Source organism: Medicago sativa, chromosome 8 (genome assembly GCF_051527215.1).
Source record: "Medicago sativa cultivar Bolivia chromosome 8, Bolivia_mono, whole genome shotgun sequence".
Classification (NCBI taxonomy): domain Eukaryota; kingdom Viridiplantae; phylum Streptophyta; class Magnoliopsida; order Fabales; family Fabaceae; genus Medicago; species Medicago sativa.
In genome coordinates this window covers 32,549,888-32,605,217 of record NC_140756.1, presented here as the reverse complement: position 1 = coordinate 32,605,217, position 55,330 = coordinate 32,549,888, and the positions used below count along the sequence as shown (strand labels likewise).

The 55,330-nt window shown below is 33.2% G+C and overlaps 4 protein-coding genes, 2 long non-coding RNA genes and 1 pseudogene across 9 annotated transcripts; 1 reads left to right on the top strand and 6 right to left on the bottom strand.

Annotated features, from left to right (window-relative positions):
- Positions 1–3,498: 3,498 nt before the first annotated feature.
- Positions 3,499–12,006, bottom strand: SAC3C (SAC3/GANP/Nin1/mts3/eIF-3 p25 family). The gene is made up of 8 exons (XM_085739392.1): positions 11,761–12,006; positions 10,299–10,399; positions 9,413–9,634; positions 6,805–7,026; positions 6,627–6,712; positions 6,381–6,477; positions 5,012–5,104; positions 3,499–4,035 (listed from the first exon to the last, which is right to left on the bottom strand). Exons 1-8 carry the CDS (start codon positions 11,990–11,992, stop codon positions 3,877–3,879), a joined length of 1,212 nt encoding a protein of 403 aa, XP_085595518.1. The 5' UTR covers positions 11,993–12,006; the 3' UTR covers positions 3,499–3,876.
- Positions 12,007–16,092: 4,086 nt separating this feature from the next.
- On the bottom strand, positions 16,093–17,555 carry LOC146898526 (putative UPF0481 protein At3g02645). The gene has a single exon (XM_085732931.1). It carries the CDS (start codon positions 17,366–17,368, stop codon positions 16,274–16,276), a length of 1,095 nt encoding a protein of 364 aa, XP_085589057.1. The 5' UTR covers positions 17,369–17,555; the 3' UTR covers positions 16,093–16,273.
- A 1,446-nt stretch (positions 17,556–19,001) lies between these two features.
- Positions 19,002–22,925, top strand: LOC146898524 (uncharacterized). Of its 3 annotated transcripts, none has more exons than XR_015021584.1 (4): positions 19,002–19,333; positions 20,253–20,653; positions 21,107–21,292; positions 22,530–22,843. It is a non-coding gene; the product is annotated as an uncharacterized LOC146898524 (long non-coding RNA). The 3 variants fall into 3 exon arrangements; XR_015021582.1 differs by having other exon boundaries at positions 19,029–19,333; positions 20,609–20,653; positions 22,530–22,925; XR_015021583.1 differs by having other exon boundaries at positions 19,033–19,333; positions 20,247–20,653.
- LOC146898525 (uncharacterized) lies at positions 19,912–22,728 on the bottom strand. Its single transcript, XR_015021585.1, has 2 exons — positions 22,592–22,728; positions 19,912–20,236 (listed from the first exon to the last, which is right to left on the bottom strand). It is a non-coding gene; the product is annotated as an uncharacterized LOC146898525 (long non-coding RNA).
- Positions 22,926–33,213: 10,288 nt separating the features above from the next.
- LOC146898523 (putative UPF0481 protein At3g02645) lies at positions 33,214–35,822 on the bottom strand. 2 transcript variants are annotated; one of them, XM_085732929.1, is made up of 2 exons: positions 35,648–35,822; positions 33,214–35,231 (listed from the first exon to the last, which is right to left on the bottom strand). In XM_085732929.1, the coding sequence occupies exon 2, from the start codon at positions 35,141–35,143 to the stop codon at positions 33,734–33,736; it is 1,410 nt and encodes a 469-aa protein (XP_085589055.1). In that variant the 5' UTR covers positions 35,144–35,231; positions 35,648–35,822; the 3' UTR covers positions 33,214–33,733. The 2 variants fall into 2 exon arrangements, with proteins under 2 accessions (XP_085589055.1, XP_085589056.1); XM_085732930.1 differs by having other exon boundaries at positions 33,689–35,231; positions 35,628–35,822.
- A 4,912-nt stretch (positions 35,823–40,734) lies between these two features.
- Positions 40,735–47,688, bottom strand: LOC146898522 (uncharacterized). The gene is made up of 7 exons (XM_085736577.1): positions 47,203–47,688; positions 45,841–46,938; positions 45,383–45,696; positions 45,125–45,179; positions 44,417–44,592; positions 44,033–44,312; positions 40,735–40,833 (listed from the first exon to the last, which is right to left on the bottom strand). The coding sequence occupies exons 1-7, from the start codon at positions 47,686–47,688 to the stop codon at positions 40,735–40,737; spliced, it is 2,508 nt and encodes an 835-aa protein (XP_085592703.1).
- A 443-nt stretch (positions 47,689–48,131) lies between these two features.
- On the bottom strand, positions 48,132–50,138 carry LOC146898521 (UPF0481 protein At3g47200-like; annotated as a pseudogene).
- Between the last annotated feature and the right edge of the window lie 5,192 nt (positions 50,139–55,330).

Here is a 55,330-nt window from a genome sequence, read left to right as displayed (position 1 = left end):
AGATCTATTTAAAGAGATAACATCTCTAAAAATATGTTCTTTTGCATACATGGTTTGATATCAAACATCTGACTATATACATACCTCAGTTATCTGTCAATTGTGTCACACTATGTTGATTTTGACTTGATGTCAAAAAATTTGAAGAATTCAAAACAAAAAAGTTGCAAAATCCCAAAAAAGACAACTACATGAAGATTCACAAGAATATGAATAATAAATTTCTGGAATAAGATATGTATAGGCCAAAATCAGAAACAAGGGACAACAATAAAAATTAGGAAAAAAAATATTAACCTTCAGAATCCTTTTTTTTTTTTTTTTGACGGAATCTATTGTTATTTTCCCTAATGTTTGACAGTTCATTATTATTAAGAATATCCCTAAAATAAGCATAATCAAACTTTTTAAATAATAAATATTGTTTTTTAGACAAGTATTTTTACAATTATTTTCAAAGACGCATCAAACCTCAAATCTTGCTGCTTTAACAAGAACCAACTCGCTTTTGATTTAATGAACCAAATAATGTGTATTACCTTTTCTTAGGTTGTGTAAAAAAAGGTTGTGTAAAAAAATGTTACTTTTAGCAAAGTAATGCATAATAGTACATTCATTCAATAACTAAACAATGCATAATTCATGAAAGAATGAAAGTTTTATATCACCATTTTTCCCAAAGAACGTCTACTATCATAAATCTAGTGATAATTTTTTTTTTTTATTAAGAGCTTAATTCGTACGCACGGACCAAAAATCAAACCTCTAACCACAAATTTAAAGAACTCAATCTATCAATTATTTTTTAAAGAATCATAATCTATCAATTATGTTACACAATATTGACAATTTACGTTATTATATCAAATTTTTATTTTATCTAATCTAATCTTTTACTCTACTTTTAAATATGCACCAAATTTAAATCCATTCATATATTTTTTTCTTTATTTTAACATTGTCTGTTGTTGTCTTTAAAAGAAAAAAACATTGTCTGTTGTTGCTTTGTAATTTTCTGCCACTTGACAGACAATACATTTGGTTTATCTGGCTTATCAAAAATAAAAAATATATTTAGTTTATCTGGATATTTCTTTCTTTTTATCGTACTTTGTAGATGTGATTAAGTATGTTTTAAAAGACTTCACTTATTGAAAATTTATAGGGTGTAATTCGTAATTTAGGAAAATTTAGGAACCAATTTATTTATTTTTGAAAAATATAAAGTTTAATTTGCAAAATAAAATAAAAAATAGTCAGGCTAACTAGTATCCTAAGACTTTGTATCTTCAAAATAAAGTTAAACACATAAAACTAATAAACATACAATTTCTCATGCAAAAATTATCACATCGATAATTTTTTTTTTTGGAGGGAAACACTTTTGATGAATCAAAAATGCCTTGAGGGCAATTGTTAGCATTTTTCAATATTTTTTTTCTTTTAAATTCTTGTATCATTTGAAAGTCTTTAAATTCAACTTCAACAAAATGCTTTATAAAATATCTTCATTTTGAAAATTTCCCAAGTTTATCATCCAAACAATAAATTTACATTGAAGAATTTGAATTATTCTTTCATTACCTCAAATATGAATTCATCTAAATAAATCCTTATTTTAAAAGTTCAAAGTAGAAAGTAATGGAAATGGCGAAAGAACAAATCAACGAATGTTGGTACCGATAATAAGAATTCAACTCATTTTTTTATAAAGAAGTAATTTCAAATCTCGCTATTGATATCAAGATATCAATGGATAAACTTTAAGTAACTTTATAAACACTTTTTTTAACGAGATTTTTTAAACACTCTTTAAATCTTAACACTTTCTATGACTCTAATAAACCCTTGATATCCAACTCATCTAAACTTTATTTCTCATAAAAAAATATATGACCAAACCAGGTAAACAACTCAACATTACAATGTATTTACCGGTGATATTGGTACAAGTTCACGCTTATTAAAAATTATAGTTTCTCCCGTCTTGAACGAGAAACCATAAAAGGCTTTTTTAAAAAATAACTATGATTAGTAAAAAAAAAACTATAAAAAAAATTGATGAATAATTCCACTTTTAAGAGAAAGGTTCATTTTTCTTAATTATATCGATATAGGACATTGGAAGATGCTTCATTCTATTTCATTTCGTTCGGCACACATAAAAAAATATTCAAATGTAAGCACAAGGGGACAAAAACTTTAAGTTGTTTGGCACAAACAAGACAAGATGCATGTAACAAAATTGATCTACTGTTTTTTCCTCTTTCGATAAAAAGTTGCATTGGATATGATGCAAAGATGTGAACAGATATTTCAGAATTCCCCAAAAATGATAAGAAACAAAATAACGTATTTAGTTGCCTAAATAAAAGAGAGAGAATGTATTTAGTCGACATTTTAGTAGATATGCAAAACATATACTAGTTACTATTAAGGATATTTAATTACTTGAGAGCTTTTAACTTGGTCAATGAAATAAAAACAGACTTAACTATATTTTTTTTGGTGGTGGCCGGGATTTGAACCCCGGACCTTGCATATTTTTATGTATTGTTCATACCAACTGAGTTAAGCTCACGAGGACAATCAGACTTAACTATATACTATTGTGTGTGTGATTCAATAAAAATTAATTAAGACATTTATGTTTTTTAATGTTTTGATTTAATTAATACCTTAATACCCACGTTAGCATAATGATAACCAAACCACATCACTAAAAATTGGCAACCCAGCGCAGTTGGAGAAAAATGAGTATGCTTTTTTGGTGTTATAATGAGTACGGATATTACAACACTAGAAATGGGCAAATGTAGGAGATCAAAGTTAAAATTAAGCCAATAATTTTTTAGGAGTGCTAATAACATTCTTTTTTAAACACTTTCTCTAGCACTCACTCTTTTATTGGGTGAAATCAATGTAGGACCTACACTTTGAAAATGGAACCCACATAAAGTGGTGGGACATACGTTAATTTCACCCAATAAAGGAGTGATTGCTAGAGAGAGTGTTGCTAGCATTCCTCGTAATTTTTTTTTTGGTTAAGTAGGTTAGCAACCAGAAATTTACCTCTTAAAATGAATTTTTATCAAATCAATGTTTAGGTTTTGAGTACCAATAAATATAGTTCATCGTATTAACCTTTACGGTCTATTTAAAAAATCTCCCAACTATTATTGCCATCTCAACAATAACCATGCCACATTATCAAAATTATTTAACGTTTGAAAAAAAATCTACACCGTATTTCTATATGGTTGGTCCTTCATTTGGCTTTTTTTTAATAATTTTTCACCATACATAGGGTTCCACAGACATTCTACTATGGTCACAAACATAAACGATTAGAGTTTAGACACACATGCTTGTGACAATAGAAGAATGCTTGGGGTTCCATGCAAGACCCCACATGACTTGTGTCACCTTTTGTTGTCGCATATGGTGTTCACAAATGTTGTGTTCAAATAGCATAGCTCAACACAAAAATGTATATAGTTTTATTTTGGCCTAATAGTGAAAATTTTCATTTATTGGTGCGTATAAGCCTTGGAATGTTTCACGTTTACAAATTAAATAAACACCTATACGTTAGTAACATTCTATATAAACTCAACTGTACATTTTACAAGTACAAACGTGTAACAAGATCTGCTTATAGTACACAATATGTTCCCATGTTTCCTGAAAGCATCACACAGATTCTAATGAAATTATATAATTGGTCTATGCACACAATCAGTTACATATTTAAGAAAAGTGATGAAAATAGTTGCAACAATCCATGGATCATATGCTTGTTCCAATCTCATAGGAGTGCTCGGGATGCATATATCGAACAGATGTTGGGGGGTGAAGAAAGTAGCACCCCTAAAACTATCTTTCATAATCTTGCAAGCCCAAAAAACTATATTTCTGGAACCCACCTTTCGGGTGACTGAAGGTGGTTTGCTTTGTGTTTAGTAACTTATTTCCAGATTCATCTGTACATGTCTCAAGACCGCAAGAATGGCAAAAGGATTCCAAATCTGATTCCTGTGATGGTTGAAAATAGCATATAATTTGCGAAGATTGAACTAAAACTGACATAAAAAAAAAAAAAAAAAAAACACTAATCTTACAACCAAGATTAATACATTGCGGAAGAAACTTTTGAAAACATTGGCAAATACTAACATATGCCCCAAAGGCACATGCTAAGAAATTTAGAATAGAAATAACTGTCTCAAAATTTGTGCATTCAACCTTATTCCACTTTTTAAAGTCAAAATTTTGTTTTCTATAGAAAGCTTCTAATTTTGGATTCCTTAACTTGTGCCCTTAGGGCACAAGATAGCAAAACCCTTCAACGTCAGATTGATACATTGATATATCTCATCGTTAAGATAAATTTTGAAAGATTACAAACAAAGTTGAAAAGTTAGGTTTTGTTTGGTTTGAGAAAACATGCTCTGGTTTGAGAAAACTGCCACTTGTTTTCATTATGTTCCCTATTTTCAAAAAAGTAGATACCTAATTTCGCCCCTAAAATTGTAGGATTAAATCGACATCATTCTCTACATTAACAACATTCCAAATCTCCAAAATTACAAAATGTTAGAGATGCATTTAAAGCTAAGTGAATAGTGTCACGGATACATTTAATAACAAATTCAAACAAAGGAACAAATCTAATTAATATTTTGCAATTCTATGGGTCATTTTGGTAAATTAACAATGTAGGAGACTAGGTTGATATGATCCTACAATTTCTAGCACCAAATTGGATATTTACTCATTTTCAAAGATTTGCACAAGAAACAACAAAAAAAAATGAAAACAGATCTCAAGATTTAAGTACCACATTGAGACTTCATGTTTGTTTACGGGGAACATAAATGACTCACTCTTGGTATCCATCCGTTTAATGCAATTAACTAACTACAAATGCATTTAGTAATAATCTATATGGGATATAGCAACAATGTTCACATGTTTCTATAGACATAGTAGAAGAAAACATAGTTCATACCTCTATCATCAGGTGTTTTGAGAGCTTGAGCAGAGGATATGGATGAAGTTTGTAGCCACCAAAATTTATGTAAGATAAAGCCAGTGAACGAACCTATAAGTATACACAAGCAAAACCATTAACTTTCATTAAATGTAGGAAATAGAAGTTCTTAAAAGCATCTACATATTTGCAAATAAAGTTATACATCTCCCAAGAACTATAAGAAATATTTCCTCCGGAACACAGGTAAAAGTAGTAATACCACATATTAAGTTTATTCATCATTATGTAGTTCACAAATACAAGAAATAACCACATGTCTCTGTAATAAGTTAACAAACCACCACGAGCAAGAATAGAATTCTATAAAATAAACAACTGGACATTGAGACAGTTTTTCTTTATGCAATCTTTTTATTTGTTTCTTCAGAAATCCGAAGTATTTGATAATATTTTATTTTGGTAGTTCACTATCCAACATAACCCTCCTCTTCTATCTAGGTTTGGGACTAGCTATGCATAGTTTGGCAACAAACATAAAACAAGCAGAGAAAGAACAAATAAAACATTCGGATAAATCATTAGAAAAGATCTAACAAAAGGATTTAATGATTTATTTCAAGCTTGGTTCTTTTAGTTATAGAGTTAAAAGGCATCAGCAGATGTATGTATCTGACTTCACAGAATGAATGAATAAATTGTAAATAAATCACGGGTGGAAGTTTCCAGTAATGTGGTCCAACGCGCTGTATCTATTTTCTGAAGTGTTATCATCCATGTAAGGGTATATATGCAGAAAGAAGATTCATATATCACAAAGTTTAATGGCCACTTCAAGTTTGCAAATGGAGTGCATAAAATGTGGTTTGCAATTTTGACAAAATTTGTCTGAGAAGTTAGCAACAGCATGTGATGAGGTCTAGGCTTTTTTATCTAATTTAGGAACCATTTGGATAAATAGCTTAATTATGTGCTTACTGAATAAGTGAACAAAGTCATAATATTTTTGCAAGCTCTATCACAACTAACATAAGTGTCTATGTCATAAGATAAGTCCAAATAAGCTATAAATAAGCTTTATTAAATACACCCTTAATGGGAATATATAATGAGCATAATAGAAGATAGAAAATTATGGCATAACCTAGTAGCTAAGACATTTCTTTTGAGTTGACATATGGGAAAAATAAGACCAGAAGGGAAAATTTACAGTGCAACGATCATGATGGTTACTACAATGACAAAAGATGCTTCATTTGAAGATAATTCAATACATATAAAAGAAAGTAACAGGCACAAGTGAAATAGGCATGCTACAAAGCCAGACACGAAAAAAATAAGAACAGAATATTAGGAAAAGAATGCAATCTTTGGTTACAGTAATTACTTGATTGATATAAGGTTCCATAATGCAGTACTGCAGATACGATGCTTCGGCTGCTACAGTATGGAAGAAATCGATATAATTACCCATTCGGAATGAGCTGAAAAGAAAAAATTATATCTGTAATTAGCAAACATTCAGTTTTAATATATTATTATATGAGAAACAGGCTAATGAGAAAACCAACGAAAAAATCCATTCGATTTAATTTCTAAAGTCAACAAATTTAATATAGAGGAGAAAGGCTACCGTACGATTCTCCTAGCAAAGCGCATTTCTTTTGACTTCAATATTGGAGTTGATACATGACTAAACCATAATGAAAGTGGTTCACCCTGTGGATCAGAAACCACCACATTACATGGCTGGAATTTATAAACATAAAGAAGAAAAACTAACTAATCATATAAAAGATTAAAGGAATTACCATTGGTTTGCTGTGAGAACCAAGATTTAAAAGCACATATAATGAATGGAACTCGGCTTCATTTTCATGAACATCATTTGAATTTCGATTTGCTTCGTATAGATTGAATAAAGAAGACAGTGTCTTTGTGAGCTGCTCCATGTTGAGATGATGCGTTGATGCGATATTCGGATCACCGATAGAACCCCAGAGCTTGTGATGTGATATAACGTGAAATTTCACCTGCGTGATTAAATATACTGCTAAACTTATTACTTTAGTCTGAATAATGAAACCTTCATACATGTAAGAAATTTGAAATAATATTCCGTTTTTCATCTTAAGGTTTGGAATTAGAGCCTATCACAAATTTGTTAATAGGACACCCACATTTGTCCATATTATCCAAATGTCTATTTAGTCATGGGCATAAGGAGTGGAAAATGTAGCCGCCTTCAATGCAGTAATATCGCCAAACCTGTCCTTATAAAGCTTGGACAATCCTCACCCCTTGAGCAAGCTTTTGGGGTAGATTTAGGTCTAGCAAAATTTTAAGATTGTATCAGAACCTATCCTAGATCTGTTTTTAGACCACCCTAATTTGCACAAGCTCGTCTTGGGAGACATTTGCTCAGCACTGGGAAAATGAGTACAGTCAAAACTATCCTCTCTTTGGCAGCACACATTGGCAAGTAGTTACAATTTGATGATAAACGTACATTTTTGCATGGAGAATTGGTGGAGCACGTTTGTATGGTGATTCCAAAAGAATGTAATTCCACTGATGGAGAAAATAAGGTCGTTAGACCAAGGAAGGTCTTATATGGCCTCAAGCAGTCTCCTCAATCTTAGGGACTATTCAGATTTGTATGATTGGGAGTAAATCAACGTAATTACCACTAACATGAATAGTCTACCTAGAGCCATATCTTGATTGTCCAAACACAATTTTTACTCTCAGCACAAGTTTCAACCGATATCCCCCAATAAATCCCTTCCTATCAGTGCATTTTTTCAACGAGTACCATGCAAACCAATTTAGGTGTTCTTTCCATCATAACAGAAAAGTAACTGGATAAGCCAGTTAGGGGCATTTTGAACATTTATTTAAAGTATATTTGGCCTTGCTTAATGGCATAAACACTTATATTAGTGCTTGAATACACTTACAAAACTAATATATTACATGTCCATAAGTTATTTTAAGCTAATCTCAATAAGTTCCCTAAAATAGCCTATGACCAAGAACTTAACTAAACTCTTTATAATAGCTTATGGAGTACAAACTTAATTAAACTGTTATCCTTAACAGACCCCTCCAAGTCTTCAGCTACTTCATTAAAAAATGGGTTTGCAGAGGAAAGGCAATCAGACCTCCTAACCACAGTTTGAAAACATTCCAAAGGCTAATTTTTCTACCTAGAAGAAAATGGATGGAAAAATCCTACTTGTTCTCGAGCAACCCACTGACACTGAGACAGTTGACGTCTTTCAATCTGATAAGCACCCAAACATTTGGAAAACTCAACCTCAAGTATCTCATACCACTTGATGTAGGATTTAGGCACCCCATAATATCCAAATCATTATGTACTCCACCAAGCATCCCATACTACCATATGAGGGAGGCACTCTATAATATCCATGTCCCTATCGTAATACCACATCTGAGAGCCGACCAGTGTGGTAGAAGTCCCCACAGATGCACTCTACAAAGCTTCACTCGACCAATTTTCTGATCAGCCCCATCGTTGGTAGTCCTTTTCGAGAGCACAAAAACCATATATCTAATAATACCAGATGATAGGAACTCGATCAAATTATTGAGAAATATGGTGTTTACTGATTATACAAACTATTACAAACCCTGAACCTGAATATTTGAGAGACCACGACTCTCCTCAATTCTCATCTTACCAATTACCTAACCCTCTTCATCTGACCGTTACTAGTATTTATAAACAACATGTCTTATTTCACCTGACTAACTCCCTAATTAACCCACTAACTATAGGTTATCTATCAAACTCACTCAATTTTTTGTTCTATAACTTTTGATTCCCAGTATTGTATATCAAAAGGGGTGGCTAACATATTACATACAGAAAGAGCATCAAAAAACTGTAAGGATATATACAGAACCAACCCTTAGCAAGCACCACACAGTACACATTGATTTGATCAACCTATCGACCCAGGTTCATAAGAAGCAGGAGAAGTAATTAGATCTCTAGTACATGCAGGAATTGTGATTGGAGCTAATAGTATGCATCAAATATCAGTTTAATGATAGATATTCATCTAATGTGTTATGTAATATTTATGCATCTAAATAGAGCCTAATTTTTCTTTTGTTGGAGAAGCTAAACTAGCCCACTGAAATTGGCACCGGAGAGAATCGAACATGAGACATTGAGAGGAGCACACTCTAAGGTCCCAAGCCAACGCAAGTGGGTTAAATAGACCATAGAAATTTACTTAAACTGATACATGGAAATCAAAGTATCAGAAATGCAACTTAAATCATGTACCCTAACCCTAACACAGTTGTAAGAGAAAAGTTCACGTTGATAAATGATGAAAAGAAGAAAGCATATAAATCAAAGATATCTAAATGAGAAAACTATACCATTCCCTCATACATGTAGATTGCTTTCTTGTTTACTATATTTTGCATAGTAAGATCTTGACGTATAGACCTTGTCCTATCAAAAATGAAGTCATGAACTACTTCGAACGGATGCTCCTTAGAATCCAGCAAGCTCAAAAGGTAATTTAAAGTATCCTCCAATACATTAAGAGGCCGCATATCAGATGCTTGAACATCTTTGATGGATATAGTTCTGCAAAACTGATACGTGAAATGCAATAAGATAAGCTTTGAAACTAAAAGATATTGAACAACAGGAAGGGTGGCTCCGATAAAATCCACTAAAATACTACAACCACCAACCAATGATTATACGGAATATGGAAAATATAAACTTATAGAAAAAGAAAAAAGAAAAAAAAAAAAACAGTGAAAAAGTGGAGTCACATGCTTTACAAAGTACTATATAATGTACTACACCCAGCTAAATATCTTTCAAAATCATATATATATATATATATATATATATATATATATATATATATATATATATATATATATATATATATATATATATTAAATCATGCTGCACCATTTTGGAGCCAACTCGATATTAAGCTAGACAGTAATTAACAATTCCTCAGGATTTTTAACTGCGTAATCTGTTCATAGTTACATATCTGCCGCTGATGCTTTAAGGATACAAAGACAGTTACTTGAATGTTATTTTTATCTCTTTCAAAATTTCAAAATATAACCATTGAAATATCAAAATTTATTGCTAAATAAATTTATCAAACTTGAACTGCATATTGAGCCACAGTTTATAGTTTCTTATGGGGATTATCAACACAGGCAGAAATGATAACACACAGCTATTATCAATTTAATCACAAATAACATAAGAGAACAAATTTGATCTTACCTTCTTGACAGCAAGATCTGGGGATGATTTTCTGGGATTACCATTTAGCCTCTCAAAAACTGCCAAATCTCGAAGTTTTTCACGCTGGATCCGCTCTCTTTCTGTCGACAAAGTAAAAATGTTCGAAATTAGACATTTCAGGTATATTGTATATGAACTCCTTATAAGGAACAGTAATAGTAACTGATAGTGCGTCACTCATGATTTACCACGGAGCATGCAGAAATGTTTAGGTGACAATTCAACAAAGCTAAGAAAGATGACATTAAAGTATAAATTTTGTCAAATCGAACTAACCATACAAATGAAATGACACCACTACTTTTGTCAAAAACCAAATCTTCAAACAGACCACTCAAGTATAAGTCATTTTTAATAGTTTCAATTGGAGTTTTGGTCTTCCATGACCTTTAACTATTGGGTTATCATGGATCTGATTAACTCTTCATAGCGGTGCTATTGGTCTTCTCTTCACATTACCAAACCATCTTAGGTTTTATTTACAATTTTTTCCTCTCCAATATATATTGGTCTTTTCTATTCTTGTATGTACACTAATTCATCAGAACATCTTCATCTACGTGATATATAGCTTATGATTTTGTTTGTTTTCTATTTACCATCTAACAATCGATACTTAATGAATTGGTTTGTCAGTAAATACATCAAAAAAGGTTGAAAGGTAAAGGCTCAAAGTTCACCCTTGTTGTAGCCTTATAACTGTAGGAAAAAGTCAACCACCTTATCACCGTGCACTAGTTTTAGTCTCATCATACATACCCTTGATTGGCCTCTATTGTAATTGAGTGGCAAATGTTTCCGTACTCTCTGATAAGCTTGAGCAGCACTCTTTGATTACAAATAACACCAAAACTCTCCATTTTATCCACCTACTTGAATCCTAGTGTTGACATAGTTCTCTACCTCTTTGCTGCTTTGTATGAGATAAATCAATTCCATCTAAATTATGCAGCATATGTGATGTGAAGTATGTTCCCCAGTTTTCACCGTCAAGCTAGTTAATCAGTGCACATTTTTCTCTACATACATCCTACTAATCTATCTCACTTTCACGTAAATGGAAAAGCGTGCAATTAAAAAAAAGTCGCTCCAAATTTCTACTTTAACCGAACAGTGGCAGCGGTGCCAACCCAGTTGGGATCGCAATCACTTTCGCTATTGCGATCCCTTGGCATGCCATTTGCCTTTCAAACAAAAAGTGCCCTTAAACTGCATCATGCAACTCTTCTCAGTCCTGAAGAGCATTTAGCACTCAAAAGGAAACAATTTAATAAAATTCCATTCTCTTATGAAATTTCCTTCAAAAACATACATAAAAACATACTCATCATACAATAGAATTAAATCACATAAAAAAATGAACTTTATAATATAAAATCCAAAATTGCATTATAATAATCATACTAATTAACAAGTACGAAGACTTCATGAATTAATTTACCTGGGCACATATAAGAACAAGTTCCAAGTAAAACCCCAAAACTGGAATCATCATTATTGAAATCAGAGGTAGATGCGTTATTATTGGTGCCAGTGGTAGGAGAAGGAGTGACCCTTTGAGATAAAGTTGAAACTTTGGATCGATGATGGGTAGCAGCAGAAGCATTCAAAGGGAATTTTTGGCGCCGTGATTGGGAAAATGAAGAACGACGGTTCCCACTTCCACTCTCCATCGTCTCTCTTCTTTCTTCACCATTTTCTTCAACATGACTTTTTATCCTTTATTATTTTTTGGTTTTCTAGTTGCACCCAATGTTTTCTTTGTTACACCCCTTAAACTCAAAATATTAAACATTAGTTTCCCAAAATACCCTTAGCGTGATCGTAAATGTACTTGAGTTAAGTCTACCTATATCAACGTACTTGAACTAAGTTTGTATATACCGACTTGAACTAAGTTGAAACTTTGGATTGTTGATGGGTAGTAGTAGTAGCATTCAGAGGGATTTTTTGGCATTGTGTTTGAGAAAATGAAGAACGGGGGTTTCCATTTCCACTCTCCATCGACTTTCTTCTTTCTTCATTATTTTTCGATAGTGATTTTTCATCTTTTGTTAATTAAAAATTCCACCCCATGTTTTCTTGGTTGCACCCCCCAATATGAAAATATTTAACCATAATTCTTAAAATACCATTAGCGTGACCCTACTTGAACTGAGTTTGCCTAAAGGTACTTGAAACTAGTTTAGACAAAGATGCAAGAACTAGGTACAAATTGAAGATGCACATGTACTACGTGAACTGAGCTTATGCAAACATACTTTAATTGAGTTTACATCAACGTACTTGAACCAAGTTTGTTTGATGCTATTTGAACTGAGTTTGCATGAGATATATATAAACTTAGAATCTATTTGTGGTATGTTGACATACTTGAATTGAGTTTGTATAGATGTATTTGAATTGAGTTCACGTGCTATTCTAAAAAATATAAATATGAAAACACGAAATCATTCAACATATAATGTTTTTTTTTTTAGGGAAACATATAATGTTAATATAATGAATATGACAACTCATGTGTTTTCATTTTCTTAATTGATGTGAGAAGGTGCTATTTTGCACGACTTCCAATGCGTTTCACATACAATACAAGGGCCACAAAGCATTCTGGCGTTTGTCGTGCATGCTTTGTGTCGTGCCAACAATAAATTTTTTTTTTGACAAAAACAATACTCCCTCCGTCCCATATTAAGTGACCTAGTTGACCATGTCACGTATGCCAATGCACAATTTTTAACTTAAATATCTTTAATAATTTATTAGAAAAAATTATGAAAATTTGATATTTTTAAAATATTCGTCGTGACGAATCCAACAAGATCTTATATGCTATATTTTGTATTTATGTATTAATAGAAAAATGAGGTCAAAGTATGTTATATGAATAATACACTTTTTAAAATTAGGTCATTTAAAACGGGACGGAGGGAGTAATTATTCTTTTGAAAATACCACTTTTTTTACAATTATTTTGAAAATTACTTAAAAATATAACTTCATAAATTTCTATTAAGTTGAGAAAAAGATTCTATTAAATTTAATATTTTATTGTTAATTTAAAAATGTAACATGAAATTAAAAATTCACTTTATTATTCATTACTATTGTTTAGAATTGAAGTAGTACAATTCTGAAGTACTTGATGCAATTAACCGCGACAAACAAGTAATTAATGGAGATCGTGATTGTAGTACTATATTATTCAAATGGCTTAGAATCAAATGAATTTGCAGTACAATTTAATTCTTAAACTGAATCGCTTGTCAAATTCGTTTTTTTAAGAAGCAAAAATAAATTATATATACCGACAAAAGCAGGTTAACATTGTCAGCGTAAGATGTGTCAACAAAATGCAACCAAAGTTATAAGTCCACACAAAAAGGCACAACTAACAAATGCTTAGACAATCTAGAGGGCATGCAAGCCAATTGTGAATCCTAGCACATAAACATAAACAACATTAGCCACCTTCATCCATTAGCAGGAATGAATTTTTATTTTTTCAAGCAGTTGATGCATATTTGTCACCTTGTTTTGGAACAACCTGTTATTACGTTCTGACCACATAACCCAAAAACATAAGAGTCACAAAAGTTGCATAAATGATCTTCTTGTCGCTGACCCGCCTGTTAAAATAAATAAACTGCTGAAAATGATCATGAATATCAAGCGGATTAGCCCCAGATACCCCTATCCATCCACGAACAAGAGGCCACAACTCTCGGAAAATGGAACACAAAAGGAATAAGTGTTGCGCCGCTTCCACTTCTCCCCACCCAGTCACACATAGGCATGGCAATGGGGCGGGGTGGGGACGGGTTTTACCTTCCCCGTCCCCATACCCGATTCTCATATACATACCCGTTACCCTACCCATACCCAACGTGGATGAAAAATTGAATCCCATCCCCGTCCCCGACGGGTTCGGGTATCCCCGCTCCATCCCCGTCCCCGCATTGAATAATTTTTTTAATAAAAAATAGAAGTTTTTTGCATCCCCAAGAGCAACGTTGTAATACATTATCTAACAATACGCTCACTTTAATATTTGTTAGACGAAATGATTTAATTGATCCTTTAAATATCAATGGTAGTTTTATTAATATGACAATTATCAAATAAAATAACATGACATATCAACAAAAAATATTTTTTTACATTTGGGACGGGTTTGGGTATGGGTTCGGGGTGGGTACCTATATACCCGTTACCCGTCCCATACCCGTGTTTTGAAATCGGGGAAAACCCATACCCATACCCAAACCCAATCAAAACGGGGAAAACCCGTCAAATTGGGTTTGGTTCGGGCGGGTAACCGCGGGTATGGGTTTTGTTGCCATGCCTAGTCACACACATCTGAGTCTCATAAAAGATAATCCCGCAAGCCATCAGATTAGATTTGATAGACAACTTGTTGCGAAAAAGACGCCAAACAAAGATAAACACTTTTGTCGGGACTGTCAAATTCTATTTTGATTCTTGTTCCACGTGAAAAATGTTTTATCTGGATTTATGTCACGTTAAAGTCATATGAAATTTTTGTATTTAGGATAGGAATGCGAACAAACTATCATTTCTTATTCTCTTAGTTAACAGTGGTGGTCATTTCCCTATTTATTTATAACTCGGTTCCATTCCTTAATTTTCTAGCATCATCATCAAAGTTGGCAGGTAAAGATTTAAGAAGATGTTCAAAAAACTTATGAAAAAGGTGAGATACCTCTTGCATGCATTAACTTGAGACGTACAGAAAATCCATGACGCATCTTTATCCAATTTAACATCACTATTAATATTTTATTTTTTGAATTAATTTCATAGAACCTATAGCCTTTCGATTTTGAGATATAGCCTATTAATATTTCATTTTCATTCTTTTTTTTTAGAAACATTTTCATTCTTTTTATATTGGGTTAAATATGTTTTTGGTCCTTATAGATATATTAACTTTTTGTTTTAATTTCTCTAAAAAAATTCTTTCACTTTTAGTCCTCCAAAAAAAATGTCAGCTTCACTTTTGGTTTATCATTTTAAGTAAACTCATATGTAAAATTATATTTTGGATAAAATTTTGCAGAAAAGTTCATAATATTATAATAATCTCTCCTAGAAAAAATTAGATTTTTTTAACAAAAAATGAATTAAATATGAATTTTTATATTTTTTTGCAGTTAAAAAATCATTTTTAATTCATGTTTTGTTAAAAAAAAAACAAAGTGGAGGGATTTTAAAATATTATACACATTTTCCACAATTTCATTAAAAAATTCAAAGGTTACACATGAGTTGACTTAAAAATAAGGATCAAAAGTGGTGATTGAAAATTTTATAGGAACTAAAAGTCGAAAGAGAATTATAGAAGGACTAAAACGAAAAAATTGATATATCTATATCAACCAAAAATATATTAAACCCTTTTATCTAATCCGGTTTTTTTCACTTCTCATATCTAAGTGTGGCACAATAAACTGAACACCCTTAGATGCTTGGTAGAAGTCTTGATGCCTCCCCAAGACTCAATAGGTGCGACCCCTTCAACAATCATAGGAAGTCAAATTTTAGAGGTATAATAGTGTTGAATACATGTTAAGACTCTTCAACTGAAGAAATCTTGGATTTGAAACTTTCATGTAAAAATACCAAAGAATTTTGCTACAATTCCAACAATTATGGGTACCATACTTTCATGAGCCATCCTTTAATCATAGTGGCCTTACCTAACCATGATTTCAAATATTGAATATATTCAAAACAGTATGGATCACAATACTTTAGTTACATGAAACTTCAAATTTATATAAGACAGATTAAAAATAACACATCACAAAATACAACTGATATTTTCTAAAATATCAATGTCTCAACAATAACATTATCAATGTAAAACAATTTCTTTGCACTCTAATACTACGAAATTATTATATGAGCAGGTGACACACATACATATTTGTTTAATTGGAATCCTTCTTAGGATTTACGGTAAACCAGGTTTGGATGAAAGTAAGAACTAAAGCCAGTACTGCAGCTAAAAAGGCAATCGTAGCCCATGGTGTATTGAAATGAGTGTTGTAAGCTTGAGCCAACCATGTCTTCCATTTATTTTTGTAATGCTTTTCAATTTGAAACTTGATATGAATATATTTCTTGCTATAGGCTACTGCATTTGTGTATAAAGCGTTGCAATACACTTTTGTTGGCAAATCATCACCCAAATCATTGAAGAGCCTTGCCAATTCTTCATCACTTCCAAGAAAGTTTTGAAATACACCAGCTAATCTAAGTTCTTTTACATCCTCTGCATTGTCAATCAATGAATCCATGAAGGTAACGAAGGAGCAAAATTCATAGTTACAATGAACATCTGGACACATCTCATATGCTATTAAGTTTCGGAAAAAAGAAGATGTGATGTCATGGAACATAAAAATAGGAAGCCTTAGTTCTCCACTAAACCATTTAGACTTGAAGGAAATGTTACTCCAGTTCCACTTATCTGTCTTATTTGCTACCACTTGAATTCCTGCTGCCTTTAGATCCCTTATGCTCTTATAAGTATTCCAGTTAATATTATTTTCTTCCTCATGACTATCTTTTTGGTCTTGAATTGTATTTTCCCCCATCGGATTATGTTCACTTCCTTCAGATTGTGTTTCCATTTGGCCATGTTCTTCAATGTTGGAAATGTTTTTGTGTGACAAGAACATTAAACGAACAAAATCAAGTATATGAAAGGGCATAGGATCCAATTGGACCATTACCATTCCAAGTTGTTTGAATCTACACATTCGAGACCAATTGTGAATTAAAATTCCCAAATCAATACCCGTTTCTTCGCATAGAATCTCAAGCATTTTTATTGGAAGTTGATTCTCCAACAATAAAGTATCTCGAAACTTATGCATCAGTTGGTCAAACTTAAGGTTTAGGGCATCCGGGCATTGGTCATCAACATTTTTCATAAAGTGTAGCAAAGAACATCCATCCACAAATAATATCCAAGCAAGATCATTATCATTGTAGCCTTCAATTGCATCCTCAGTGAACATATTCTTCACATATTCAATATTATCTTCAATCTTTTTAAGCAAAAGCTTACATGCTTCATTAGCATCTTTATCAATTTTTTTGCCGTAATCAGCAACAAATATTGATGTCCATAGAAGCTTGTAATGCTCTCCTTCTTTCAGACTTTCATTCTTGTGATGAATAGGACCAAATGATATAATCTTTGGTGTACAACTAGTGTTTTTGCCCGTGCGACGCACGGGTGGAAAACGGTCGACATTTGACTGCACCTCGTCCACATTCTACATGACACATGATCACAAATTAATATTACGTGTATTATAGCCGACGACAGGCCACCTACTACACGACGTGCACATGACACGGACACAAAGCCTAGAACAATAAAACAAAAAATTTCTACCAAATATTCTTGCATCAATTCTCCTATTGCAAACATGTAATCCAACAATATTTTTTCTCTTACAACAGATTAACTTTTTTTTAATGACCTTTTTCCCTCATTATCCAAGTGTAATGAACAATAAAATCAACAAAAGCCTAGATGGTAGGAGACACCAAAAGTATTTGACCTATTGACCAACGACCTTGAATAGTAACAATAACGGTAACAGTAACGGTAACTGACACTTTACAAAATTTATTTTATAAATACTTCATCTTCATTCATAATTTTTACATCATTCTCAAAATATTTATCAATACTTTCAAAATGACAAAATATTTGTTTTTTATTTGCATCAATCTACCTGCCATTGTTCTGTTCCTCATTAGTATCATCAATATTGAAGAATTAAGAATATGTTACGTAGGAATAATTATATTTAACGTTTTCTCATTTTGAAGCTTAGCTTAGATTATTACCATTTGTTTTGATAGAGACATAACTTAAATCATTGTCATGGTTTTTGTAATTGTTGTTATTGAATAAGATGATATTTTTATGTTTGGTATTCATGATAAATTTTTTGTGTCAAAGTGGGATGCTAATTTGGTTTCCCCGATTCGTGTTGTGAATTTGTGATGAAAGACCTTGCAGGATAGCGAATGAAATTTCATTGGGTGTAATGATAGTTGTCTTGAAGTTATGTTTACATACTTATTTCGTATTATTTATTTTATGTCATTCAATATTTATGTTACGACGCAAGAAATACAAACAAATCACGTTTACCTTCGATTTCAAAAACGAAATCCAAAACATAAAAAAAAAACGTTCAAATTATTTAAAAAAGAGCACTACGTTAATATATGTGATGCACATGTGAAATTACTGTTGACCACAAACCACACGACGCTAACCCAAGAGAGGAACAAAAACTAAAGCCCTGAAAATTATAAATTTCTAGGGTAAGTTCTTGCACCTATACTTTTGGGATAACAATTTTTTATGACATTGCTCATATTTTCACAAACTAAAACTATGAAAGTTATAAATTTTTTGGACGAATTCTTACACCAATATATTTGAAGGTGAAGATATTTTGAAAATTAAATGAAATCAACTCTAGGTTTGAAATAATTTTAGTAATTAAGTTTAAATGAAAATTTAAACATATTACTATTTAAACATATTACTATTAACACCACCTTTTTTGGCATGCACCTCTACATGATGTAAGCTGAATTGGGCAGGCCCAACCTCCCCTCATCAAACCCGGCCACTCCTCTCCCACACTCATTTATGATTCAACGCTAAAATGGAGACATTGGAGAGCTCTCTCCCCTCACCGCCGCCGCCACCACCACCACCACCACCACCACCTTTTTCTCCCCCGAACCACCGCCGTAATCAGCCTTGTTTGGCCAAGCAAACCACTTTTTCTTCATCTGCTCAACCTTCTCTATCATTTTATCCGAACAGAATCACAAAAAGTGCATATCGAAAAATGGGTCATCTCTTGAAGTAGTTTTCCGAGTAACCTACGGTTGTTTCATCGATCGAACCTATGTACTTTCATTCATTACTTCTTCGCATCAAAAGGGTATCTAATTTTTTTTTTCATTTTTCTTTCAATAGACAGTTTTGCATGTCTTGTAATTTTTGATTTATTTATATTATCTTTTTGCAAAATCTTGTGTTCCATGTTTCTTCTTGACTTTTGAAAATTAATTAATTTACATTTTGTTTGTGTTAGATCTGATTACCAACTGATGTTTGCGATGTGTCTTTTTAATTGATTTGGTATCAGCATTGGGATTATCCCTTATGGAGGAAAAAAAATTTGTTTGGTCCCTCACTTGTTGAAACTAATGTATTTATTAATACTTATCAAATTGATATTATCATTGGACTGATAATGCTGGTGGAATGCCTCCAGAAATAATAATATTTTCTGCAAGAAACATTGTATTCATGGTCTTAGAAGTATATTGAATTTGGAAAAAACATAATACACAGAACCAGTATATTCAGAGAATCGATAGTACTTAATCATTAATATTAATCTTGAAATAAGTTAATGAAGTAGTAAATATTTTTCTAATCACAATGGACATGAAGTTTCGGTAGATGTTCTTGCCATGCCACGAGTTTTTTTTGACCTGGACAGTTTAAGTGAAGTACTTTCATAAGACAACAATCACATTGTGTTATTTTCAATTATTTTGAGCTAAAAATAAAATATTTACAAATATTGCCATCTAAATTGTCTTTTGTGAAACTTTTGTAACTCCTTTGAAACTATTGAAGCTAACTTGTGTAGTTTGGCTTTATATTGCTACCATTTATGTTATTGTAGATCATTTGAAAAAAAAAAGGAACTCCTTTGTACACTTGTAGCTACTATACGTGTGAATATGTTGTCGTGAGCTGTAATCTAGTGTAGCTCTATTTCATATTCACTCTTTCCTTTTATTTTTTTTCCCATCATCCCTTTTCCTTTGACCTGAAAATAGGTGCAGAGAATCTTTGTTACTGCGGAGAAATAAATCAAGAATAACAGCTCAATCGAGTCTTAAAAGGAGAGATTAATTGAAAAATAAAGATAAGTTGTTTGGTTATTTTTGTCTTGTTGTTTTCCCACTTTTTTAATGTTGTGAGAAACATTCACATAAAAATTATTAAGATTGAAGAAGAAAAGAAATGGAAATGCTACATGATTAGATATTCTGCTTGTTTGGTGATTGAAAGTGCATAGTTTGTGGTGATTGAAAGTGCTAACTTAATTCATCAATGTTTCTTCCAAATTTATTTCACCTTTTTAACAACTTCGTTATTAGGAAAAATTGCTGATGTTGCTGCCTTTTTTTTGATGTAGGGATGCCAGTGACTGAAATAAGCTCCATGTGGGTATGAAATTCAGGTATTTTTGTTGTGCATAATTTGTGTTATTGGGCAGTATGGTTAAGTCACATATACAACTTAGAAATTATAAAAAGAAAGAAAACTTTCAATAAAATAATTATGTTTTTAATAAAGCCTACAGATGGTGAATAGAGAAAGAAAACTTTCAATAAAATAATTCAGTTTTTAATAAAGCTTTCACTTGTCTCTTCATTAAGATGTTATGCCATAATCTTCATTAAGATGTTATACTATAAACTTGTCAATTTAGAGAAGATATATCCTTTGCTCTCATAATAAGGGCTATCTTATTATGATTATGTTTGGTTCAATGTAACTAACTATTAAGAAAAGCCTTTTCATATTATATTACATACGAATCAAGTCTTGTTGCGTTGAAATGAGTAGAAATGTGAAAATACATTCAGGCTTTTGTTAAAACACCTGTTAACAAACTAAATTATTTATGTAGGAATCTCAAAAGGGTCTAACTGGCACAACAAATTGGTATCTCTCTCTCAAATTCCAAATCAAACCAAAAGATGTAGAAAGGGCAGTTGACTTCAAGTTTTTTTTTTTCCTTTTCTGCTATAACTACTTGAGTTGAGAACTTCGTTTGATGAGAAATCTGAGAATTCTCTTGAACCTTAGCAAAGAGGTAACCCCTTTTTTATAGCTCTTATAATGGCCTGTGGTTGTATTAATCCTCGCTCCATATTCAAAATGATAAAACAGCTACACACTAACAAATATATACATGTATGTTTCTTTTATGGCTTTCACATGTGTGACTTTCATTGGATTTGTAGACACACTTTAACATACTTTTTATAATGTCACTTTAAAATAACTACTTGTTGCCAATCTATTGTTTTTCCAAATTAATATAATAATCTGCCAATAACCAGTTTATGATGCTTGTAGCTCCTAATTCAGTTTTATACATCTTTAAATTCTATATGTTGATTACTTTAAAATGGCGTTTGTGCTTTCAGCAATCACACTGTTAAAAAATTCAATTGTGTTAAAACTGAGAAGTTAGTTAAAAGCTATCCTATTCCAACAAAATGATACTCAAGTTTAATTAGCTTCTTTCCTTTTTTCTTGCAACAATTTTTATTGTTTATTTTATTTCATGTGATGTTGGTGTGTTAAGAGGGTTATAGGCTAAAGGTAATGCACTATCCTCACTATTCTGCATGTGCAGCGTATATTGAGAATAATTAACCTGTCATTTCCACTTTTAAATTTGAAAATAGTCAACTTGCTGCGTATATTGAAATTTTTAGTATTGTTTTCTTCTGTTTAAACTTGGTTGTGCTATGTTCGGATTAATGTTCTCTTTTTGTGGATGATAACTTTTGAGGTTAGAGAAGTTAAATATGATGAATACATACAATTAGGAGTATGAAAAAGTGAGTAATAGAAAAAGTGAATTAAGTGAGTAATAAGAGTAGTGCTATGGTAAACTCCATTCTCAAATCTGAAGAACATCCTCCTGTTTTATTTTGTTTGTGTGATTCAACCTTTTCTGGGATTCTGGTACATTGAGAAACTGTGAATGAAGGAGCTGCCAACTTTGCATTCACAAAACTCAGGAAAAGCCTTATAGAAATTAGATTGATATAGATTTTGAATATACAAAAGGTAGATGTCACCATGACGATTGTCACTTATGTTGCAGGAAAACAATGAACTTAGGTTAATAGTTACAATAACTTATACATGTGCATATATAAATTCAGATATAACTCATGCTGAGTAATTTTTGTTCTCTTTGAAGCAAAAAAGTAGTAAAAGATATCATGATTCATTTTGTGATTGACATTTATGAGTTTAGTATGAATGAAGTATTTTCAATAATTGTTTTCTTCTTTTTTTTTTTTTCTGGGCAGATTGCATACAAAAGAAAGGTTTGAAGGGAGGAAAGGATCAAGTAGAGATGAAAGAAACATACCTGTTAATTTTGGAATGGAATAGAGAAACTCACCACAATGCAGCTGAAACACCAATGCCTGTGACAAAGCTTCTAGTATTTATAGATTTTTTTTTAGAGGCTATATAAATTTTTTTCGTGCTAAAAGGTTGACAAAATGGGATAAAATCCCACAAAATCTGGAAAGTGTTTTACTTTGTGAGGCTACATTCACTTTTCCAGCTGTAAAGTGTCCTTACTTTGTAAGAGTTGTCCTTTTTATGTCTGCCAAAATTTCTTCCCCAGCAAGTAATAACCCACCAGAAATGTTGATCTACAGGAAAATTTGGCCAAAATTGGCTATTATCTTTTGTAAGATTTATTGATACTTATAAAATCTTTCATTTTGCCGCAAAATTATTGGAACCCTTTGGATCTTAGGAATCGAAATTCGATTATTTCGATCAAACCTTTCTTGTGCCTTTTTGAGTTGCGAAAGCCTTTTATCCATAGTAGATAACTTTTGAACAGTAGACAACTTTTTTATTGAGTAATAATAACTAAATTTCAAGCTCTTGCGGACAATTTGATATTCTCTTTCAAAATTATTTGAATTTGCCACATATATTTTATGTTGAATTTTAAGTATTCATCTTTATCTACAACAAAAATAAAGCAATTTAATATATTAGTAAAATAAAGATCAGATTTAACCTGAAAAAAGAAACATACATACATACATATATATATATGGGGTTTGCTACAATAGACCCACTCATTTTCATGAAGGTCTATTTTAGCAAGGAGCACCTTTTCACTTGGACAAAAATACCCATGTTTTTGTTTTTTGAACCAATTAAAATTAAAGGACACAAATGTAATTGTCAATTTTTCTTTTTATTTTCTATTTTTCTTACTGTTCTTTGGTATCTCGTATCTAGCGCTTTTTCTGAGTTTTTGTCATCCCTCTTCCCTCATCAATCACTTTCTCTGTGTTCTAGTTTTCTAATCTGCAATCTCTCTTCTCTTGAAATCTTATGAGGTTTCAATTTCTTTTTTCCAATTATGTTTTCGATTTTAGTTTTACACAGAAAAGGAACTGATGAAACCCTATATCCCAAAATAGGATCCTAGTTTCAGTCGCCGCCGTGGGCTGTTGCGGCTCCGCCACCCATTTCAGTTGCGCGTGTTGCCTTCCTTAACATCAACAAGGCGATATTTTTTTGTTAGTTTTTGGAAGCAATTCTAAATTTTGGAACAATATCGTGATTTAGAATCTGCAGATGACAATTACATTTGTGTCCTTTAATTTTAATTGGTTCAAAAAACAAAAACATGGGTATTTTTGTCCAAGTGAAAAGGTGCTCCTTGCTAAAATAGACCTTCATGAAAATGAGTGGGTCTATTGTAGCAAACCCCATATTTAATATACTTACAAAAAAAAGGTCATGTTGAACTTGAAAAAGAAATTCTACAACAGCTAACACATCCCGCTTTCCACTTAAGTTTGGGCCACGCTAGAGATCTTGATACTTTATTATAACTTTTTTCACTTAAGTTTGGGCCACGCTAGAGATCTTGATACTTTATTATAACTTTTTTCAAAATATTTTATATATATATATATATATATATAGGGTTATGTTACAAGACACCTTCATAAAAAGTAGTGTGGTGTCTTTTATCAAGTCACACCTCAAGGTGTGATTTTCACTTTTTTAGTTATAACTTTGATAAAAGACACCTTCATAAAAAGTAGTTGGTGTCTTTTAACAAATGCTCATAGAGTAACTTGATAAAAGACACCTTCACAAAAGGTGTCTTCTATCATAACCCATATATATATATATATATATATATATATATATATATATATATATATTCAGAAGAAATAATATATACCTTAGTTGAGTGAAGGATGGATTGTCGATGCTAGAGAAGTTAAGTGAAAGAGTTGATTTGTTTTCAAGGTCACTAACTTAGAATATGTGTCGTGAAAGGTTTAAAATTGAGTTAAAGCATAGTGGGATTAGAAAATGACGTGAAGCCCACGGTCTCTGAACATTAGTAATTATTTTTGATGAATGAGTGAGGGATATACAATCTCTAGTGGGGCTGCGTATAAAAGGACCTTGTCAACGGATCAAGCTGAAGAGAGGAGCCTGAACTCGAACGTCAGACATCATGAAACCACTATCAAGGGAATTATTGCGCAAACCCGTGAAATTAGCCGAATGGAGGTTAAGCACTGTATGCCCCGTCATTTGGATAGAACATCCAATCAAAGCTTATTTTTGAAATTTTTATCTCTTTATCTTTCTACTTTTATTTATGTATTTATTAGTGTGGTTTAGACCCAAAAAATAATTGTACCAAACACTATAGTAGAGAATTTAGGGAACCCACAGTTGAGGGACAAAGTTAGTGCGATATGGTGGTTTTTGACTTAGAGTAAAGCAGACGCTGACGTAGGTGGTGCTCGCTTTCCGTATTAAACCGTATCCTCTTTTCCTTAAGCCATAGATAGGGATCTTGTTGTTCGCGACGAATATTCAAACTTTTCCTCGCCGAATCGACCTGATCGGTGAAGGAAGGGTGGATTTGAATGTTAAATTCATTTTTTTTCCTCTTTCCTTTTTAGGTTTTATACGGCTCATATGCGAGTGCACAAACAATTAGCAATTGACAAACCCTCACACATTTATGTATTTAAGCACCCCCTCGATGTTCTCAATGTGCTCGTCAAGTGGGGGTTCGAGTTTCCCTAATCCTTCTGGTGAAGGGCTCGTATGCTGCACAATCAGCATATGAGCAAGATGAGGATCGCGAGTGTTTGGATGTGTGCCTTCGTGAATGGTGTGATCTTGTTGATCTTCTTGCATATTCCTTCAGAGGATCTAGAGTTGGGCTCTTTCCCCTTCTTCTACACTGGGAAGCGGGAGAACAAACAACTAGCCTGAGGGCGGAAGACCTTCCACGTGTGTCCTTGGATGTCTCCATGATATACCTATTTTGATCGTCGATCACTTGTGTTTGTTGACATAGGGTCTGGATGATGTTGTTGAGCAAGGCGTTTGTAGAAGACGCGTTGTTCGTTCCTTCTTTTACTCGTGGATGATCGTACAATGGTGCCTTGCAAAGATGAATTACAAATTGTGGTATTTTTTGATGGGTCTCCTCCCTGAGGCTGTTAGTAGGGGACGAAGTCAAGGTTTGTTCGTTACGATGGACGTGACCGACCTCGCTCTGTAGTTGTGTGGTCACACCATCAACCATTTTTTAGTAAGATTTTTTTTTTTTGTAGTTTTGATATTTTGTGAGCGAAAAGATGAGGATAATTAGTTTCCCACAAACAGCGCCACTGATATTACCTAATAAGAGGACTAGTGTTTGGTGCAATAATTTATAACATTTGTAAGCTTGGACCAGGGGGCTTGTACCTGTAGACACTCTGACGCTCAAATCAGCATGTGAACAAGAAAATGGGTTAAATGTAGCAAAATATCATACCTTTGGGAACTATAAAAAGTCTCCTTATATAGTGAGGAAATGCATGTGGCATTGTTAATGACAAGAGTCGTTGCTCGACGGTTAAGGTTGCAAAAACTGTAACCGTCGAGTGTTGCGAAATGACAATCATGGAAAACATTATTATTTTGTCTGAATTGGCGCCCCCAAGTTGTTAAGAGCACCCCTCACGGGGAAGGGGTGTGAAGTGAATGATTCTTCCAATAATAAATTGCGCATGTTTTATTGCGCTGACGAGCATAAACCTTTTAGGAGAGTCTAGAACAAAATCATTTGAAGAAACACCATTATTCTTACTTAATTACTTAATTTTTTTAGATTAGTTTTTCCTTATGATACGACATCCACTCTTTTCACGAGACCAAAGAATAATTCACTTAATATTCAAAATATAAAGGTATTACAATTAAAATTAAAATAAAAACTATTTTCTGCAGTGGGTTTCTATATCTAATTTCTGGGGTGGAAGAACCATAAGCCCACGATCAAATAGACAAATAAAATTGAAGGGAGCTTCTGTTTGCTCGCCTTATAATTCTTAAAAATCACCATGTTCGAATTTATGTTATCTATCAGAAAACAAGAAAAGTAAATGCGGATAGATGTAGTTTTTAAGAAATATATGTAGGGGCTAAAATTATGTCTAAAATTGAGATCTACAAATTTGTTATTGCATATTAGCTTAGCTCAGTTGGTAGGGATATGACATATTATATGCAGGGGCTGGGGTTCGAACCCCGGACGCCCCACTTCTCCACGTATTATATGTGTGAGCTTTAGCCACTACTAGGCTACTTGACAAAAAAAAAATTTGTTATTGCATATAGTTAAGAGAAGTATTTTGTCAAATAGTTAAAACAAGTACTATCATGCAGAGAAAAAGAAACTAGGTTGAAATCGCATATATAAACACTTGAAGAACAAATAATAAAAATGGTAGAAACAAATACATTAGCTATAGTGTACCTTTACGATAGAGTCACTAAACTTCGACACTCCAACGCAGCAGTGAAATTACTAGTGCTAGGTAACAAAGGAAGAAATGCTGATAATGCAACAAAAGATATTCTATAAGTTTTTTTTTTTCTTTGATGAAAGGAGAGTTCTAAAGTTGTGAGGTCCAATAATTGCAAGTAAAATGGAAATGGAGAAAGATCTAGGGTGAAATCAGTTATATCGTTTCTGGGATTTAAATTTTTTATAGGGTGAAATCACTTATAAGTTTAGCAGGGACTAAAATTATAAGTAAATTTTTTTTTGTAGGGATTAAAAAAGCTATTAAAATTAAGTAAGGACTAAACTTAGAAGGTCGCCATTTTATAGGGACCAAAAACATATTTAACCCATAATAAAAATGAAAGAAACAAATACACTAGCTATAGTACCTTTACGATAGAGTCACTAAACTTCGCACTCCAAGGCAGCAGTGAAATTACTAGTGCTAGGTAACAAAGGAAGAAATGCTGATAATGCAACAAAAGATATTCTATAAGTTTTTTTTTTCTTTGATGAAAGGAGAGTTCTAAAGTTGTGAGGTCCAATAATTGCAAATAAAATGGAAATGGAGAAAGATCTAGGGTGAAATCAGTTATATCGTTTCTCGGATGTAAAACAAAGCATGAGATATACTTTAAAGTAAGATTCTTTTAGAGGATACTTTATAGTAGGATGAATAATGCAATGTCGGACAATACATTTATGAAATATTTATATTCATACCTATTTTCTAATCCACTCATTTTAGGTGGAGTGACAAGTGGCGTGCAAATATTCGTAACTGAATTAATAATCCACGTAAGGTATATGATTTTACTTTAGAAGAAATGCTACAAACGAGCAAATATTCGTAACTGATTTAATAATCCACGTAAGGTATATGATTTTACTTTAGAAGAAATGCTACGTACAAACGCTCACCTTTTTAATATTCTCTTTAACACTTACTCTCTTATTAGATGAAACTTATGTGAGTCCTACAACTTTATATGATATTTATGTCCACTATTGTAATACCCACAAAGATTACACCCAATAAAAAAGTAAGTGTTAGAGGGTAACATTTCTCTTATATTTCTATTTGCACGCCTTATGATTCTTAAAAATCACTATGATCGAATTTATCTATCAGAACACAAGAAAAGTATATTCGAAGAGATGTAGTTTTTAAGAAATATGTAGGGGTTAAAAGTATGTCTAAAATTGAGATCTACAAATTTGTTACTGCATATGGTTAAGAGAAGTATTGTCGTGTAGATAAAAAAAATGATAGAAACAATTACATTGACTTTAGTACCTTTACCATATAGTCGTTAAACTTCAACACTCCAAAGCAGAAGTGAAATACATTATAGTAAGATTTTTTATTTTTTGAGAGGGTACTTTATAATAAGATGAATAATGCAATGTTGGACAGTTGTATTTATGGAATGGAGATGTTTCTATTCATATTTATTTTCTGATCCACTTATTTGTACCTGATTTAATGATCCACTCATCGTAGGTGATTTAAAGTTGCATGATCGTTAAAAAGATCTTAAGATACCACCTCATATTTAGGCAACATTTAATTATGGTTGATTTTATTTTGGAGAAATCAAAGCTAAAACTAAAAATGTACAATTAAAAAGAAAATATTATCTTATGAATTGTGTATTTTTACTTTCTTTTTATTTTTAACATTGAAAAATAGTTCTTTTCAATATAAATTATTTGCTTTTTATATTTAATTCCTTAACAAATGTCTAGAGCTACTTGTTAGCATGATCTAAATTGATTTTGTTCATGTAACCAAAAAAATATATTTGATTTTGTTCTTTTCATTGATTCTAACTTGCCGCTAGGATTTGTACTTATACTATATATAAAGGAAAACATGATTTTGAAGTGACTCTTTCACTTTTAATTATATTAAATTAATTTATCTATAAGAATGTTATATTATTGATGTCATTTAAAAAGATGAGAATTTATACTAGTATGCTATATTGTTGGTGCAAAATATGAATGTGTAAAATACCTATATCTATAATTTCAATCAAAATTTTATAAAAAATTAATGTTCATAATTTATACGTATTAATGCAATGAAAAAGGTGGACATACAGCTCGCAAATTCGTGACGTTATGGTCGCTGCTATTGTTCACACGGTCTATTCTATTTGGCTGGCTCGAAATGCGGTAAGGTTTGATGCTACCACTGTGTCTTTTCATGCGACATTGGCCAAGGTTTCTTCCTTCATTACTATGTCGGGTAACATCTCCAACGGAAACTGTGTAGCTGCAGATGTTGCCATTTTGGATCAGTTCTTTATTTCTCCCACATACAGGCGGTTCAAAGATATTATCCCGGTCTTTTGGAAAGGCTCCTACCTTTCCTTGGGTTAAAGCTAACACAGATGGTTCGGTCAAGAATCATTTGGCGGCTTGCGGAGGTATTTTTCGTGATTATCGTGGCACTTTTTTAGGTGGCTTCGCAAGTAATATTGGTGGCGGTTCTGTGTATGATGCTGAAATTTTGGGACTCATCTTGACCATGGAATTTGCGATTGCTAATAATTGGACCCGTGTTTGGCTTGAAACGGATTCCTCTAGCGTGATAAAAGCTTTTCATAAGCCTTCTCTCGTTCCTATTTGTCTTCGTAACCGCTGGCATAATTGTACTCACAAAGGCTTGATTTTAATTTGTTCTCATATTTTCCGTGAGGGAAATTCTTGTGCGGACGGGCTAGCAGCCATGGGTCATGACACTACTGATACATCATGGTTTACCATTTTGCCACCTCATTTGTTGGCGGATTTTGCTAGGGACAGGAATGGTCTCCCGAATTATCGATTTCCTTAGCTTTCTTTTCCTTTTTTTTTTTAGCCTTTGCTTTTTCTTTTCTTTAGAGGGTTTTGGCCTAGCCCCCCCCCCCCCCCCTGTAATTTTTTTCCCCTTTTTTTGTTAATAATATTACTTATTAGGAAGGCGGTAGAGGATGGGAGTGTCTGTTAGGTGCCAACCTAGTTGGGATGTTTGAGGCGCTCCCGGATACCCAACCTTCCTCTTGGCCTTATCAAAAAAAAAAAAAAAAAGGTGGACATACAAATACAAATGGCTATTTAAACGCTATTTTTTTATAATTATTTTACTCAAATGGTAAAACAGTTTAAATAACCTTGTACCAAAATAAAATAAAATTGAAGTAGCCCTTAAACCACTCACACTTTTATATTAAAATTTTCACTCAATTCTGCTTCGAATTCAAACGCAACTTATTTCATGTGTTCATCATTTTTTTTTTTTGACCATTTTCGTTAAAAAAATTAATATTTGTTTTATTTTAGTTAAAAAAAAGCTCATTGGTCATTTTTCATATATTTAAGAATAAATTATGAAATTGAAACCCTAGATTGTAAGTGTCTGACAATTTGAGACCTCATATTCCCAAAATAATAAATTTCTCCCTGAAAATGAATTGTTATGGGATTTATGTCAGTTAAATGACATTTTGACTTGTCTTCGTTGATGACACATCATATGGAGCATTGTGACAATATTTCTACAATTAATTTCTACATGATTGATTTGTAAATTTCATGGAGTAGTTTACCATTATAAGTATGAAAATTAAGGAGCATTTTGCCTTTTAAGTAATTTAAATTTATGGAATATTTGCATAATTTTTTTAAACTTTTGCAGGAAATGAAGTATGAATTTGGAATCATGCCACCACCTATCAGACTAAACATATGATAAAGTAGACCATTCTTGTGATTATTATCCAAATCAACAAGTGTGTTTTACATTGTTATAACAGTAGTCATATGATCATAATCATAACCAAAAATATAAAACAGGTCATAATCAAAATATATCATCTTAAAAAAGAGTTTTACTATCCTCCATTTACTTTATTTATTTTTTCATATAGTTATGAGAGAGAACTCTTTCGTAAATGAAAAATAAATAGAAGAAAGCCAAACTCCAAAAAAAAATTATAAGATTGTCACGATGTTGGGTGTAAATATTTGAATCTTGAGATGTTAGCCAGAGCTGGAATGAATAATGTCAATTATGGTCGATGTGCTTGTGATCACTTTGATCCCTAATATGAAAATGGAACTTTTATTGAATGTGACGGTGGCCAGGGCTGCTATGACATGAAAATGAAACTTTAACATGTTAGTCACCTTTAACATGCATTAAGAATCCAATGCTTTTTAGTCATAGTTTTAAAACTCGGTTCGGTCATCGATTCGGCAAGGGTGTTGGGTCACCGAGTTAATGGTCGAACCACTGAGTCACTGGTTGAACCGCATGACTAAATCGGATTAAACCGAATAACTCGGTTAGATGGCTCGGTTTTAAGATTAAATTTTTATAGGTATTTAACCCGATTAAATCAGATTGAACCAATGACTCGGTCACTTAAAAACTAAAAAACATGACATATAATATGTATATTAATATTTGTATAACTATATTTTTTTAAAGAGTATGGCTATATTTTGATGGCAGAAAATAGATTTTGTTTTGCATATATTAATATTGATATAATATGTGTATATGTTTTTTTAGGGGAGAGATGATTTGATATTACTTTTTTTTTTTTTTTAAAGAATGATATGATATTACTATTATTGGGTAAAGAATATTTTTAATAATGATATACTTACTTTGTCAAAAAATATATCTACTTAAATATTATTATATTTTATTTTATAACACAAGCATCTAATTGATTTGATGGTTAAGTTTCCATTTATTCCACCTTGATTTCACCCCATAAAAAAATAAAAACCCTAGTTTCTTCTCCTTCATCCACCAAAGAGGGGTGATTTAAGTTCAATTTTTGACCCAAAATCACCCCTCTAACTCGTTTTTCTATTTCCCTTTTATTGAAATAAGTGATTTTCACATCTATTTCGTTTTATTTTGTGATTTCGCCGTCTTCGTGCAACGTTGGTTGTTCGTCGTCTTTGTGCGACGTTGTTTGTTTTTCTTGTTTCTCTCAGGTATTTGATCACTTCAGATTGTCAGATCAACTTCGATCCAGTGCAGATCCAATCAATGACTTTGGCGTCATCCACGTTGCAGATCCGAAAACATGGTTATTTCGGAGATTTAAATATAGTCATATGTGTAGGCATTTGTATTTTGTCGTTTTATGCTATTAACATGGATGTTGTGAGCCTGTTCACAGATTCACCCTTTTTGTTTTTAGCGAATTTGCATTATATCGATGTACTCTTTCAATTTGAATAAATGAATGAATATCTTTTATTTTGTCAAAAAAAAAAGTTTCCATTTATTCCGTTTAATGTAGCATTAATGGATTTAATTAATGACTAATTATGATAAAAAAAATATTAAATCGGATTGGCTCCGAAAACCGACCGAGTCGCCGATTTTAACTGGTTTTTAGCGAGTCTTGCCGATTTCTACCGGTTTATTTACATGACCAATCCAATAAATGGCTCGAACCGGTATAGCCATCGGTTTTCAATCGGACCGGTTCGATCGACCGGTCCAAGCCGGTTTTTAAGACTATGCTTTTAGTTCATGTCCATCAATCGATGATATTTTAATTAGTCCATATGCTATACAAAGTCTGGAAATGACATTATATTAATCTTGTATATTAGGAATGCTTCTTTTTTTTTGGATAACTCTTACATGGTCACATTTACAACAAAAAAACACATTAACCAACTTTTTCAATAATAAACATAATTGTTTTTTTTTATTACCTTTTTTTGTGTGTCTAAAGAGTTTAAATTTATGATTGTGACCGCATAAGTATTGTTCATTATTTTATAGATAAACTGCTTGAGGTTGATTTGGTAAGAAGATAAAAAAGGAAGCAAACCCTAAACTTACTATATAATACACGTGTCTCGATCCAAACCATACCGCTTAGTTTTTTTTATTAGTAGGCGTTAAACTCGGTACCTTAGGGTTTAAAATACTCACACACATCGAACAACAATCACTTGTGTTAGACTTTGATTTGATGTAAAGTTTTAAGAATATTGAATCATGAAATTCTACTTTTTGTTGCTCTACTTTTTATGATCAAACTTTATATATAATAGTTACAAAAAGATGTAAAGTTCTATAAACATGAAAATAGACATTAGCACATATATAATAGTTACAAAAAGATGTAAAGTTCTATAAACATGAAAATAGACATTAGCACGAGAGTCTAACATAATTACTAATCACCAGCCACATCATTACATTACTCAATGGAAATCAGTTTCATTGCATTCTAATTTAATGACACTATGATTCTTTTTTTGAAACGGCTCAACTTTAATTAAAAATGTAGACACATTGTACAAGACAAAACAAGACGCGCTAAGAAACAAACAAGGAAAGGAAGGTCCCGCCCTGCGACAACCAAGGGCAGTGCTATTTCTCGCAAGCAAATTTCTCAAGAATTTCTTGCGAACATAAAATGCACTTGTAACAAAAAAAATAAAAAACATAAAATAGGACCCACTTGCCATACATGGGAGGTGCTGCATTAAAAGGATAGCAGTCGGGATAACTTCGGGAATGTTGTTTTCGCTATAAACAGCATAATCCGACAATCAAACAACCAAGAGGCAAAAAAGCATCCATACGCCCAACAACCGATATAGAAACAAGCTGCACAAATTTGAATCTCAACACCACAAATTCAACATAAATACACACAAATACATAGTAATTTTATTTGAATGCTGATGTTCATTTAGTGATGCGGTTAAAAATGTATTCATAGCCCATGGTGTATTGAAATGAGTATTGTAAGCTTGAGCAACCCATGTCTTCCATTTATTTGTGTAATGTTTTTCAATTTGAAGCTTGATGAGAATATATTTCTTGCTATAGGCTACTGCATTTGTGTAGGAAGAGTTGCAACACATTTTTGTTGGCAAATCATCGCCCAAATCATTGAAGAGATTTGCCAAATCTTCGTCGCTTCCAAGCAAGTTTTGAAATACACCGGCTAATCTAAGCTCCTTTACATCCTCTGCATTATCAATCAATGAATCCATGAAGGTAAAGAAGGAGCAACACTCATAGTTGTAAGGAACATCAGGACACATCTCATACGCTATTAAGTTCCGAAAAAAATACGGTGTGACATCGTTGAATAAAAAAACAGGCAGTCTTAGTTCTCCACTAATCGACTTTGATTTGAATGAAATGTTACTCCATTTCCATATATCTTTCTCGTTCGCCATCACTCGAATTCCCGCATTTTTAAGATCTCGAATGTTCTTATAAGTATTCCAATTAAAATTTAGTTCGTTATTACAATCATCTTGATTTAGGATTGTATTTTCCCCCACCTGATTGTGTTCATTTCCTTCATTGATGTCCATATTGGATGTCAAGTAAAGTGAGCGAACTGAATCAAGTATATGAAACGGTAAAGATTGTTCAAATGGGATCGCTACATTTCCTTGTCGTTTGCATTCACCCATACTGAGATAATTCCTATAACAATATCTCAAGTCCACACCCTTCTCTTTGCATATAATCTCCAACATTTTCCTTGGAAGTTGATTCTCCAACAACATAGCATCTCTAAACATATGCATCAATTGGCCATACTTAAGGTTTAGTGCTTGAGGACATTGGTCATCAATATTTTCCATAAAGTGAATCAAAGAACATCCATCCACAAACAAAATCCAAGCAATATCATTATTATTGTAGCCTTCAATTGCATCCTCAGTGAACATATTCTTCAAATCTTCAATATTATCTTCAATCTTTTGAACCAAAAGTTTACATGCTTTGTTAGCATCTTGATCAATTTTTTGACCATATTCTTCAACAAATATTGATGTCCATAGTAGCTTGTAATGCTCTCCTTCTTTCAGACTTTCATTCTTGTGATGAATAGGACCAAATGATATAATCTTTGGTGTGCAGTACTTATAAAACCTTTCATTTTGTCGCAAAAAGCTAGAAATCCTTTGAATCTTAGGAATTGAAATTTGATTATTTAGATCAAACCTTTGTTTTGCCTCTTTCAGTTGGGAAATCCTTTTATCCATAATGGTATCTAGTTTCTCTGCCATGGTCCCGTAGTTGAGTTCAATGGCTAACTACTCATGACAATTTTCTATTCATATTTTCGCTTCCATGTTCTGTTGTGGGTTTCCAAATCTAATTACCATAAGCACACGATCAGATAAATAGAGATAAAAATGAACGAACGTTATGTTTGCTCGCCTCGTGATTCTTAAAAATCTCTACGCTCGAATTTATCTATCCGGACAAAAAAAATAGCGTTTATTCTAAATTTGTTTATCATAATGCAATAAAAGACAATATGTTTCTGTCCGGATTGGTAAATTCGGAGAGATGTAGCTTTTAAGAAATCGGTAGGGGTAAAAGTATCTCTAAAAATGAGATCTACAAGTGTGTTAACTGAATAAAGATAAGAGGAGTATTTTATCAAATACTTAAGACAAGTACTTTCATCTAGAGAAAAAGAAACTAGTTGAAATCGCATATATCAACACTTGAAGAACAAATAATAAAAATGATAGAAACAATTACATTGGCTTTAGTATCTTTACCATATAGTCGTTAATTACTTCAACACTCCAACGTAGCAGTGATATACTAGAACTAGGTAACAAAAGGAAGAAATGCAGCCTAGCTTGGGACAATGGAGAAAGATCTAGTATGAAATTAGTTATATCATTTCTGGGATGCAAAACAAAGCATAATATACTTTATAGTAAGATGAATAATGCAATGTTGGACAGATGCATTTATGTAATGGAAATGCTTTTATTCGTTCCTATTTTCTGATCCACTCATTTTAAGTGGAGTGACAGGTGGCATGTAACTATTTGTACCTGATTTAATGATCCACTCAATGATGGTGAATTGAGTATAGGGTTTTGCTAACCAGTGCCCTAACGGCAATGCTTAAGGATTCTATTAGTAGAAATCATGTCTACAACTTTTGTCTTAGCAATGAGTACACAACTTTTTATTGTAAAGATACTTATTTTAGTACTATAACAAATGCTCCAAGAAGATTCGTTAACATTCTCCTTTACTTTAACATCCATGATCGTTAAAAAGATCTTAAGATACCATCTCATACTTAGGCAACATTTAATTATGGTTGATTTTATTTTGGAGAAATAAAAGCTAAAACTAAAAATGTACAATTAAAAAGAAAATATTATCTTATGAATTGTGTATTTTACTTTCTCTGACGTTGAAAAATAGTTCTTTTCCATATAATTTATTTTCTTTCTATATTTAATTCATTAACAAATGTTTAGACACTGTTGTCAAAAAAAGTGTTTAGACACTTATTAGCATGATCCAAATTGATTTTATTCTTTTTGCTCTTTTTATTGTGTTAAGGTTTGAAAATTATGAACGATGTCTTTTTTTTTTTAATGAAATTTTGATTTTGACTAAAACAAAAAATATAAATTTTGTTGTTTTCAAGTTATAACAAACCAAACTAACTATGATTATCTATTTCAATGACATCAACAATATAACAAAAAAATATAATCTATTTTTTTTTTAATGACACCAACAATCTTTATTGTAGAAAAAATTATTTAAGGGTATAATTGGGATAATGAAAAAGTAAATATAAATATACTCATCTAGTTTGTTACACTTTTTAAATGATAAAGGAAAAAAAACAGACACACACATACATATATATATATATATATATATATATATATATATATATATATTCATATCGTGTTTGTTACATTTATTTTAATATTTAAATTTATTCTTATTTATTTGTTACATGCGTTATTTTGGAAATTAAGGGTATTTTTGGAAAAGAAAAATTCAGCCCAAAAGTACTGAAAGGGGTAGTTTTCTTCATATATATAGTATAGATATTAGGGGTGTTCGCGGTGCGGTTTGGTTCGGTTTTGAGCATAAAAGTCATCCAAACCGCGAGATAAAAAAGCATGTGGTTTGGTTTGGTTCGGTTGATTTTTAAAAAGTCATCCAAACCAAACCAAACCAAACCAATGCGGTTTGGATTGGTTCGGTTTGTGCGGTTTATCGCGAGATAAAAAAATATTACATTAACTCTAATATTGCCAACTTTGTTACAAAATAAACATAGGACATTTTATTTTGCTGTTTATATGAAAAAATATTAGGTAAAACTTATATCAAAATAGGTAAAGTTAAGAAGAAACATAAGCATGAAACAAATTATTGGGAAGTAAAGGAAACAAATTCATCACGGGAAATGAATTGAAAGAGATGGAAAGGAATTAGAATCAAACCTGATGGTGCAGCAATGGAAAAATCGAATCAAAAGAGATTATTCTTGAGCTATGTAATTGGGCTAGTACATTTTTAAGTAATATTCATTATTCTTGCGGTTTGGTTTGGTTTGGTTCGGTTGCTGAGATGCAAACCGCAAACCGAACCGAACCGCGCGGTTTAGTGCAAAAGTCATCCGAATTCATCCGAACCAAGTGCGGTTTTTTGCGGTTTCGGTTTGGATTGGTTCGGTTTGTGGTTTTTCTATTGGGTTGGTTCGGTTTTGAACACCCCTGATATAAAGGAAAACATGAGTTTGAAGTGAATTATTCACTTTTAATTGTATTCTTAAATAAATTTATCGATAAGAATGTTATATTATTGATGTCATTTAAAAAAGGAAAATGCTTTATCTCGCGAATACATTCTTCGCAGAAAATTCACGAATGCTTTTTACTATAGAATAAAAAACTGGCCAGCATGTTTTACTTCTCCAAATTTGATTTATATTAACAATTCCAACCAAATTTGTTATTTAGAACATTCATTTTGTTTTATTGGGAGCATAAGCACAACAGATATGCATGGGACATAGAGACACTTCTACTATGAAACCCAGGTGGCGTGGCGGTGCCAAACTGAGATCTACGAATTTGTTATTGCATATAGTTAAGAGAATTATTTTGTCAAATAGTTAAAACAAGTACTATCATGCAGAGAAGAAGAAACTAGGTTGAAATCGCATATATCAACACTTGAAGAACAAATAATAAAAATGATAGAAACAAATACATTAGTTATAGTACCTTTACGATAGAGTCACTAAACTTTGACACTCCAACGCAGCAGTGAAATTACTAGTGCTAGGTAACAAAGGAAGAAATGCTGATAATGCAACAAAAGATATTCTTTCTATAAGTTTTTTTTTTTCTTTGATGAAAGGAGAGTTCTAAAGTTGTGAGGTCAAACAATTGCAAGTAAAATGAAAATGGAGAAAGATCTAGGGTGAAATTAGTTATATCGTTTCTGGGATGTAAAACAAAGCATGATGATATACTTTATAGTAAGATTCTTTTAGAGGATACTTTATAGTAGGATGAATAATGCAATGTTGGATAATACATTTATGAAATATTTATAATCATACCTATTTTCTGATCCACTCGTTTTAGGTGAAGTGACAAGTGGCGTGCAAATATTCGTAACTGAATTAATAATCCACGTAAGGTATATGATTTTACTTTAGAAGAAATGCTACAAACGAGCAAATCTTCGTAACTGATTTAATAATCCACGTAAGGTATATGATTATACTTTAGAAGAAATGCTACAAACGCTCACTTTTTAATATTCTCTTTAACATTCACTCTCTTATTAGATGAAACTCATGTGAGTCATACCACTTTATATGATATTTATTTCCAAAGTTGTAATACCCACAAAGATTACACCCAATAAAAAAGTAAGTGTTAGAGAGTGTTCATAACATTTCTCTTATATTTCTATTTGCACGCCTTATGATTCTTAAAAATCACTGATCGAATTTATCTATCAGAACACAAGAAAAGTATATATTCGGAGAGATGTAGTTTTTAAGAAATATGTAGGGGTTAAAAGTATGTCTAAAATTGAGATCTACAAATTTGTTACTGCATATGGTTAAGAGAAGTATTGTCGTGTAGAGAAAAAAAATGATAGAAACAATTACATTGACTTTAGTACCTTTACCATATAGTCGTTAAACTTCAACACTCCAACGCAGAAGTGAAATACATTATAGTAAGATTTTTTATTTTTTGAGAGGGTACTTTATAATAAGATGAATAATGCAATGTTGGACAGTTGTATTTATGGAATGGAGATGTTTCTATTCATATTTATTTTCTGATCCACTTATTTGTACCTGATTTAATGATCCACTCATCGTAGGTGATTTAAAGTTGCATGATCGTTAAAAAGATCTTAAGATACCACCTCATATTTAGGCAACATTTAATTATGGTTGATTTTATTTTGGAGAAATCAAAGCTAAAACTAAAAATGTACAATTAAAAAGAAAATATTATCTTATGAATTGTGTATTTTTACTTTCTTTTTATTTTTAACATTGAAAAATAGTTCTTTTCAATATAAATTATTTGCTTTTTATATTTAATTCCTTAACAAATGTCTAGAGCTACTTGTTAGCATGATCTAAATTGATTTTGTTCATGTAACCAAAAAAATATATTTGATTTTGTTCTTTTCATTGATTCTAACTTGCCGCTAGGATTTGTACTTATACTATATATAAAGGAAAACATGATTTTGAAGTGACTCTTTCACTTTTAATTATATTAAATTAATTTATCTATAAGAATGTTATATTATTGATGTCATTTAAAAAGATGAGAATTTATACTAGTATGCTATATTGTTGGTGCAAAATATGAATGTGTAAAATACCTATATCTATAATTTCAATCAAAATTTTATAAAAAATTAATGTTCATAATTTATACGTATTAATGCAATGAAAAAGGTGGACATACAGCTCGCAAATTTGTGACGTTATGGTCGCTGCTATTGTTCACACGGTCTATTCTATTTGGCTGGCTCGAAATGCGGTAAGGTTTGATGCTACCACTGTGTCTTTTCATGCGACATTGGCCAAGGTTTCTTCCTTCATTACTATGTCGGGTAACATCTCCAACGGAAACTGTGTAGCTGCAGATGTTGCCATTTTGGATCAGTTCTTTATTTCTCCCACATACAGGCGGTTCAAAGATATTATCCCGGTCTTTTGGAAAGGCTCCTACCTTTCCTTGGGTTAAAGCTAACACAGATGGTTCGGTCAAGAATCATTTGGCGGCTTGCGGAGGTATTTTTCGTGATTATCGTGGCACTTTTTTAGGTGGCTTCGCAAGTAATATTGGTGGCGGTTCTGTGTATGATGCTGAAATTTTGGGACTCATCTTGACCATGGAATTTGCGATTGCTAATAATTGGACCCGTGTTTGGCTTGAAACGGATTCCTCTAGCGTGATAAAAGCTTTTCATAAGCCTTCTCTCGTTCCTATTTGTCTTCGTAACCGCTGGCATAATTGTACTCACAAAGGCTTGATTTTAATTTGTTCTCATATTTTCCGTGAGGGAAATTCTTGTGCGGACGGGCTAGCAGCCATGGGTCATGACACTACTGATACATCATGGTTTACCATTTTGCCTCCTCATTTGTTGGCGGATTTTGCTAGGGACAGGAATGGTCTCCCGAATTATCGATTTCCTTAGCTTTCTTTTCCTTTTTTTTTTAGCCTTTGCTTTTTCTTTTCTTTAGAGGGTTTTGGCCTAGTCCGTCCCCCCCCCCCCCCCCCCCCCCTTTTGTAATTTTTTTCCCCTTTTTTTGTTAATAATATTACTTATTAGGAAGGCGGTAGAGGATGGGAGTGTCTGTTAGGTGCCAACCTAGTTGGGATGTTTGAGGCGCTCCCGGATACCCAACCTTCCTCTTGGCCTTATCAAAAAAAAAAAAAAAAAAGGTGGACATACAAATACAAATGGCTATTTAAACGCTATTTTTTTATAATTATTTTACTCAAATGGTAAAACAGTTTAAATAACCTTGTACCAAAATAAAATAAAATTGAAGTAGCCCTTAAACCACTCACACTTTTATATTAAAATTTTCACTCAATTTTGCTTCGAATTCAAACGCAACTTATTTCATGTGTTCATCATTTTTTTTTTGACCATTTTCGTTAAAAAAATTAATATTTGTTTTATTTTAGTTAAAAAAAAGCTCATTGGTCATTTTTCATATATTTAAGAATAAATTATGAAATTGAAACCCTAGATTGTAAGTGTCTGACAATTTGAGACCTCATATTCCCAAAATAATAAATTTCTCCCTGAAAATGAATTGTTATGGGATTTATGTCAGTTAAATGACATTTTGACTTGTCTTCGTTGATGACACATCATATGGAGCATTGTGACAATATTTCTACAATTAATTTCTACATGATTGATTTGTAAATTTCATGGAGTAGTTTACCATTATAAGTATGAAAATTAAGGAGCATTTTGCCTTTTAAGTAATTTAAATTTATGGAATATTTGCATAATTTTTTTAAACTTTTGCAGGAAATGAAGTATGAATTTGGAATCATGCCACCACCTATCAGACTAAACATATGATAAAGTAGACCATTCTTGTGATTATTATCCAAATCAACAAGTGTGTTTTACATTGTTATAACAGTAGTCATATGATCATAATCATAACCAAAAATATAAAACAGGTCATAATCAAAATATATCATCTTAAAAAAGAGTTTTACTATCCTCCATTTACTTTATTTATTTTTTCATATAGTTATGAGAGAGAACTCTTTCGTAAATGAAAAATAAATAGAAGAAAGCCAAACTCCAAAAAAAAATTATAAGATTGTCACGATGTTGGGTGTAAATATTTGAATCTTGAGATGTTAGCCAGAGCTGGAATGAATAATGTCAATTATGGTCGATGTGCTTGTGATCACTTTGATCCCTAATATGAAAATGGAACTTTTATTGAATGTGACGGTGGCCAGGGCTGCTATGACATGAAAATGAAACTTTAACATGTTAGTAACCTTTAACATGCATTAAGAATCCAATGCTTTTTAGTCATAGTTTTAAAACTCGGTTCGGTCATCGACTCGGCAAGGGTGTTGGGTCACCGGGTTAATGGTCGAACCACTGAGTCACTGGTTGAACCGCATGACTAAATCGGATTAAACCGAATAACTCGGTTAGATGACTCGGTTTTAAGATTAAATTTTTATAGGTATTTAACCTGATTAAATCAGATTGAACCAATGACTCAGTCACTTAAAAACTAAAAAACTGACATATAATATGTATATTAATATTTGTATAACTATATTTTTTTAAGGAGTATAGCTATATTTTGATGGCAGAAAATAGATTTTGTTTTGCATATATTAATATTGATATAATATGTGTATATGTTTTTTTAGGGGAGAGATGATATGATATTACTTTTTTTTTTAAAGAATGATACGATATTACTGTTATTGGGTAAATAATATTTTTAATAATGATATACTTACTTTGTCAAAAAATATATCTACTTAAATATTAATATATTTCATTTTATAACACAAGCATCTAATTGATTTGATGGTTAAGTTTCCATTTATTCCATCTTGATTTCACCCCATAAAAAAATAAAACCCTAGTTTCTTCTCCTTCATCCACCAAAGAGGGGTGATTTAGGGTCAATTTTTGACCCAAAATCACCTATCTAAGGTATTTGATCGCTTCAGATTGTCAGATCAGCTTCGATCCAGTGCAGATCCAATCAATGACTTTGGCGTCATCCACGTTGCAGATCCGAAAACATGGTTATTTCGGAGATTTAAATATAGTCATATGTGTAGGCATTTGTATTTTGCCGTTTTATGCTATTAACATGGATGTTGTGAGCCTGTTCACAGATTCACCCTTTTTGTTTTTAGCGAATTTGCATTATATCGATGTACTCTTTCAATTTGAATGAATGTATATCTTTTATTTTGTCAAAAAAAAAAGTTTCCATTTATTCCGTTTAATGTAGCATTAATGGATTTAATTAATGACTAATTATGATAAAAAAAAACTATTAAATCGGATTGGCTCCGAAAACCGACCGAGTCGCCGATTTTAACCGGTTTTTAGCGAGTCTTGCCGGTTTCTACCGGTTTATTTACATGACCAATCCAATAAATGGCTCGAACCGGTATAGCCACCGGTTTTCAATCGGACCGGTTCGATCGACCGGTCCAAGCTGGTTTTTAAAACTATGCTTTTAGTTCATGTCCATCAATCGATGATATTTTAATTAGTTCATGCTATACAAAGTCTGGAAATGACATTATATTAATCTTGTATATTAGGAATGCTTCTTTTTTTTTGTTTTGATAACTCTTACATGGTCACATTTACAACAAAAAAACACATTAACCAACTTTTTCAATAATAAACATAATTGTATTTTTTTATTACCTTTTTTTGTGTGTCTAAAGAGTTTAAATTTATGATTGTGACCGCATAAGTATTGTTCATTATTTTATAGATAAATTGCTTGAGGTTGATTTGGTAAGAAGAGAAAAAAGGAAGCAAACCCTAAACTTACTATATAATACACGTGTCTCGATCCATACCATACCGCTAAGTTTTTTTTATTAGTAGGCGTTAAAATCGGTACCTTAGGGTTTAAAATACTCACACACATTGAACAACAATCACTTGTGTTAGACTTTGATTTGATGTAGAGTTTTTTTTTTTTTTTTGCGTTGAAAACAATTTCATTAACGAAAGTCTGGCAATAAATCAAATGGCAAGAATGCAGATATACAAGGCGGAGTTTCTTCGACCCATATGAAATCTAAATTCTTAAGAGCATATTTAGCAAAATAATGAGCAGCTTGGTTGGCTTCACGCCTAACATGCAAAAAATTTAAACTACGAAAACTATCCTTAAAACTAATACAATCTCGAATAATAGAGCCAGCATAGCTGGGAGATTGTTGGTGGGCATTCAACGCTAAAACCACATTAGAAGCATCTGATTTTGCTATAAGATTCAGAAAAGACATGTCTTTTGCAAATTCCAAACCCTTCCGCATAGCTAAAGCTTCTGCAACCTCTGAATCTGGTAATGAACATACTTGCCAACAACTAGCACCAACGACAACGCCTTCATAATCTCTCACAACAACACCAATACCCCACTTATCACCCTTTACCGGACCCGCTGCGTCAACATTAAGCTTATAGAAACCACTAAAAGGAGGTGTCCAATGAACATCAGATATTGGCAAAATTAGGCCTCCACTTAGTGCCTCCACCAACACCTTACTAGCACTCTTAAAATTCACAATAGATCTTTGTGCCTTTTGAATAGTGGCAGCCACATCAACATCAGTCCCCTCAAAACATTTCTTATTTCTACAGCACACCATATCTCATAACACAAAGCCAGAACATGGACTATAATATCCTCATCGACATCAATAATATTTTTCTCTAACCACTTATGAAAAGGAACATACCTGGAATCATGCGAATTAAATACTACACCTAAAGAGGAAGCAAACCATATCTGCTTTGACCAATGACACTCCATAAAGAGGTGTGAAATTGTCTCATTATGTTCCCCACAAAGAACACACAATGGATCGCTACTTATTCCTCTTTTAAACAGATCATTTTTTACTGGTAGTTTTTCCTGTAGAATCCTCCAAGAAAAGTGGATGTGTTTTGGAATACTTTTTATTTTCCATAATTTTTTCCACACTTGGTGATTATTGTCCAGCATTGAGCTATGTGAGCCATCTGCTTCACGCCTTGCCTTTAAGAAATGGTATGAACTCTTCACTGAAAAAGTAGCTGACCGTGAAGCACCCCACACAAATTCATCTTGCAATTGTGAGAAAGAAATTGGAAATTGAAGAATTTGTTGAGCCTCAAAAGGGAGAAAAAATTCATTAATTAAAGGAGCATTCCAACATCGAATATCATGGTGAATGAGATCTGAAACAAAACTAATATCACAATTAGGGGGTTTAGGGGACCAAATCTTGTGTCCATTTTGATAAGGAAGCCAATTATCCTCCCATACATTAATTAGACGACCGTCTCCTACTCTCCAAATACCAGTTTTCTCAATAACATCCACTCGTGCTTGCAAAATACTTCTCCATGTATAACTTGGGCAGTAACCAGTTGAAGCTTTCAAGAAATTGCTTCTAGGAAAATACCTTGCTTTCAAACATTGTGAGATCAATAAGTCGTCGTTGTGCATAATACGCCAACCTTGTTTAGACAACATTGCAAGGTTAAACTCATGAAATGTTCGAAAGCCTATTCCACCTTTCTTTTTTTCCTTACATAATGTCTCCCATTTAATCCAATGGATTTTACGTTCACCTTGCTTGCTACCCCACCAGAACCTACTAATCATACTTTCAATATGCTAACATAAACCCATCGGAAGTAGAAAACAACTCATCACATACGTAGGAATAGCTTGAACCACTGATTTGATCAAAACTTCTCTCCCAGCAGTTGATAGAAATTTTTCTTTCCAACCTTTCAGCTTCTTCCACACCCTATCTTGGACAAAATTGAAAACATGTTTCTTAGACCTACCAACAAAAGCAGGCAGCCCCAGATACTTTGAATGACACTCAACAGCCTTAATTTGCATCCAACCTTGGAATAAAATTTTACGATCATCAGGTACATTTCGGCTAAAAGAGATTTCAGATTTGTCCAAATTAATAATTTGACCAGAAGCAGATTGGTAAGTATTAAGAATTTCTTGAATGGTCTGAGAGTCTTAAAAAGAATCCCTACAGAAAATGAGGCTATCATCTGCAAAAAATAAATGATTAATTTTTGGAGCTCCTCTAGCTATTTGAATTCCATGAAGGCCCTTTTCTAATTGTGCTTTATTTAGAAGCCCAGAAAAAACCTCAGCACATAAGATAAATAGGTAAGGAGATAAAGGGTCCCCTTGACGGAGACCTCGTTGAGGATAAAACTTTTGACAAAGACTTCCATTCAACAACACAGAGAAAGAAACAGTGGAAATACAATTGAAAATCAAGTTCTGCCATTTCTGAGAAAAACCCATAGACTGAAGCACCTCAATCAAAAAATTCCACTCGATACGATCATATGCTTTTGACATATCTAGCTTTAATGCCACACACCCCTTCTTACCTTTTCTTTTTTTCCTCATATAATGAAAAGATTCAAAAGCTAGTAAGGCATTATCAGTAATTAAACGTCCCGGCACAAAAGCACTTTGGAAATTTCCAATGATATCTGGAAGAATCAATTTCAACCTATTCGCAATTGTTTTCGTAATTATTTTAAAAATGACATTGCAAAGAGAAATAGGTCGAAAATCACCTGGCACCTTCGGCTTCTTCTTTTTTGGAATAAGACAAATATATGTATAATTAATGTTGCTCGGGTTTCCACCACCATTGAGAATCTTCAAAGCAAAAGAAGTCACATCTTTGCCAACTATACTCCAAAATTGTTGATAAAATAAAGCAGGCATTCCGTCCGGCCCCGGGGCAGCATGAGGTTTTAAATTTTTAGCTGCTAGGAAAACCTCATTTTCTGTGAACTCAGCTTCCAATATGTTACGCATAGCATCCGATAATCTATCTTTGACCACTTGCACAACTTCGGTAATTCTTTCTAGGAGACTTGTAGAGAAAAGATCTTGAAAGAAATTATTAAAAACTCTGGCAAAGTCTTCCTCATCATCAAATTTTTCCCCATAATCGTCACATATAGATTCCACCCAATTTCTAGATTTTCTCTGAGAAGCTTTTTGATGAAATTTTTTTGTATTTTTATCTCCATGCTTTAACCACAAAGCACGAGACCTCTGAGCCCACCAAATTTCTTCACTTTCCACCAAGTCATTCAATCTAGCCTCAACTCGTCGAATTTCTGACATCACCCCCTCATGTCGAGTTTGCTTATTAAGATCATCCAATTTCTTTTGAACAATTTTTATCTGATTGGGAACATCACCAAAACGATCCTTACTCTAGTTAGAAAGATCATTCACACATCGATTAATTTTGTTAGACATAGAATCCCCTGCCACCTCCCAAGAACCATTCACTGCTTCCAAAATTCCACTATCACGTAGCCAACATTCTTCAAAACGTTGTAATTTAAGAACATTTTGTTTTTTCTTTGGCTTCCTAGAAGCAAGCCGCAACCACAAAGGTAGATGATCTGAAGCATATCTTGTCAAATGCACCACTGAAGCCGAAGGATAAAATGAGGACTAGGCTGGCGTAGCTACCATCCTATCAAGGCGTGCCTTGATATTAGACACACCATCTTGTCTATTATGCCAAGTAAATTTATCACCCTCAAAACCTAAGTCAGAAAGATTGTGATTTTGAAGAGTGTCCCTAAACATTGAAATCATATGAGAGCTTCCGAAATTCCCACCTTCCTTCTCATCCTGTGAAAGAATCAGATTAAAATCCCCCATGAGAAGCCATTTATCAGTACTTTCCACCAATGATAACTGGTCAATTAACTCGCAAGTTTTATGCTTCATTTGAGATTCCGAAAAACCATATACCCCAGTAAGCCTCCATTTCTCATCTCCATTCTGAATAGCAATTAAGATATCAATATGGTTAGAGGAAAGAGATAATACCTCCACTTCAACTCCTTCCTTCCAAAACATTGCAAGACCGCCAGCACGTCTATTGCCTTCTCCTGAACAACTAACGGCAACAACACCAGATAAACCTTGAACATTCCTAAACTTGCTCATCTCAAAATGTTTTTTCTTAGTCTCTGAGAGAAATACACATGTGGGATTAAAACTCCTTATTAAAAGGGAATACCAAAAAACATTATTCATGAGCAATTCATCAAATAGGTTTAGGGCATTCTTACTTGATATTAATAGAGGTGGGCGAATGAATTTCAATGGTGGCAGCACGAAAGAAACCCTAATTAAAAATGCATAGTGTATGTCTTCTCAACGATCAGATTTGATGTAGAGTTTTAAGAATATTGAATCATGAAATTCTACTTTTTGTTGCTCTACTTTTTATGATCAAACTTTATATATAACAAAATAAATAATAGTTACAAAAAGATGTAAAGTTCTATAAACATGAAAATAGACATTAGCATGAGAGTCTAACATAATTACTAATCACCAGCCACATCATTACATTACTCAATGGAAATCAGTTTCATTGCATTCTAATTTAATGAAACTATGATTTTTTTTTTGAAACGGATCAACTTTAATTAAAAATGTAGACACATTGTACAAGACAAAACAAGACGCGCTAAGAAACAAACAAGGAAAGGAAGGTCCTGCCCTGCGACAACCAAGGGCAGTGCTATTTCTCGCGAGCAAATTTCTCAAGAATTTCTCGCGAACATAAAATGCAGTTGTAACAAAAAAAATAAAAAACATAAAATAGGACCCACTTGCCATACATGGGAGGTGCTGCATTAAAAGGATAGCGGTAGGGATAACTTCGGGAATGTTGTTTTCGCTATAAACAGCATAATCCGACAACCAAACAACCAAGAGGCAAGAAAGCATCCATACGCCCAACAACCGATATAGAAACAAGCTCCACAAATTTGAATCTCAACACCACAAATTCAACACAAATACACACAAATACATAGTAATTTTATTTGAATGCTGATGATCATTTAGGATGTATGGCATACCAAGTTTGGATGAAAGTAGATTCAATGCTAGTGATGCGGCTTAAAATGCAATCATAGCCCATGGTGTATTGAAATGAGTATTGCAAGCTTGAGCCAACCATGTCTTCCATTTATTTGTGTAATGTTTTTCAATTTCGTGCTTGATGAGAATATATTTCTTGCTATAGGCTACTGCATTTGTGTAGGAAGAGTGGCAACACATTTTTGTTGGCAAATCATCGCCCAAATCATTGAAGAGATTTGCCAAATCTTCGTCGCTTCCAAGCAAGTTTTGAAATACACCGGCTAATCTAAGCTCCTTTACATCCTCCGCATTATCAATCAATGAATCCATGAAGGTAAAGGAGCAACACTCATAGTTGTAATGAACATCATGGCACATCTCATACGCTATTAAGTTCCGAAAAAAATACGGTGTGACATCGTTGAATAAAAAAACAGGGAGTCTTAGTTCTCCACTAAACCACTTTGATTTGAATGAGATATTACTCCATGTCCATTCATCTTTCTCGTTCGCCATCACCTGAATCCCCGCATTTTTATGATCTCAAATGTTCTTATAAGTATTCCAACTAAATTTTAGACCGTCATTACAATCAATTTGATTTAGGATTGTATTTTCCCCCACCTGATTGTGTTCATTTCCTTCATTGATGTCCATATTGGATGTCAAGTAAAGTGAGCGAACTGAATCAAGTATATGAAACGGTAAAGATTGTTCAAATGGGATCGCTACATTTCCTTGTCGTTTGGATTCACCCATACTGAGATAATTCCTATAACAATATCTCAAGTCCACAACCTTCTCTTTGCATATAATCTCCAACATTTTCCTTGGAAGTTGATTCTCCAACAACATAGCATCTCTAAACATATGCATCAATTGGTCATACTTAAGGTTTAGTGCTTGAGGACATTGGTCATCAATATTTTCCATAAAGTGTATCAAAGAACATCCATCCACAAACAAAATCCAAGCAATATCATTATTATTGTAGCCTTCAATTGCATCCTCAGTGAACATATTCTTCAAATCTTCAATATTATCTTCAATCTTTTGAACCAAAAGTTTACATGCTTTTTTAGCATCTTGATCAATTTTTTGACCATATTCTTCAACAAATATTGATGTCCATAGTAGCTTGTAATGCTCTCCTTCTTTCAGACTTTTATTATTGTGATGAATAGGACCAAATGATATAATCTTAGGTGTGCAGTACTTATAAAACCTTTCATTTTGTCGCAAAAAGTTAGAAACCCTTTGAATCTTAGGAATTGAACTTTGCTTATTTAGATCAAACCTTTCTTTTGCCTTTTTCAGTTGGGAAATCCTTTTATCTATAATGGTATCTAGTTTCTCTGCCATGGTCCCGTGGTTGAGTTCAATGGCTAACTACTCGTGTACAATTTTCTATTCATATTTTCGCTTCCATGTTCTGTTGTTGGTTTCTAAATCTAATATACGAGTTAGAATTACCATAAGCACACGATCAGATAAATAGAGATAAAAATGAACAAACGTTATGTTTGCTCGCCTCGTGATTCTAAAAAATCTCTACGCTCGAATTTATCTATCCGGGAAAAAAAATGGCGTTTATTCTAAATTTGTTTATCATTACGCAATAAAAGACAATATGTTTCTGTCCGGATTGGTAAAGTGGTTGCTTATGCATCAAGACAGTTGAGAATCCATGAACGAAATTACCCTACTCATGATCTTGAATTAGCTGCAGTTGTATTTGTGCTTAAGATTTGGAAACATTACTTGTATGGTTCGAGATTTGAGGTGTTTAGTGATCACAAGAGCTTGAAGTATCTGTTTGATCAGAAAGAATTGAATATGAGACAACGAAGGTGGCTAGAATTGTTGAAAGATTATGACTTTGGCTTGAATTATCATCCGGGTAAAGCTAATGTTGTTGCAGATGCCTTAAGTAGGAAGACTTTGCATATGTCCGCTATGATGGTTAAAGAGTTTGAATTGCTTGAACAGTTTAGAGATTTGAGCTTAGTTTGTGAAATGTCATCTCAGAGTGTTAAGCTAGGAATGCTGAAAATTGATAATGATTTCCTGAAGAGTATTAGGGAGGCGCAGAAGGTTGATGTTAACTTTGTAGACTTGTTGGTTGCTAGTGATCAAACTGAAGATAGTGACTTTAAGGTAGATGATCAAGTTGTGTTGAGGTTTCGAGGTAGGATATGTATTCCAGATAATGATGAAATTAAGAAGATGATTCTTGAAGAGAGTCATAGGAGTAGTTTAAGTATTCATCCGGGAGCTACAAAGATGTATCATGACTTAAAGAAGTTGTTTTGGTGGTCTGGATTGAAACGTGATGTAGCACAATTTGTCTACTCTTGTTTGATTTGTCAGAAGTCAAAGGTAGAACATCAGAAACCTGCTGAATTGATGACACCGTTAGATGTACCAGAATGGAAATGGGATAGTATATCCATGGATTTTGTGACGAGTTTGCCGAACACTCCTAGAGGGAATGACGCCATTTGGGTGATTGTTGATAGATTGACAAAGTCGGCACACTTCATTCCGATCAATATTAGTTTTCCTGTAGCTCAGTTGGCAGAAATTTATATTCGAGATATTGTGAAGCTGCATGGTGTTCCTTCAAGCATTGTGTCAGATAGAGATCCAAGATTTAATTCTAGATTTTGGAAGAGTTTACAAGAGGCTTTAGGCTCTAAGTTGAGATTGAGTTCGGCTTATCATCCCCAAACAGATGGTCAATCGGAAAGAACGATTCAGTCACTCGAAGATTTGTTGAGAGTATGTGTACTTGAGCAAGGGGGAACATGGGATAGTCATCTCCCGTTGATAGAGTTCACTTATAATAACAATTATCATTCGAGTATTAGGATGACACCTTTTGAGGCTTTGTATGGTCGGAGGTGTAGGACTCCGTTGTGTTGGTTTGAGACAGGTGAAAATGTGGTTTTAGGACCAGAAATTGTTCAACAGACTACTGAGAAGGTGAAAATGATTCAAGAGAAGATGAAAGCGTCGCAGATTCGACAGAAGAGTTACCATGATAAGCGTAAGAAAGACCTTGAGTTTCAAGAGGGAGACCATGTGCTCTTGAGAGTTACTCCGACGACCGGTGTTGGTCGTGCATTGAAGTCAAAGAAGTTGACTCCAAAGTTTATTGGTCCTTATCAGTATCTGAGAGGATTGGCATGGTGGCTTATAGAGTTGGCTTACCACCGCATTTATCGAATTTATATGATGTGTTTCATGTGTCGCAGTTGAGGAAGTATGTTCCAGACCCGTCCCATGTGATTCAGAGTGATGATGTGCAAGTTAGAGACAACCTTACGGTGGAGACTTTACCTTTGAGGATTGATGATCGCAAGATGAAGACGTTGAGAGGCAAAGAGATACCTCTAGTGAGAGTTGTTTGGAGTGGAACGACTGGTGAAAGCTTGACGTGGGAGCTAGACGTGGAACGACTAGTGAAAGCTTAATTACTTGATTATTTAGAAATATATTTATATATATTTATATGATTTATGATTTAAGTGATTTTCATGATTGATATGTGTGAATTTTATGATTCATGAAGTGGAGTAGTTTATATGATTTATAAATAAATTATGTGGGGTGTATGATGTTGTGGAGTTGTTATGTTGGTATGACTTATTTTATTATTCAATAAAATAAGATATGAGAAATAAAATAAAAATATTAAAAATGGGGCTGTGTTGTGAGATGAGTAAAATTTAGTAGTGAGAAGAGTAATATGAAGAGATAAATAGACAGGCATAAGTTAGAAAAACAGTACGTACGTTTTTGGAGAAAAAGGGAGAAAAGTCAGAAGAGGAGAACAAGAGAGAGAGGGCTGCGATTTCTGCAATTACCAGGTAAGGGTGAGACTAACTTTCAATATTATTAAGGGTATAATTCTTTAGAATGAATTTAGCATGATTAGGTTGAGTTTTGGTGAGTATTGGGAATTAGGTTTAAGACCAATTTTGATGATTGAACAATGAAAAGATGTTAGATCGATGCAAAATTAGTGTACAGACCTTAGATATTGCCTAGGATGATGATTAGATGCTATTCGGATGAAAGAATCATGAAAATAGGTGAAAAGTTGTAACTTTTAAGTTTCTGGCAGTACTGACATTCATCGCTCGCAACTGCGAGCAAGAACACTCGCAACTGCAATCTAAGAACCAGAGCTCGCCACTGCGAGCAATACAACTCGCAACTGCGAGTGACCTGTAAGCTCGCCATTGCGAGCAGGATAGCTCGCCATTGCGAGCAAGGACTTTAGGAATCCCAGAATGCACGCTTTGCTCGCCGTTGCGACCAAAGTTACTCGCCACTGCGAGTTAGGCTGTTAGTTGCCCAAAATTGTCCCGATGCGATCCTTTTGCACGTGTAGTCATGAGTTGATCTTAGAAGTAAGAAAGAGGGTTGTTTAGGATACTTTCAGAAGTTCCAGGAGTCTGTTTAAGTGACTGAGATTAGTAGTGATGATGTATAAGAATTATTTATGATGCTTTATGATGATAAGTTGTTATGATTCATTTCCTTTAATGTTGATATGTTATTTTAAACACTGCTATATGTTGTAATTGTTGTTGGTTGCTGCTGTTGATTGTTAAAGTCTTGAGGTTGCATGAGTCAGTCTAAGTTGCAAGAATTTAAGAAGTCGTCCATGATTATGAAGTTGTATAAGATGTTCACGTTGTTGTCTAAGTTGTAGGAGAGATTGAGTCCATTGCATACTCATTAAAGTTGGGGGCTTTAGGCCCGACAGCCTTTGTGCTCATTAAAGTTGGGGGCTTTAGGCCCGGCAGCCTTTGTGCTCAAACTACGTTGGGGGCTTTAGGCCCGGTAGCTTTATGCTCACACGTTGAAGAACCTAATTACGCTCATTTATGTTGTTGAATGGTACCACATGCATTTGCATATCAAGAAGTTTCACGATGGTTTAAGTTGTTAAGTTAATAAGAGTTGCATTGTCAAGTTGAGTCGTGTTGTCGAGTCAAGTGTTAAGTTGAACATGATATTTAATGATGATGATATATGATGATGGTATTTGATTATGAAATGATAATATGCTAAGTGATAAATGTTTGATATGTTAATAATGTTTTATGTCGCTAAATGAATTTTAATGAATTATATGCTTAATTTATTGACTGTGAAATCTCACCCCTTCTGCTTGAAAATGTTGCCCTTCGTATGGGTAACTTGCAGGTAATAAAGACTAGAAGTGTTCGTGAGTGGACTCCTCACTTGTGTCTAGGTGCTCTGATACGTAACGGGATGGGGCTTGCTTTTACTTCTATTCCTTACGTGTCTTTTATGAACCTTTTTGAATAAATATTGAACTAAGACTCATGAGATTTTGATGAGGCCTGCGTGCCAAGACTTTAGTATGCTGAACTATTTTCCGCTGCATGATTTTAGATTTTGAAGTTGAATTTGAAAGATAGTTATTATTATCCATTTTATGATTTAAAAGAAGTATGTGACATTCCGTTTGTGATTAAAATACTCTGATTTATGATGAAATTTTTAAGTTGGGAAAAACGGGGTGTTACAATTGGTATCAGAGCAGGTCGGTCCGTCCGGCCAAGTAGTGAGTCGAGTTGTGTCTTTAGCAGTTGGAATACCATTATTATGTTATTCTAAACGTTGTGTGTTGTGCAGTGAAGAAGAGTAGACCTGGAGGCTGCAAACCTTATCTGTTACAAGAGGACTAGAATGGCTGGAAGAAATGATGCTGCGATTGCTGCTGCGTTGGAAGCTGTGGCCCAAGCTGTGGGACAACATCCGAATGCTGGTGCTGGTGTTAATGCTGAAGTGAGAATGTTGGAGACCTTTATGAGAAATCATCCTCCCACTTTCAAAGGAAGGTACGACCCTGATGGAGCCCAGACATGGCTCAAGGAGATTGAAAGAGTTTTCAGAGTTATGCAATGTACTGATGATCAGAAGGTGCGTTTTGGTACGCACATGCTGGCTGAGGAAGCTGATGACTGGTGGGTGAGCCTCCAACCTACCCTAGAGCAGGATGATGCAGTTATTACTTGGGCTGTGTTTAAGAGAGAGTTCCTAAACAGATATTTTTCTGAAGATGTTCGCGGAAGAAAAGAGATCGAGTTCCTTGAGCTGAAGCAAGGAAACATGTCGGTGACAGAGTATGTAACAAAGTTTGTGGAGCTGGCTTAGTTCTATCCACACTATACTGGGGACAATGCTGAGTTCTCTAAGTGTATCAAGTTTGAGAATGGTTTGCGTGCTGATATTAAGCGAGCCATTGGTTACCAACAGATCCGTGACTTTTCTGCTTTGGTGAGAAGATGCAGAATCTATGAAGATGATAGCAAAGCTCATTATAAGATTATGAGTGAGAAGAGGGGTAAGGGCCAGCAAAGTTGCCCAAAGCCTTACAGTGTTCCTGCTGACAAAGGAAAAGGAAGAGCTAATGATGAAAGAAGGTCAAATAAGAAAGATGCTGGTGCTGAGATTGTTTGTTTCACTTGCGGCGAGAAAGGCCATAAGGGTAATGCTTGCACTAAGGATATTAAACGATGCTTTCGTTGTGGTAGTAAAGGACATACACTTGCAGAGTGTAAGCATGGAGACATTGTGTGTTTTAACTGCAATGAAGAGGGTCATATTGGGTCTCAATGCAAGAATCCCAAGAAGGCTCAGACCAGAGGGAAAGTGTTTGCTTTGACTG

Excerpts from the sequence above, each read along its gene's own strand:
- SAC3C (XM_085739392.1), bottom strand. The coding sequence starts at position 11,992 with ATGGAGAGTGGAAGTGGGAACCGTCGTTCTTCATTTTCCCAATCACGG. Across the intron at positions 6,478-6,626 it reads TTTGCTAGGAGAATCGTACG|CTCATTCCGAATGGGTAATT; the intron begins GTAGCCTTTCTC and ends TTTTCTTTTCAG. Across the intron at positions 5,105-6,380 it reads TGGAACCTTATATCAATCAA|GTTCGTTCACTGGCTTTATC; the intron begins GTAATTACTGTA and ends GTATACTTATAG.
- LOC146898526 (XM_085732931.1), bottom strand. The coding sequence starts at position 17,368 with ATGTTCACTGAGGATGCAATTGAAGGCTACAATGATAATGATCTTGCT.
- LOC146898523 (XM_085732929.1), bottom strand. The coding sequence starts at position 35,143 with ATGGCAGAGAAACTAGATACCATTATGGATAAAAGGATTTCCCAACTG.
- LOC146898522 (XM_085736577.1), bottom strand. The coding sequence starts at position 47,688 with ATGAGCAAGTTTAGGAATGTTCAAGGTTTATCTGGTGTTGTTGCCGTT. Across the intron at positions 46,939-47,202 it reads AGGCACGCCTTGATAGGATG|AGTAAGGATCGTTTTGGTGA; the intron begins GTAGCTACGCCA and ends CTTTCTAACTAG. Across the intron at positions 45,180-45,382 it reads GTGGTTCAAGCTATTCCTAC|GTTGGCGTATTATGCACAAC; the intron begins GTATGTGATGAG and ends TGTCTAAACAAG.